The 69575-nt window shown below is 45.5% G+C and overlaps 1 protein-coding gene and 2 non-coding genes across 9 annotated transcripts; all 3 read left to right on the plus strand.

The window, feature by feature from the left end:
• The first annotated feature begins 10283 nt into the window (after positions 1-10283).
• On the plus strand, positions 10284-10475 carry LOC119931079. Its single transcript, XR_005451943.1, has one exon. It is a non-coding gene; the product is annotated as a U2 spliceosomal RNA (small nuclear RNA).
• A 16627-nt stretch (positions 10476-27102) lies between these two features.
• Positions 27103-52095, plus strand: KLHDC8A (kelch domain containing 8A). Of its 7 annotated transcripts, XM_038749238.1 has the most exons (8): positions 27112-27368; positions 36360-36471; positions 36636-36691; positions 37077-37495; positions 41022-41186; positions 45072-45287; positions 50506-50607; positions 51229-51422. In XM_038749238.1, the coding sequence occupies exons 4-8, from the start codon at positions 37120-37122 to the stop codon at positions 51420-51422; spliced, it is 1053 nt and encodes a 350-aa protein (XP_038605166.1). In that variant the 5' UTR covers positions 27112-27368; positions 36360-36471; positions 36636-36691; positions 37077-37119. The 7 variants fall into 7 exon arrangements, with proteins under 7 accessions (XP_038605167.1, XP_038605166.1, XP_038605163.1 ...); XM_038749239.1 differs by lacking the exon at positions 36360-36471 and having other exon boundaries at positions 27103-27191; XM_038749235.1 differs by having other exon boundaries at positions 36360-36691.
• On the plus strand, positions 35039-35176 carry LOC119931171. The gene has a single exon (XR_005452028.1). It is a non-coding gene; the product is annotated as a small nucleolar RNA SNORA7 (small nucleolar RNA).
• Positions 52096-69575: the final 17480 nt, after the last annotated feature.

A 69575-nucleotide genomic window follows, 5' to 3' on the forward strand; every position in this document is an offset into this window, starting at 1 on the left:
GCTTGGGAGAGTATAATGCAACAGAACTAGCAGGCAAAGTCCCTGTCGATAAAGAGTTTAAAAAGGTGAAGGCAAGGGAGAGGAGGTTAAATTACAGGATGTATAGAGTGGACATCACAATCAATTCAGAGAAAATCAGGTCAATTGCCAGGAATACACTGTTTTATGATATTGCAAGTTAACACAAAGAGATGTGAGAAAATTGCAGAATTGAAAGTGTAGAACTGAGGCATGTAAGGCTGTATGGAGTCATTTTTTTCATCTCTTTTCTTTGAAAAAAAAAAAGACTGCTACTGACTTAACCTGGGAATATTTCTCTCTCTTTTGACCCCACTTCCTACCTCCGAAACCATTTAGCCCACATTATATCATTCAAATGAACATCTAAAATTTTGTTGATGTGGCTGGGAAAGTGTGCAGCCAGTGGCAAAGATGGGTGCCAATTATATTCTTCTGTGCTGAAATTCAACTTGTCTGGTTGCAGAGAGGAGAGCTGGCCTTGGTCCAGTAGCTTCCACTTGGTCTTTTTAACGGCACTGATATTTCATTGAACACAATACCCATCTTCAGATTAGCCAAAGAGTTGGCAACTTTCCCTTTCATTTGCTTTTAAAATAACACCCAGCAGCCCAGTGTTCATCCGCTCTACTTTTGCTGTCTCAGCAATGTTGTATAATGGGGGGAGCAGGGAATCCAGTTAGTCGATCGTATTTGTTGAACGCTTACTGTGTGGAGAGCACTGAAGTAAGCACTTAGGAGAATATGACATGACAGTAAGCAGACACATTCCCCGCCCAAATGAGCTTGTTATATCATACTCTCCCAAGCTTGTAGTACAGTGCACAGCACAATAAATGCTCAATAAATACCATTGATTGATTGATTGCACCTAGGCATAGCTTCTTTTCATCTCTTGCTGCTGCCAGAGCTGAACTCCTTTCCACTGTCCCAGCCCATCACCTGTACTGCTCCAGATGCCATCGTGGCCAAAAACAGGTTCTTAATGGTGCCGATGGCCACTATTCGGGTGGTGGGAAGCTAATCACTTTAGATCTGGGGCCCAGAGAAACTTTAGGCCTCCGTGATCTCTCATCCTGAATGGGGCTTTCCTTGGTTTGGTTCTAGAGAAGCACCGTGGCTTAGTGGAAAGAACACAGGACTGGGAGGCAGGAGACCTGCCTCCTCTCCCAGCTGGGTTACTCTCCCAGCTCTGCAACTTAGCTGTTTTGTGACTCTCAGGAAGGCATTTAATTTCTCTGGGCCTCAGTTTCCACAAAGCAAGTGCTCAATAAATATGAATGAATGAATGAATCTGTAAAATGGGAATTAAATCCCTGTTCTCCCTCCCCCTTATTTTTTTTAAATTGTATTTGTTAAGTACTTACTATGTGCAAGGCACTGTACTTCAGTTAATCTTGAACACAGTTCATGTCTCACGTGGGGCTCACACTCTTAATGTCCATTTTACAGATCAGGTAACTAAGGCACAGAGAAGCAAAATGACTTGCCCAAGGTCACACAGTGGCAGAGCCAGGATTAGAACTCAGGTCTTTCTGATTCTCAGGCCCGTGTTCTATCCACTAGGCCATGCTGCTTCTTAGACCATGATCCACATGTGGGACAGGGACTCTGTGTCCAATCTAATTATCCTGTTTCTACCCCAGTGCTTAGCACAATGCTGGGCAATGGTGAATGCTTGCAGTATTCTACATCCCACTAGGGATGTTAACCTTCCTGATACCCCATCCCCTTATCCTCCCCTTTCTCCTACCTGTCTGGTCTCGACACCTAAAGTGGAATCCTGGGTGATTGAAATAGAAAGAATTCATCCTATTACATTTTCACTAAAGCATTTGCTTTCATTGTATTCTGCATATGGAGCAGAGAGCACCATTCCATTGTGTATAAGCTGTTCATTTCATCACAGAACCAATAAAATAAATGGGCAGTCAGGTAAAATAAAAAAAATTAAAAGAAAAACCCTGAAAGGCACTATTTCCATTTTCCCCAAAAACAAACACTACACTGTCACCTCTTAAAATAATTGGTTAACTGTGTACTGTACTAAATTATTTTCACTAACTTTGAAGCTGTGGGGAAGAGACTTGGCTGTATATTCACGAAGTAAGCTTTTGCCTTTAGGCATTGCTGATTTAAGAAGTAGTGCGGCCTAGTGGAAAGAATACAGGCCTGGGTTCTTATGCCGGCTTGGCTACTTGAATGCTGTGTGACCTTGGGTGAGTCGATTCTCTGTGCCTCAGTTTCTTCATCTGTAAAATGGTGAGTCAATCCTTCTCCCTCTGATTTAGACTGTGACACACTTGAGAGACAGAGACTATATCCAAATATACTATATCAGATCTCATATCTGCACCAGTACTTAGTACACTGCATGGCATATAGCAAGTTCTTAACAAGTATCTGAATTATTATTATTACTCACTGTTCAGAAAACATACGAATTTGGGCAGGTGGGGGAAGAGTCACCCTGCTCTTCTTTCTGACTTTTGCCATGGGCTGGAGCCTCTCTCCTCAGGAGAGGTCCTTTCCTCAGTGATGCCTCCAGGAAGGGGTGGTGGTTTGAACCCAAATTGCTGTACTTTGAGGAGAATATCCCCATTATCCCTCAAGCAAAAACTCCTCACTCTCGGCTTCAAGGCTCTCCATCACCTTTCCCCCTCCTACCTCACCTCCCTTCTCTTCTTCTACAGCCCAGCCCGCACCCTCCGCTTCTCTGCCACTAACCTTATCACTGTACTTCATTCCCACCTGTCCCACCATCATCCACCTCCTCCCCCTGGCCTGGAATGTCCTCCCTCCACACATCTGCCAAGCTAGCTCTTTCTCCCTTCAAAGCCCTACTGAGAGCTTATCTTCTCCAAGAGGCCTTCCCAGACTGAGCCCCCTTTTCCTCTCCTCCTCCCCATCCCCCCCACCTTACCTCCTTCCCCTTCCCACAGCACCTGCATATATGTTTGTACAGATTTATTACTCTTTATTTTACTTGTACATATTTACTATTCTATTTATTTTGTTAATGATGTACATTTAGCTTTAATTCTGTTTGTCCTGATGACTTGACACCTGTCAACATGTTTTGTTTTGTTGTCTGTCTCCCCCTTCTAGACTGTGAGCCCGTTGTTGGGTAGGGACCGTCTCTATAAGTTGCCAATTTGTACTTTCCAAGTGCTTAGTACGGTGTTCTGCACACAGTAAGCACTCAATAAATACAATTGAATGAATGAATGAATGAATTATCTGTTAACTTAGTAGGCATCAGAAGGTCTTGAGATCTCATCTTGGCTCTGCCACTTGTCTGCTGTGTGACCTTGGGCAAATCACTCAACTTCTCTGTGCCTTTGTTTCCTCAACTGTAAAATGGGGATTAAATACCTATTCTCCCTTTTAATTTACACTGTGATCCCTATGCGGGACGGGGACTGTGCTCCTTCTAATTAATTTGTACTCACCCTAGCACTTAGAACAGTGTTTGACACATAGTAAGCACTTAACATATACCATACAAAAAAAAAGTTAAATCCAGAATTAATGGTGTGAAGGATAATTCCCTACCTAACTCAAGAGGGAGAGAGAGACTATACAAATGAATTCCTCTCCCCAACTTCCAACCAAGCCATTCTCTGAGCTAACTTTATGCAAGACTGTTCTAGAAGAAATGATCTTATGTCGAGATGAATGAATCCAGGCGGGACTTGACTGATATCCAGCTTCCCCAGTTCTTTTATTCCTTGACCTGTTAGCTGGCAGACCTGAGAGTCAGAGGACCTGGGTTCTAATCCCCGTTCTGCCACTTGTCTTGGCCAAGTCACTTAACTTCTCCATACCTCAGTGACTTCGTCTGTAATATGGGGATTAAATCTCCCTCGCTCCTTCTTGGATTGTGAGCCACATGTGGGACAGGGACTGTATTCAATCTGATTATCATGCATCTATTCCAGTGCTTTATACAGTGCTTGGAACATTGCAAGTTCCTATCAAGTGCCACAACTATAATTGTAACACATGAAGTGATTGCCCCTTTTAAACAAATCAAGTAAGTGGATGGAAGAAATAGATGGAGAAGCAGCAAGGTCTAGTGGAAAGGGAACAAGCCTGGGAATCAGAGGACCTGGGTTCTAATCCCGGCTCTGTTACTTCCCTGCTATGTGACCTTGAGCAAGTCATTTCCTTTCTTTGTGCCTCAATTACCTCATTTGTAAAATGGGGACAAAAGCTATGAGCCCTATGTGAGGCAGGGACTGTGTCCTACCCAATTATCTTCTATCTACCCCACTGCATAGTACAGCTTTTGACAGAGTAAGCACTTAAGAAATATCATTTAATTTTTTAAAAAAGGGTTTGCTCCTGCTGTACTCAGGCTTCATTCATCAGAAAGCGATAGTTCTTGTGAATGTTCTCTTGTGTGAGCAGAAACTGAAGCACAGACTGTGACTAATGAGGGACTCTGGGGAATTAGAAGGGTGTTCTTCTAAGCACAATATGCAAGAGAGGATAACACTATTGTATTTCTAGGTAACAAAAAAATCATTACCACCGTGATTCATTAAGCCCTCATTGGAAAATGCTCTGGGTTCAAAGATCAGACTCAAATAGAGAAGAGGCTTGCATCTTTTAAAACTGAGAAGGTGGGTTGTAGTTTTCCATTGCAAAATAGCTGATTGGAGTTAATTTGTGTTCAAATCAGAAGACAGCACCCCAGATTCCATTGTAATTGTTTGTCTGGTAACAGAAAAAGTGGGAAAGACTTGACAATGTTTAAGCGTAGCTATTTTTCTGCAAGAAAAATATATCTTCATTCTCAAAATAAGAAGAGCTAAGGTCTTTCTACTATGATAACAATTAAACCTGTGTCTTCTCAGTCAAAATGGATGGATACTAGCAAATTGTCTGGGTAATTCAGGACACCCTATATATTTTAGCCCAGTTAGATATATTTCAGTAAAACAACATAACTTTCACCAGAAATTTCTGGTTAATTAATTGTGCTTCTGGTCTTGACTGTTCAGGAAAATTTGATCTTCCAACCACTTGATAGAAACAGAGTGGGAAATTGATCCTTTGTTCGTTCAATTCTAATCTTGTGGGGAGGACAAACTGAATAATTCCGGTTAAAATCTCCAAATCTCTTTTCTTCAGTAAATGGCTTTTGACTAGATTTTCCAGAAAGTTCATTCAGCTGATTATCTTTGTTTATATTAATGCCTGTCTCCCCTCTAGACTGTAAACTCTTTTTTTCAGCAGGGAACATAACTACCAACACAGTTATATTATACTCCCCCAAGCACTTAATACAGTCTTCCTCGAACAGTTAAGTGCTCAGTAAATATGCCTGATTAATGATTGTTAGATTGCCTACATAGATAGAAGAATCTGCTCTTATCCTGGTGGCTGCAAGGTTGCTGGAGGTAAGAGGTGAGCTAGGTAACCAGCAAAATCAAATTCATTCAATCACTCATTTATTAAGCACTTAATGTGTGCAGAACACTGTACTAAGAGCTTGGAAAAGTACAATACAACAATAAACAGTGACAATCCCTGCCCACAACGAGCTCGTAGTCTAGAGGAAGAATGACAACTAGACTACCTAAAAATTCACCTTCCTCTCAGTGATCTCAAGAATTCTCTTGATTCTTGCTTGGTGTCGCTACAGAAGACTTGCTGGGAGGATGTGAGTGTTCTGGCAGATTTTCTTGTGTCTTAAGTCCCTCTAGACTGTAAGCTCCTTATGAGCAAGGAACAGATCTACCAGCTCTGTTATATTGTACTCTCTCAAACACTTAGAACAGTGCTCTGCACACAGTAAATTCTCAATAAATATGATTGATTGGTGGTTTGATAAATTTGATTCTCCCAAGCTGCTGGTTCACAGCCAGTCTTCATGTGGTTTGTGGTATTCAATCAATTGTATTTATTGAGCACTTACCTTGTGCAGAAGACTGTACTTAGCACTTGGGAGAGTATAATACAGCAGATTAGTAGACCTGTTCCTGAATTCCACTCAAAATGCTTAGCGAATAATTCACCTAATGGATAATTCATCTCTTGCGGACTTCACAACTATTTTATATGGTGTACTAATAAATAATTGTTGGTAAATATGTCTACCATAAAAAGTGGTTTCACTTTCTCCCCAGTCAGCAGCAAACAGATGCTCGTATGCCACTGGTATTTCACTATACTTCACTTTATTTCCCTTGCAAGATTCTTTTTCACCAGTGAACCCAATACAACAACTTGGCAAGAGAAAAAGAAGCGCATTCTGCATTTGTTAGCAGTTTTATTTTAAGGTGAGACGTTGCTTGCAAATCTAGGCCATTTGGAGAGGTGTAAGGAATGCTTCACTAATCAACTGCCAGCTCGCCGCCTGTTGACATAAACTGAAGGCAAAAAAATGGAAGCTCCGTTGAAGCTTTCTGCAATTAACCACTCTCGGTGACAGCACAGATGTCTCCTGCTTATAAGAAACCGTTTGAAAGATTCTTTTCAATATAATGCATTCCCCCGAAATGGGAAAAAGGGGTATTTCTTTAGATGGAAAGATATGCCTTCTCAGCAGAATGTAGTTGGTTATTCCAGGCTTTTGTGCAGAACACTGGTTGCCTTAAGTATTCAAAGCGGCACAATTAAATGAACTGTTTGCCCATTGTTTGAGTGCTTGTGTGTAGGGAGGAAAGGATTGGGGTATGTGTTAAGCAGTGGTGAAGCTAATTTAAGGTCTCTGTGCAAGTTTTAGAGGTAGACAACTCTTTGCTACTGCTGCTGCTATTGTGGCTATTTATTGAGCACTTTCTGTGTGCGGAGCACTGTACTTTAATAATAATGGCATTTGTTAAGCGCTTAGTATGTGCCCAGCACTGTTCTAAGCGCTGGGGTAAATAGAAGATAATCAGGTTGTTCCAAGGAGGGCTTACAGACTGAATCCCCATTTTACAGATGAGGGAACTGAGGCACAGAGAAATGAAATGACTTGCCCAAAGTCACACAGCTGATTAGAGGTGGAGTCTGCATTTGAGCCCATGTCCTCTAACTACCAAGCCCGGGCTATTGCCAATAAGCCACGCAGGGCTTAGTATAGTGCTCTGCACACAGTAAGTGCTCAATAAATACTATTGAATGAACTGAATGAATGAATCCCTAATGATATACATGCTGGACCAAGGTCTACCTTTTATTTTCCCCTTTAGGCCATCAACTCGATATAATTCCCCCTCACACCATCAATTCTGTGTATTCAAAACTCTTGGACTTTTAGAGCCATTGAAGAATATTTAGCTTTAGTATAGCAGTTCTTCTCTTTATTCTTTATTGTAAAAAAATGTAATAATGGTATTTGTTAAATGCTTATTGGTGCCTCACACTGTGCCAAGCATTGGGAAAATATAAACTAATCACATTGCCGTCTCTATCCCACATGAACACACAATCTTCCATCTTCCCTATCACCGGTAAGTTTTTTCCTTAATGCAAAGCAATTCCATTGACGTTTTCAAAAAACAGATTCTACAAAGCTATGTGGAAATGCACGTGATATATCTGTCGCTCTCCTGCAACATACAGGTTGACAACTTCAAGTTACACTCTGGGTCCAAAGCCTATGGACAACTGTTTCTTCTGGCACTGCAGCATTCTGTATCCATCCATCAGTGGTATTTATTGAGTGCTTGCTACATGCAGGGCGTTGTACTAAGTGCCAGACACGGGAACCTCCTCAGATTCTACCATCAAGGTCTTACCAAAACGTGGAGTGAAAACTAAATGTTCTCAGAGAGCTGACTGCTCTCCAATGCACTTAAACATAGCAGAGAGAGAGGAGGAGAGCTTGTTATCCTTCTTATTCAGAGAAGACGTCACTGATGATGAGCCAAAATGGCCACAGCAGGACTAAACAGACCCGACTACACTACATAGTCATGGCTGAGTCCTCGGGTTGCTGACCAGTTGGCAGCATCTGGTTCAGTTCTCATTCTTGAGCCACTGCTCCAGAGGGAACACCCTTCCAGACAATGAAGTGTCTACCCCATAGCCCTGGAATCTGTCCTTTGTCAGGAGGGCTATGCTCATTTAGTACTACGATATTGACCTCATCCATATCTGACCCCCTCACAAGCAACAAAAGTTACTGTTTTAAGCAATGACATCTCACTGTCGTATAGTATCTTTAAAGCGGTGGTTATTTTTTTAGCCTTTGAACTGCTCTAAAGCTTTGCAGCACAAGAGAAAAGAGTCTTCTGGTGAGATTGAGAGTCAATTCTGGTATTTGTTATGGGTTTACTATGTGCCAAGCACTATATTAAGTGCTGAGGTATATACAAGATAATCAGTTCCCACATGGGGCTCACAGTCTAAGTAGGAGGGAGAACAGGCTCCCGGCTCCACCACGTGTCTGCTGTGTGATCTTGGGCATGTCTCTTCTCTTCAATATGCCTCAGTTACTTCATCTTCTGTGTGTGGAGCGCTTGGGAAAGTACAATGCAACAAAGTGGGTAGACATGATCCCTGCCCACAAGGAGCGTATGGTCTATAGTGGGGAATACCAAACAGGTGTGGGTAAGATGCACCCTCCTTTCTTTAACAAGGAAAACATGGCTCCCGTGTTGTTTTTTGAGGTGTCAATGCACTGCACTGCACTAAAATGCACTGAGATATCTCTTGGCTTTAGGATACTAAAGGTACTCGATGCCACTGAAGAGGCAGGAATTCTGCCACTGAAGCATAGCTTAATTTTCCAATTAGGTGAAAAATCTAAATCTAAATCTGGGCCCAATGACAAGGGTCTTCATAATATAGATTTGATAAACAATATGGTACTACTGGTGAAACCATGTGAGGTGGCTTTCTCTTTGAATTCCTTTTAGTGGCCTTAGTCTGTAAGCTGTCTACCGACTCCATAGCATTGTACTCCACCAAGCACTTAGTACAGTGCTCTGTTTGTATTGAGCACTCACTAAATACCATTGATGATGATGATGATGATGATGATGATGATGATGATGATGTCAGATTTCTAAACATGAAACTAGCTATCTGGTGGCTTTTTGAGTAGTAAGCATTTATTTTTCTGCTGCTTTGATTTTTGAATGAGAACAATGGGAAACAGCATTGCATAGCGGATAGAGCCCAGACCTGGGAATCAGACAGTCGTGGGTTCTAATCTCGACTCTGACACTTGTCTGCTATGTTACCTTGGGCAAGTCACTTCACTTCTCTGGGACTCAGTTTCCACATCTGTAAAATGGGGATTGAGACTGTGAACCCCACGTGGGACAGGGACTGTGTCCAACCCTATTTGCTTGAATCCACTCCAGTGCTTAGTACAGTGCTTGGCACACAGTAAGCACTTAACAAATACCAGAATTATTATTATTATTTTGCACTTAGTACAGTGCTCTGCACACAGTAAGCACTCAATAAATATGATTGAATGAATGAATGAACAATGGACCTGTGACCAGGCATTGAAATAGGCGATTGATTGGTCTTTTCTTTCGCTGACTTTCATTCAATCATATTTATAGTATTTATTGAGCACTTACTGTGCACAAATCACTGTACTAAGTGCTTGATAGAATATTATTGCCTGTTGTCTGAAGCCGAACCATTCTTCCTAGTAAGGTTCTCGGGTGATAAAAATAGTTCGCTATTAGTACAGGATGTGAATCAGTGAGAATTTCCCAGCTCTTCATTTTCCCTGCTCCTCCAGGCAGAGGTAGGGGAAACACAGAGTTCCTTAAAGGATCAAATTCCAGAAACTCACTCCAATAGTACATTGTGTTCGCATACCAACTGAACCGGTATAGCAACTGGATGACCCTAGGATAGTTGGAAAAGAGCCAGGATTTTGTCCTAACACATTGAAACAAGGGATTAAAGGGCAAATTTAACTGCCTGACATTCAGGGATTTGCAGGTTTGCTTTTCCCCATTTAAGAAAAAACAAAAGGGTGGATTGTGGACGATATCTAGGTCATTGGAATTAAAGTGGATCTTTTGCCTGAATGCTCAGGAAAACTGTCTCAATTTTTCACTTCCCTTTAGCAATCTGAGTTTGATATGTGGAGGAACTGGAAGGAAAGAATCAATCGATCAATAAATCAATCATTGGTATTCTCCCTAGACTGTATGCTCCTTGTGGGCAAGGAATGTGTCTACCAACCCTGTTATATTGTATTCTCCCGAGCATTTATTACAGAGCTCTGCATATAGTAAATGCTCAATAAATATGATTGATTGATTATTGAACACCTACTGAGTGCAAAACTCTATAATGCTTCTCTGCCTTTTGGCTAAGATCAAATGTAGTATCTGTTCTTATCAGTTTAATATCTGATAAGTCCTCTATCTGAGGATAATATATTAAATGGATATTTATTGTTGTATTGCAGTTTCCCAAGTGCTTAATACAGTGCTCTGCACACAGTAAGTGCTCAATAAAGACCATCAACTACTGTTTTTATTGTTGTTGGGAGTGTATAACAGCAGCAAAGACAAGACGCAGTATGGCCTAGTGGCGAGAGCAAAGGCTTGAGAGTCAGAGGACCTGAGTTCTAATCTCGGCTCTGCCTCTTGTCTTATATGTGACCTTGGGCCTCCAATTCCTCACCTGTAAAATGGCGATTATGACCTAGACCCTCCTGCTTAGATTGTGAGCCCCATATGAGACAGAAACTGTGTCCAACCTGATTATCTTGAATCTACTCCAGTGTTTACTATAGGGCATCAATCAATCAATCAATTGTATTTATTGAGCGCTTACTGTGTGCAGAGCAGTGTATTAAGCACTTGGGAGAGTACAAAATAATAATATAACAGACTCATTCCCTGCCCCAAATGATCTTACAGTCTAGACGGAGAGGCAGACACTAATATAAATAAATAAATTACAGAGTACATATTTACTATTCTATTTATTTTGTTAATGATGTGCATTTAGTTTTAATTCTATTTGTTCTGATGTCTTGTCACCTGTTCAAATATTTTGTTTTGTTGTCTGTCTCCCCCTTCTAGACTGTGATCCCGTTGTTGGGTAGGGATCGTCTCTATATGCTGTCAATTTGTACTTCCCAAGTGCTTAGTACAGTGCTCTGCACACAGTAAGCGCTCAATAAATACGATTGAATGAATGAATGAATATATTGTGTGTGTATGTGTACAAAAGTGCTGAGCATGTGTTAATACAATTTGAGTGCTATCAATTAATTGGGGTAGGCTTCTTGGAGGATTTTAAACATGGAAAGAGTGTGGTGTGGTGGATTAAGGAGGCAGGGCATTCCAGGATGGGGGGATTGAATGAATAAAGGGTCAGAAGTGGGAGACAAGAGCGAGATTCAGTTAGAAGGTGAGCTTGGGAGTTGCAAAGAGAGCGGGTTGTCCAGAAGCTGGTAAAGAAAACTTATATGTAAAATGTAGAGTTTAGTGCAAACCCCTAAAGTTAATGCAATCTATCGATAATATTTATTGAGCACTTACTATTGAGCACTATACTAAGCACTTGGAAGAGTACAATATAACAGAGTTGGTGGACATAATAATAATAACTGTGGTATTTATAAACTACTTACTATTTGCCAGCCATTCTACTAAGCGCTGGAGGCAGGGGGGATTACAAGCAAATCAGGTTGGACATATATTCCTGGCCAACAAGGATCTTACAGTCTAGACAGGCAGACAGACATTAATATAAATAATTTACGGCTGCGTACATAAGTGCTGTGGGGCTAAGGTTGAGTTGAAAATCAAGTGCTTAAAGAGTACAAAATCTAAGTGATGCAGAAGGGAGAAGGAGAAGGGGAAATGAGGGCTTAGTCGGGGAAGGCCTCTTGGAGGAGATGGGATTCAAGTACCTTCTCCAAGTCAATGCTGAATTATTCAGGAGCTAATGATCTCATTTGAATTGTCCTGAATCCTGTGTTTTTCTCCCTACAGGATCTCCATCTTTGGGCCATTTTGTTGCTCATTAGCTCTTTCATTGGTGAGCACGGCATAGAGAAGGAATTAAACTTCAAAGCAAACTATTTTGCTACTTGTTAGTAGCTCTGGAAGAAGGCTAGATAGGAGAGGAAACCGAAAGAAATGGTTAAAATGAGAGTTCAATTTAGAGGTGGATTTAAGTTATCCATGATCTCCCTGAAATTGGGTCCTTGGTCCATTGAAAATCATTTATTCTTCTTACTCACCTCATGGATATGTTTTGGGGACTAATTGTTTTTAAAACCTTTTCTAAGGTTAATAATGTTTTCAGTTGATCAAAGCTTCTTTCTTTCCAAGTCCACCAAGGATGTTTTCTGTCTTTAGAAACTCCCAAATTCCAAGGATTGGAATCTCAAGGGAATCTCCCTCGGCTTGTCAACCCAAGAGGAGCTTCAGCCTGAAATCTACCATCTGGTTTGCCAGAAGAGCAAAGAGGAAAGGATAATCCTTCTTTGCATCCAACCAGGGGGAGGGAGAAGTAGAGAGACACTGTGAGGGACCAAACACTTGTAGAAAATAACGAGGGATTTAATGAAAATGTCTACATTAGAGGACATAGGTTTTCTGAGGTGTGCCAACAGAGAGATGACTTTCATCTTCTAAGTAGATTTGTACTGGAAAGGAGTAAACTGAAAGCTCAGATCCTCTGTTTGCCCAGGGATTTGATCCCCATTTTGTGACTGTTACAGTTAATCCTAGGCTGGCTAAAAGCCTCCTGCATCCCACCTCCAGCTCTGCAGGCTAGGGGAGATGGCAGAAATCTTTTCAAATGCAACAGAGTGATAATTATGTCCCCGGAGACCGGCTTCTGGGGAACACGACTGAACCGCACAGGAATATGACATCAAGAGCATTTTCAATTTGGGTCCCATTGTACTATTTTCAGGGACTCTGTTTTCACCATTTACACATCTGAGCAATTCTTCATCGATCGCCCCACTTTCTGCTCCTCCCTGCCCGCTTGGCTTATCCCACACAGATGTCAGTCCTCGCTTTCCAGAGCTCTAATGTGATGACTTCTAATTGGTTGCTCTGTGGTTTCTCCTCCACTGTAGGGTTGACAGTTGATTTCCATCTCTTCTGCTTCCGGGCTTTTGCGCCTGGGTGGGATCCGAGATCTGGATTGTGTATATGTGGATGTATGAATTTAGCTTCCAGTCCCTTTTCAGATGAACTGGAGAGTGGAGAGGAAAAGAGCAATAAAAGAGTGTTGGAAATGCGGACCGCGTTGATCTTCAGCTAAGCAGAGCTCATCTGGTCGTTGGGATCTCAGGTTCCCAGCCAGATCTGCATTGTTGGCCTTTGTTTTGTTTTGAACCTGGACATGAGCCGGCTGGTGTTCCATGCAAATCTTTCTTATGGCACATTAGCCTTTTCCTTTCTCTTCCTCCTCAAAGTTGGCTAGAGCACGGGCCTGAGAGTCAGAAGGTTGTGTGACCTTGGGCAAGTCACTTCACTTCTCTCCACCTCAGTTTCCTCATCTGTAAAATGGGGATTAAAGACTGATAGCCCCATGTGGGACAGGGACTGTGACCCACCCAATTTACTTGTATCCACCCCAGTGCTTAGTACAGTGCCTGGCACACAGTAAGTGCTTAACGGATATCAGAATTATTATTCTGGCTCAGTGGAAAGAGCCCGGGCTTGGGAGTCAGAGGTCATGGGTTCTAATTCTGGCTCCACCACTTGTCAGCTGGGTGACTTTGAGCAAGTCACTTAACTTCTCTGGGCCTCAGTTCCCTCATCTGGAAAATGGGGATGAAGACTGTGAGCCCCTCGTGGGACAACCTTGATTACCTTGTATCTCCCCCAGCACTTAGAACAGTGCTTGGCACATAGTAAGCACTTAACAAATACCAACATTATTATTATTATTAGTAGTAGTAGTAGTAGTAGTAGTAGTATTAATAATAATAATAATAATCCTTACTCCACCACTTGTCTGCTGTGTGACCTTGGGCAACTCACTTCACTTCTCTGGGCCTCAGTTTCCTTACCTGTAAAATTGGGATTAAGACTGTGAGCCCCATATGTGCCTAATCTGATTAGTTTATAGGTACCCCAGTGCTTAGTACAGTGCCTGGCACATAGTAAGTGCTTAACAAATATCATTTTTTTAAGAAGGGTACAGTTCTAACCTGAGAGAGCCAACAGCGCAAAACCAATTTGAATTTCTTACCTCAGTGTTGTGGTGGAATCGCGGTCACATTTCCACCTCGAAGAAGGGTTATTCTAGGAAGGATGTTGCCAGCTGTTCTCCTAGCAACCATGTAGAAAACAGTCCTGTTTTACAGAACGGTAACACTTCTATATCCTGGATCTACTATTATACCTACTCTTTCAATTAATGAACTCCCCCCTACGTTGGGGTTACTTTCTGGGTCTACACCATCATCACAATACAATAGAGTTGATGGACATATTCCTGGCCCACAATGAGCTTACAGTCTAGTTTACCCCTAAATTATTTGGAGAATTCAGGCCAGAATTTCCAACTATTTAGGTTTAAAAGAGGCATTTGTGAAGTCTAAGTTATCCAGATAATTTTGCTTGTACAGAATCAACCAGGCATTTCAAGGTAAGAACCAAGCACCCCAATTCCTGCTTATTAATGCAGCCTTGGCCATGGTATTTTGCCCATTGACCCAGTGCTAGTTAAAATTTAGGTCAGGCCATTTGAAAGCGATGTCAGTATTATTGATTTAGTTTTAACGCCCTGCCTCCTTGGAGGAGCATGGGCTGGCAAACAGTATTTGTGAGCTGGCTTTTTTTTTTCTTACTTAAAGGTTATTCTAATGATTCCATTCCAGCCTGCGCCCTCCCTTCTCTTCCTTAAATGGTTCCTTTTCTCTTTATAGAGATTTGCCACTGCTTGTTGAGACTCCTGCCTTGCCCATTTAATTGTCACTTACACAAGCTGTCATGTGTGCAGCCTTTAATCTCTCAGCCTAAATCAATTCCCCTCACTTCCTCATTATTTGGGTTGCTCTTCTCCATTCCTTAATATACAGTCCTCCCCACCCCTCCCGCTGCCACAACTCTGCTCTAATTGAGCCTGTAGCATCCTCTGCCTGCATTTTTAATGTGGTATCCTGCTCTTCCTTCTGCTGCTCTGCTGGCTGGAGAGCCCTCGGTTCTAACAAACTGTACCCCACCTCCCCAGAATACCGGGGGCACGAGGCAGACCAAAGCCAGAGCTAGCCTTTTCAACTCTTGGGGATACAGCTCCCAATTTTCAGGAAGGATCTGGGAAATAAGGAGATCATTTAGGAGAGGAATGATCAATCAATCAATCAATCATATTTATTGAGCCCTTACTGTGTGCAGAGCACTGTACTAAGCGCTTGGGAAGTACAAGTTGGCAACATATAGAGACAGTCCCTACTCAACAGTGGGCTCACAGTCTAGAAGAAAAAGATGATCAGGTTGTCCCACAGGGGGCTCACAGTCTTAATCCTCATTTTACAGATGAGGTCACTGAGGCCCAGAAAAGTGAAGTGACTTGCCCAAAGTCACACAGCTGACAATTGGCGGAGCCGGGATTTGAACCCATGACCTCTGACTCCAAAGCCTGGGCTCTTACCACTGAGCCATGCTGCTTCTCATGGGAATATGACTCCTGGATCAGGCTTCCAGACTGTTTAAAAAAACTATCCACTCTCTTGGAATGCTTAGATTTTGAAGTAGAACCATCAAAATACAGAGAACTCATCATAATTGTTGAGTCAATTAATCAGGGGGTGGATTATCCTTTAGCAGCAATTTACCTTATTATCTTTCTCTCCCTCCAGACTGCAAGCTCCTAGTGGGCAGAGCTCATGACTAACAACTCTGTTGTACTTTCCCAAGTGCTTAGTACAGTGTCTTGTGCTCAGTAAGTGCTCAATATATTCATTCATTCATTGTCATATTTATTGAGCGCTTACTGTGTGCAGACCACTGTACTAAGCGCTTGGGAAGTACAAGTCGGCAATATATACCACTGATTGTTTGATTGATAGGTTCATCTTGTTTTCTTCCTATCCCAGCTCCCATTTTGAGATTATTAGCATGTTTGTCAGGGGTGGAGAAGGACAAACGAAAGATAAAACAAAGCAGTCTGTATAGCTCCTTGCTGGCCAAGGTTTTGCTGGCTTATCTGTGGATTTCAGTTCCATGTCCACAGATAATTGAGAACCATTTCTAATTGTGTTTCTACAAGGAGAGGCAGGAGGAGATATTTATTTCCTTATTCAGAGAGAACATGAGGCACAGAGAGAGAGAGAGAGAGCTGGCTATATGCCCCAAATCTTACTGAGCAGCCCTGGGAAGACAGGGCAGCAGGACTGATGCTCCTTCCTTCTCTTGAGACTCTTATGTGACAACATGATAAGAGCTCTGATTCTAATTGGCATCAGGGTAGGAAAAATCAGGTCACTTATTCCTCAACAATCTAGTGAATTTCTCTGTGCTCTTGGCTGATGCATGAAGAACATACCTCTATCCTGTTGAGGTACAAAATTACAGCCAGTGTGGTTTAGTGGATAGAGCACAGGCCTGAGTGTAAGAAGGTCATGGGTTCTAATCTTGGCTCTGCCACATGTCTGCTGTGAGATCTTGGGCAAGTCACTTCACTTCTCTGGGCCTCGGTTTTCTTATCTGTAAAATGAGGATTAAGACTGAGAGCCCCATGTGGGACAGGGACTGTGCCCAACACGATTTGCTTGTATCCACCCCAGTGCTTAGTACAATGCCTGGCACATAGAAAGTACTTAACAAGTACCATAATTATTACAGCCCCACTCTCCTCCCTGTACCCCAAACTCTCCACTCCTTACTCTGCTTCCCCGGCCCTTCCAGTGCTCCCCTCCTTCCTTTATGTTTTTTCTATTCTTTTAACCCATTTTAAGGGATATGTTTTTAACAGCTATTGCTGTGTACTCTGTCACTAGCTCCTTCCCCAGATTGTAGTTTCGACCTTCAGGGACAAAACTGGAGGAAGAGCTGGGCCAGGGTGGAATGAGGAGGGCAGGCAGTGGCAGCAGTCAGAGGGGAAGTCTGTAAGGGAGAAGACTGGACAGTGGTAGTCCCCTCCACATTAATAATTCCCCTGGAGCCCACCTTGGCCACGTGCCCTTCTGCTATCCCACCACAGTTCAGCCCTGTCGTACCAGAAACCTCACACCAGGCTGTACTCTCCCAAACGCTTAGTATAGTGCTCTGCGTAGAATAATAATAATAGTATTTGTTAAGCGCTTACTATCATCATCAATCGTATTTATTGAGCGCTTACTATGTGTGAAGCCCTGTTCTAAGCGCTGGGGTAGGTACGAACTAATCAGGTTGGACACAATTCCATGTTCCACATGGGGCACACAGTCTTAATCCACAGTTAATAGATGAGGCAACTGAGGCACAGAGAATTGAAGTGACTTACCCAAAGGCACATAGCAAACAAGTGGTGGAGCTGAGATTAGAACCCAGGTCCTTCTGATTCCCAGGCCCATGCTCTATCTACTAGACCATGCTGCTTCTTATTCAGCTCATTACCAAGGCAGCTCAAAACTCTTAGACTTCTGGGTTGAGGGTTTCGAGCTTCTGCACTGGCAGCAGGGGTAGACACCCCAGTGCAAATCCTGCAAGTCCCAGAAACGCATGTTCTAACCAAGGAGAATCCGACTTTAATTGTCCTGCCCCTCCTTTCCGCTTCCCAACCACCACGACCGTCCTCGATTTCACACTATCAAGAATTCGTGAGGCAGAGGAAGGAGCCGTCCCAAGTTTAAATTCTGCCCAAGGGTGGCAGACATGACTGACTCCAGAGGCTAGTTATCCAACAGCATTATATGGTGGGGAGGGCATGTGTGAAGAAATCTGAGTGAGCTCTAAATGAAAGGACCTAAAAACAACATCTCTGCTCCAGCCCCAGCACAGAATACCACACACAAGCTGAGGGGCGGTGTGATGTTTTGTTTTGTTGTCTGTCTCCCCCTTCTAGACTGTGAGCCCGTTGTTGGGTAGGGACCGTCTCTATATGTTGCCGACTTGTACTTCCCAAGCTCTTACTACAGTGCTCTGCACACAGTAAGCACTCAATAAATACGATTGAATGAATGAATGAATGAATGATGGTGTCTTGGTCTGAAGAGTACGGGGAGTCAGAAGGTTGTGGGTTCTAATCCGAACTCTGCTACTTGTCTGCTGTGTGATCTTAGGCAAGTCACTACACTTCTCGGTGCCTCAGTTACCTCATCAGTAAAATGGGGAATAAGACTGTGAGCCCTAAGTGGGACAGGGACTGTGTCCAACCTGATTTGCTTGTATCCACCCCAGTTCTTACTACAGTGCCTGGCACACAGTAAGTGCTTAACAAATATCATAATTATTATTACTGAGAGGAGGCACTATAGCAGTAAACTTTGGAAGGGGATATAACAAATTCACTCCTGACACCAGACAGAAATACCTATGAGGAATTTTGTCATGAACTTTTGGCCTCGGGTTCTTTTTTTTAAAATGGTACGTGTTGAGTGCTTACTCTGTAACAGGCAATGTACTGAGCACTGGGGTAGATACAAGCTAATCAGATTGGACCAGTCCATGTCCCTCACAGGACTCAAAATCTTAATCCCCATTTTACAGAGGAGTTAACTGAGGCCCAGTGAAGTGAAGTGGCATGCCCAAGGTCATATAGCAGATAAGAGACAGAGCCCAGATATAGAGGGTCCAGGGTCCTAAGAGAAAATTAGTGCTGTTAGCTGAAATAGGCTTACCCCTCTGTATCTTGATCTCGTCTATCTTGCCGCCAACCTCTCTCCCACATCCTGGCTCTGGCCTGAAACTCTTTCCTTTTTCATATCTGACAGACAATTCTTCTCCCCGTCTCCAAAACTTTACTGAAGACACATCTCCTCCAAGAGGACTTCCCTGACTAAGCCCTCATTTCCTCTTACTAGGCCCTCATTCCCTCTTCTCCCATTCCCTTCTGCACTTGGATTTTTTCTCTTTATTCACCCCACCTCAGCCCCACAGCACTTATGTACAAATCCTTATTATCATGTCTTTGAGTAATTTCCGATTCATAGCAATCCTATGGATATATTTTCTCCAGAACATCCTGTCTTCTGTCATAACACACCAGAACAACATACCATACTTTATTTATATTAATGTCAGTCTCCCACTCTAGACTGTAAACTTGTTATGGGCAAGGAACGTATCTACCAACTCTGTTATATTGTACTCTACCAAGCACTTAGTGCAATGCTCTGAGCACAGAAAGGACTCAATAAATACGATTGATTGAGAGATGGATTGATCCGCTTGGGCTGCAACACTTCCAAGCAGAGCTGTCATTTGGTGTAACAAGAGGCGATTTGGCCTAGTGGAGGCACAGGCCTGGGAGCCAGAAGGAGCTGAGTTCTAATCCCAGATCTACCACTTTTCTGCTGTGTGACCTTGGGCAAGTCACTTCACTTCATCTGTACTTCAATTACCTCATCTGTAAAATGGGGATTAAGACCGTGAGCCCCATGCAGGACAGGGACTGTGTACAACCTGATAGCCTTATATCTACCCCAGCACTCAGTATAGTGCCTGTCACATAGTAAACAGTCAACAAATACTGCTAAAAAAAAAATCAGAAACGCATTTCCAGTTCCCATGGGGCTGAGCTCGGAACAGGGAGGTATTGCAAAGCCCCTTTCTCAATAGGGGAAAGGGCAGGCAGAAGGCAAGGCTTGAGGTGGAGAGAAAACACCTCCTCTTAAAAATATCTTGAAGATTTGTTTGTGTCCTTTGGCCCTGTCCGTAATTCCCAATACCTGTTTCCCCCTCCAGAGTCTGTTTCTGCATTGCTAGACTGTCAGCTCCTGCACTTCGAGGACTTCCAGTCAGTCATTCAGTCAATCATATTTATTGAGCACTTACTGTGTGCAGAGCACTGTACTAAGTGCATGGGAGAATACAACAATATTACAGAAACATTCCCTACCTACAATGAGCTCACAGTCTAGCATCTCCAAACAGACGGCGCCACGGAGACTCAACACCAAGGAGCAGAAAAACGAGGGGTAGAAAGGATCGCATTCTATGAATGGAAAGACATCTCTGCCTCCTTTCTTTTAGGCACTGTGTACTGCAATCAATCAATCAATCATATTTATTGAGTGCTTACTGTGTGCAGAGCACTGTACTAAGTCTTGGGAGATTACAGTGTAACAGAGTTGGTAGATATGTCTTCTGCCCACAAGGAGCTTACCATCTAGAGGAATGTACATGGATGTTTAAGAATTGGTATGAAGGGTTAAGAACCTATCAACTAATCAATAGTATTTATTGAGTGTTTACTGTGCGCAGAACACTGTACTAAGCACTGGCAAAGAGGGAAAGCCTCTTGGAGGAGGTGTGATTTTTAGATTTCTCCCATTAGGACTGCCCCCTGTGTGGCCTCATGCCCCACGATGACCAGGGCTGGACAATCTGCAGGATGCTTCTCTCCTGGGAGTCAGGAGAGTGGATGAGCTTCTCACCGGTATGAACCCAGGAGTCTGAGGATGCCCATAAGGTTGCTCCCTCCTCACAGAACCAAGAACACTTTTATAAATCTGTTACAACACCTTCTGAAAGAGAATCGATGGGCCCCATATGGGAAAAAGGGAAAAATCTTAGCCTCTTCTGGTGACTTGTTCTTGGGTCTCTTTGCTGATGAAGTCCTTCCTCTTGTCAAACCGGCATCCCTACTGCTGCAACTTGTGTCTACCCCAGCAGTTTATACAGTGCCTGGCAAATAGTAAGTACTTAACAAAACCATAAAAAATAAATATATTCACTGACTGATTGATTACTCTCCCAAGCACTTAGTACAGTGCTCTGCAAAGAGTAAGGCTTCAATAAACACAACTGGTTAATAGGTTGACTCTGAGTAATAAGCCCTCAGTAATGAGTATGAGCAAGATAGTAATTAACATCTCTAATTTAGTTTTCCTTTCTCTGACCTGAAGTGTCCGCAAATGAATCTTTTAATGAAGGTAATTTTTCAGGTTCTCTTCCGGTCAAGAGCTGAACCTAGAACTTGAAGAATGGTCTGACCAGAGGCAGGTATGTGGGAGGGGCCTCTTCTCTCCATCAATGAGGTCTTGTCTGCTCAGAGAGCCTCATCATCATCATCATCATCAATCGTATTTATTGAGCGCTTACTATGTGCAGAGCACTGTACTAAGCGCTTGGGAAGTACAAATTGGCAACATATAGAGACAGTCCCTACCCAGCAGTGGGCTCACAGTCTAAAAGGGGGAGACAGAGAACAAAACCAAACATACTAACAAAATAAAATAAATAGAATAGATATGTACAAGTAAAATAAATAAATAAATAGAGTAATAAATATGTACAAACATATATACATATATACAGGTGCTGTGGGGAAGGGAAGGAGGTAAGATGGGGGGGATAGAGAGGGGGGCGAGGGGGAGAGGAAGGAAGGGGCTCAGTCTGGGAAGGCCTCCTGGAGGAGGTGAGCTCTCAGCAAGGCCTTGAAGGGAATATTGTTCCCTATTGTTCCCTATTGTTTATATTGTGGCTGCAGTCTCTGCCATTAGTTCTCAACTACCTCAACTAAGAAGCTGCTTTTTAAATGATATTTGTTAAGCACTTACTATGTGCCAGGCACTGTACTAAGCACTGGGGTAGATACAAGCTAATCAGGTCGGACACCGTCCATATTCATTCATTCATTCAATCGTATTCATTGAGCGCCTACAGGCCATGCTGCCTGGAGAGGCAAAGTCTGGAACAGGGAGAATTAAAAATCAAAGAGTCTTGAGGCGGAAGGGGTTCTTGGAAGACTAAGGATGAGTGTTTTGGTGAGAGACGCTGGAAGGCTGACCATTTATCCAGTTTTATCCCAGACAGACTGGTTTAGCTGGTCTGCCTTTGAATGGGTCCATATTTGGAGCGGGAACTCCAGAGGAATACCGAAAGCTGTCAGAGGCCCCCTTTGAAGAGTGAGGATGATCCTTAGGACAGCTCTATAGCCACGTTTCTGTGTGTCCTTGGGCAGGTCACTTAACATCCCTGGGCCATGGCTTTTCCCATCAACAAAATGGGAAAAATAATCCATAGTCCTTTCATTCCTCACAGCGATGTAGGGATGGACTCCTTTATATCTCAAACACAAGTAAGTCTCCTCCTTCCCCGGGAAAGATGAAGAGAGACAAAAAACAAGAAAAGCAAGAGTATCAGCTCCCCAAGAACCGGGGGTGAGTTCTACAGTCAATCAATCAATAATATTTTTTGAGTGTTCACTTTGTGCAGAGCACTGTACTAAGTGCTTGGAAGAAAACCATGTAATAGAGTTGGTAGACCCAATCCCTGCCTTCATGGAGCTTACAATCAAGTGGGGGAGACAGAAATTAAAATAAATTACAGATAGAGGAAGTTGCAGAATATATGAATATGTAGATAAGGGCTGTGGAGGTGGGGGTGAGCAGCAAAATGCTTAGGGGATACTGACCTTTGTACATTGGCAGCACAGGAGGGAGGGAGAACAGGGCAGGAAGTTGAGTGATTAGTCAGGGAAGGCTTCCTGGAGGAGATATGATTTTAGTAGGGCTTTTAATGTGGGGAGAGCAGTGGTCTGTTGGTTACAAAGGGGAAGGGAGTTCCAGGGAAAAGGAAGGACATGAGCAGGAGGTTGACTGGGAGAGAGATGAAATTGAGGCACAGCTAATAGGTTAGATTAAAGAAACAGCTTGGCCTAGATGAAAGAGCTAATAATAATAATTTTGGTATTTGTTCAGTGCTTACTATATGCCAAGCACTGTTCTAAGCACCAGGATAGATACAAGGTCATCAGGTTGTCCCACGTGGGGCTCACAGTCTTCATTCATGAGGCACAGAGAAGTTAAGTAACTTGCCCAAGATAACACGGCTGGGTTTGGGAGTCAGAGGACCTGGTTCTGATCACTACTAACCTGCTGTACAATCTTGGGAAAGTCGATTAACTTTTCTGTGCATCAGTTACTGCATCTGTGAAATCAGGGTTAAGGCTATGAGCCCCAAGTGGGACAGGGAGTGTGTCCAACCTGATCATCTTGTAACTACCCCAGTGCTTAGTACAGTGCCTGGCACATAGTAAACACTTAACAAATATAAAAAAAAATAAAGTGAAATGGGCAATCTGGATTATAATGGGAGAGGAGTGATTTTAAGTGGAAAGGGGAGAACTGATTAATTGCCTTAAAGCCCAGACTTTGAGCAGGCTATGAGTTTATAGGTAACGTTACTGATATAAGAAACAACCTGAGCCTAAAATTTGGAAGTTCCATTTTTGCTCCGTTCTTCCTTTCCCTAGATGTTTATCTGATCCTCAGCCTTGCAGTCTCCTCAGAAAACCCCTCCTTTGTCAGGAAGTTGTAATAATAATAATGGTACTTATTCAGCATTTGCTATGTGCTAAATACTACTAAACACTCGGATAGATTTAAGATAATCAAGTTGGACACAGTTCCTGTCCGCCATAGGGCTCACAATCTTAATCCCCATTTTACAGATGAGTTAACCGAGGCACAGAGAAGTGAAGCGACTTGTCCAAGGTCACACAGAAGACACATGGCAGAGTGGGATTAGAACCCATATCCTCTGACTCCCAGCCAGGCCCGGGCTCTTTCCACTAGACCACACTGCTTCTGTAAAGGCTTTTGGGTAAACAGTCTGTTAAATAACCACAACATATAAATACCACGGGTCTCTGCTGCCTTTCCTTAACCTCCAAGAAAAACTGAAGTGTCTTTCAATTTTTAAAGAGGGATGAATTTGTAATTAGTGCTTTAACACTATATTGGAGTCATTCTGAAGGGCTTCTATTTAAATGCAAATTGAGTCTTCCCATCGGAAAACTAACGAGGGATGAAAGTAGATGACAGAGGATGGTCGGGGAGGAGGAAGAAGTCTGGTTCACTGTGAATGGTCTTTCACTATGCTGCCAGTTGCTACACTCGACAAAATCCTAACCTTAAGAGATTAACTGGTTTAGCCCCACCTTTTTTCAACTGACACCTAAATTCTTCAAGCTACGGTGGTTTGGGACTGGGGGACGTGGTGGGGAGTCCTATTCTCTTCTAAAGGGTTTTAGGGATGAGAGATTCCACACCATCTTATTCAAAGTTTTAGTACCATTGACAGTCAAGAAGTTCTCCTTCATCTTTCACTGAACTCTGTCTTGCTGCCCTCGACTATCTCACGTGGACTCTCAGCTCTGAAATATAAAGAAAACTTGCCTGGACTTGAGACACAGGAATGGACATTAGCTAGTCATTCATTTATTCATTCAATCGTATTTACTGAGTGCTTACTGTGTGCAGAGCACTGTACTAAGTGCTTGGGAAGTACAAGTTGGCAACATATAGAGACGGTCCCTACCTGACAACGGGCTCACAGTCTAGAAGGGGGAGACAGACAACAAAACAAAACATGTAGACAGGTGTCAAAATTGCCAGAACAAATAGAAATAAAGCTATATGTACATCATTAACAAAATAAATAGTAAATATGTACGAGTAAAATAGAGTAATAAATCTGTACAAACATATACAGGTGCTGTGGGGAGGGGAAGGAGGTAGGGCGGGGGGGATGGGGAGGAGGAGAGGAAAAAGGGGGCTAAGATTAGGAAGGCCTCCTGGAGGAGGTGAGCTCTCAGTAGGGCTTTGAAGGGAGGAAGAGAGCTAGCTTGGCGGATGTGTGGATACAATGCAAACTCAGTTTTTCTCATCTGTACAATGAGAACAAAGCCCATTTTTATGTGTGGCATTTGTTAGGAACTTGCTATATGCCAAAGCACTGTACTCAGCAGGGGAGTAGTTATAGGATAATCAAGTTGGATAGAGACCCTGTCCCACAAAGTCTAACTACAGTGGATTACAGGTATTGCATCTCCATTTTATAATCAGTCGATTCAGAGTATCTATTGAGCATTTCCTGTGGGCAGAGCACTGTAATAAGCTCTTGGGAGAGTACAGTACAACAATACAACAGGCACATTCTCTTCCCACAGTGAATTTACAGTCTAGATGGGGAAGCAAACATCAATGTAAATAAATTAATGATATGTGCTATAGATGAGGAAACTGAGGCCCAGAGAAGTGAAGTGACTTGCCCAAGGTCACAAGTGGGCTAGTGGCAGAACCAGAATTAGAATCCAGTTCCTCTGATTCACAGGCCTGCACTCTTTCCACTAGGCCACACTTCTTTCTGTTATCAACCACTAGCTATCTTACTAGGTATCTTAGCATTCAGATATGACCTCAGTGCCATGTGAATGGAAGAATTCTGAGAAATGTTGATAGCCTAGGCCAGCAGATCTCTTAATATTATTATTACCACTAATAATTAGTAATAATAACAAAATATTATTGTTGCAAATATTAGCATTAGTAATATTAACTGTGGTATTTTCCAAGTGCTTACTAGGTGCCAAGCACTGTGTTAAACTTTCGAGTATTTACAGTACAAATGATCAGACATAATTCCTGTCCCAGATAGAGCTCACAGTCTAAGGGAAAAGAGAGAAAAGATCATTAATCCCCATTCTACAAGATGAGGAATAGAGAATCTGAGACATAGAGAATCTGTGGCAGGGCTGGAACTAAACCCTGGGTCCCCTGACTCCCAGCCCCATACTCCTGTGTCACTACCTCCCAAGAAAATCTAAATTTAGAGCCTTTTGGACCCTAATCTGACCATCATTCAAGCCAACGAACGGCGCCATTTCCTGGGATTGAACATGATTATGAACCTGAAAGTGAATCAGATAAGGCCCAGGAATGCCATCAGGTTATGCCATCTATGCCATGATAGATCGCGGTTGCTGTTCCACCAGCCCCGCTCACTCAGGGCTGGATCCTGGAGTATTGGAGCTTGGAAGTGCAAAGGAGACCAATTCCACTGGAACTGCCTTAGGAAACCAAGGTCATCACAAACTTTTACTGACCCAGTGAGGTGGAAGAGATGACACATTAAAGTTTTCTGAGATCGCTCTGCACCCCAAAGCTGTCCTTTTCCTCTTGCTTCCTGAGCTTTCTGGGGAGACGGTCTGAATCGCATGACCTAGTGGATAGAGCATGGGCCTGAAAGTCTGGAGGACCGGGGGTCTAATCCCTGCTCCACCACTTGTCTGCTGTGTGACCTTGGACAAGTTGACGCAACTTCTCTGTGCCTCAGGTACCTCATCTGTAAAATGGGAACCAAGACTGTGAGCCCCATGTGGCACGTGGACTGCGTCCAACTTGATTAGCTTGTACCTACATCAGTGCTTAAAACAGTGCCTGGCACATAATAATTGCTTAAAAAATATCAAAACAATCATTTTAAAAACACTACAAAAAAACCCCAGAATCCATGCCAGAGAAGGCCTATTTTTTTTATGGCATTCATTAATCCCCATTTTACAGATAAGGTAACTGAGGCACAGAGAAGTGAAGTAGCTTGCTTACAGTCACACAGCAGACAAGTGGCAGAGCTGGAATTAGAACCTAGGTCCTTTTGTCTTCCAGTCCCGTGCTCTATTCACTAGACCACACTGCTCCTCTGTGCACTATGTTCGCCAAGGACCAAACTAGAGGAAATGGCTTATGAGATAGTGAGAATTGGGTTAGACTAAAGAAAGAACTTCCAGCTCCTTGTGGCGATTAAAAGCTTGAAGCTGCAATTGAGGATGGAGTTTCCAGCTCTGGAACTCCCTTAGAAGGAACAGAGCAGTTGTGAAGCAGGGGCTGAATCAAATGACCTTTTCCCAACTCTTGGATTCTAGGAAATAGGGATGGGGCAAGCGAGAGAGGGATGTTGAAAAGCCTATAGCAATGTCAGGAGGTTACTTCCCTGGTCCTGTTGAATTTCTGTAGTGACCAGAGAGAGGCTCTGAGGTGAATGTCTACTTGCCAGCCACATGAGTGTCCAGAGCTTTCCCAGATTCTCTTTAATCTAATCCTTATATACACACAAGCTCAGCTGTCCCCCCATCCTCTCCGGCCCCTCCCTGCCCTCCTTCCCTCTGTTCCTTTCCAGGCACAGAGAGAATACAGAGCAGCAGATGGAGACCCCTGTGAGTCTGACTGCCTCCTATCTCGGGGAAAGAAGCAGCGATTAAGGCTGTGGGAGAGGAGGCGTTCAGCGTGCTCATCTCCCTACCCCAGTTTGCTTTGGTGCCGTTCGTGAAACCTCCAGGGAGAGGTGTGTATGTGTGAGTGTGAGTGTGAGCGTGTGTGTGTGTTTGTGTGTGTGATGAAACACCAGAAAAAAGGAAGCGAGCCAGAGGAGGACAGCCAGAGCAGAAGCCAGGCTGAAAGATTTCAGGCCGGGAGGATCGAGGCCAGCTTGGGCCTTTGATGCTGCCTGCTTGCTGGAACAGTAAGTAGTACCCCCGCCCCTCCTGGCTCAGAGAGGATTCTGGGCTCTTGGGGGGGAATGGGAGGGAGGGCGAGGCCAGCTCTCTAAGATGGCTGCCTCTAAAATGACAGTTCAGGGACAACTGGAGTCGCTGAGAAGGGGGCATTCTTGGGGATAGAGGGGAAAGAGGGCTCTTTTCCTGGTCATTTGTCTTCCCCCTTGCTTGCTCTGGGGTAGGAGAGTGTAAATTCCCAGCCCCCGCCTGGGTGGAGGTAGCAAGGAGTCAGCTCCCCACAGCCAGGGCAGGGTCCCTCCTTTCTCTTCACATGTACCGATGAGGTGACCAAGACCCTCTGGGCTCTGGGGAGCGGCAGGTTCTGTGAGGGTTTTGAGAGGGCTGTCTGAGTCGGGGGGGTCAGAGATAGAGCTGACAAAAGCACTTGCATTTACCGATGCGGGTGACTGTGGAGAAGGAATATTTTGGGAGCAACCAAATGGCCTTTTTTCCCCCTCACGCGTGTTGCTGAATTTCTTGCAGAGGAAAATAGCCCACAGTCTGGAGGACCCCCTATCTCTAACCCAATAAGAGGAAAATGGGGGGAGGAGAAAAGGAAAACCTTTAGTTTCTGAGCAAATCCTAGAACCCCGAATCCTTTGTGTGAGCCTCCGCCATCTGACACCTCGGCTCCATCAGGGCAGGCCTCCCAATTCAGCTCTCCTCCTTTTGAGTGACAGACGATTTGCTCATCTGCCAATCAGTTTCCCCTGGGTCTGGTGATGTGCTGGAGCATAAATCATCTTGCTCCCCCACCCCCTTTTTCTCTCTCTCTCTCTCTCTGTTTCTGACCCTCACTGACACATCCTTCTTGTAATTAAGAAGCACCCGGGGAATTGGCCTCTCTGGTGATATGCTGGTTTCCACTAGTGTGTAAAATTAACTTATTAACTGACATTTAAAGGGCCCTTTCGAATGAGGCATATCTCCCTCCACTCCTCTGTTTCTTGTTCTCTGCATGGCATAACCAGCTGCCCACATTTTTCTGAGTCTATTTCTTGCATTATTTTTAGCTATTGCCAAGGAACGGGGTAAAAGGAAGGAAGAGTTAAAGGGAGGGAAGGGCTAGAGAGGTGAAGGCCGAGCAAGGCAGATCACCTGGCTTTCAGCCTTCCAAGTGGAAAAAAGAGACAGTTTACTAATTCTATGGGCTGAGATGCCATTTCGTTTGGAGGGAGTCCCTAGGAGAGCCTGGTGAGCCTGGAGAGAAGGCAGGACAGGGTCAGGCAGACACACTATTGCAGCTAAGTTCCATGGGATCACTTGAGGACTTTTGTTTTTTGTTTTTTGTGGTATTTTTGAAGTGCTTACCATGTGCCAGGTATTGTTCTAGTCCCTGAGGTAGATACAAGGTAATCAGGTTGGACACAGTCCCTTTCCCACATGGGGCTCACAGTCTTAACCCCCATTTTACAGCTGAGGTAACTGAGGCACAGAGAAGTTAAGTGACTGGCCCAACATCACACAGCAGATAAGTGACCGAGCCAGGATTAGAACTCAGGTCCTTTTGACTCTAAGCCCATGCTTTAACCACTAGGTCATGCTGCTTCTCGGTTGGGTAGGTGTGATTCATAGCCTGTTGCAGAAAGCCATAGTTTTCATTTTCATTCTGCCCCTCAGTTGTTGGGTGATTAGGCCCTCTGGGCCTTGGTTTCTACCCCTGTACACAGGGGAGCACCATCTCTGCCCCCTGTCCGCTTCTCTGTGATCTGAGAATCCTCAAGCAGTTTTGAGAACATGTTGTCAAGCCGCTTCCTCCGGGCAGAACCGCACCTAAATCATCCCAGGCAATTGCCAAAGGATTCTGTGAAAATATTCCAGAGAGGGAGATTAAACAGCTTCCTCTGGTCACCTATTCTGGTGTCTATAACTGCCCCTGCGAGGAATCAATTAAAGGTATTTGTTGAGCCCTTACTGTGTGCACAGCACTGCACTAAGCATTTGGGAGGGTACAGTATGACAGAATTAGTAAACATCATCATCAATCGTATTTATTGAGCGCTTACCGTGTGCAGAGTACTGTACTAAGTGCTTGGGAAGTACAAATTGGCAACATATAGAGACAGTCCCTACCCAACAGTGGGCTCACAGTCTAAAAGGGGGAGACAGAGAACAAAACCAAACATACTAACAAAAAAAATAAATAGAATAGATATGTACAAGTAAAATAAATAAATAAATAAATAAATAGAGTAATAAATATGTACAAACATATATACATATATACAGGTGCTGTGGGGAAGGGAAGGAGGTAGGATGGGCTCTCTGGCCCTTCTCTGGGCCACTTCTCTGGGCCTCTGCCCACAAGGAGCTTGCAGTCTAGAGGGCAAGACACACATTCATATAAATAAAAAAATTGAGGCCATGAACAAAAGTGTGGTCAACATGTGGGTTGAGTGAATAAAGAATGCAAATCCAAGTACAAGGGCAATGCAGAACGGAGTGGGAGAAAATGAGGGCTTAGTCAGGGAAGGTCTCTTGAAGGAAATGTGCTTTTATTAAGGCTTTGAAGGTGGGGAGAGCAACTGTCCATCAGATATGAAGAGGGAGAATGTTCCAGGGCAGGCAGGAGCTCTTAGGAAGTTCCTAATGATGATGTCTCACCTAGTCAATCTCTTATGCTGCAGCTTAAAGTCCATTTCCTCTGTTTCTGTCCTCAGAGGAGATAGAATGAATTAATTAGTTATGGTATTTGCAAAGTACTTACTATGTATCAATCATTGTTCTTAGCTTTGGAATAGATTCAAGTTAATCAGCCCAGACACAGTCCCTGTCCCACATGGGGTTCACAGAATAAGTGGGAGAGAGAACAGGTACTGAACCCCCATTTCGCAGTTGAGGAAACTGAGACACAGAGAAATTAAGTGACTTGCCCAAGATCACAAAGCAAGGAAGTGGTGGAGCCGGGATTAGAACCTAGGTCCTCTGGCTCCGAGGTCCATGCTCTTTCCATTGGGCCACACTGTTTAGAACACTACTGGTCCTCACATACACAGACTTCTGATGTCCTCACCCACACTGTACAGGATAAAGCAAGGGCCCGACCCACTCTTTCTCCAGAACATGGGATTCAGAGAGGAAGTTGGGCCCGGGGCCTGACATGGGTCTCCAGGAAACAGCCACGCTCTCCTCCTTTGTCCCACTCCTTCTGTCCATGAGGGCTGAGGCTGCAGGGAAGAGGCTTGGTTTTCTGCCTGAAGGAACCTGGCAGTCTCCGTATTTTAAATCAAACATCTCGGTTGTAAATTCAGACTCTGCACTTTGGGGGAGTGGGGAGACGAACCCGGGGATGTTTGAACACATTGCCAGCTCGCAATCTGCTGTTGTGATCTGCCCTGCCCTATTATTTTGCCTCTCCCACGGGGAGGAAGAGATAATCATGGATTCAGCTAGCATTAGCAGCACCATGCCATTCTCTATCAAACCCACCCAAGCACCTCGGCCCCCTTAACAGCTCTGCTATTACCTGATAGCGTGGAGCATGATTCATCCACAGTGACATTTCAGTGACAGCAACAAGCGGATTTTCTTGGAGGGGATGGCGTAGTTTCTGGTAGGCGGGGGTCTGTTTTCTGTTCGATGCTCTGTTGTGTCTGTTTCACTGCCACTGCAGAATTAGGGGACATCTGAGGTCCCACTAAGCAGGTGGGTGCCTGTCCTCTGCCCTCCTTTAGACTGTGAGCCACATGTGGGACAGGGACTGTGTCCGAATTAGATATCTTGTATCTATCTCAGCACTTAGTTCAGTGCTTGGCACATAGTAAGTGTTTAGCAGTGTGACCTAGTGGAAAAAACTCAGGTCCAGGAATCAGAGGACCTGGGTTCTAATTCTAACTCTGTCACTTGTCTGCTGTGTGCCCTTGGGCAAGTCACTTAGCTTCTCTGGGCCTCAGTTCCTTCATCTGCAAAATGGGGATTCAATATCTGTTCTCCACCTTACTTAGACACTGGGACTTTATTATCTTGTATCTCCTCCAGCACTTAGAACAGTGTTTGATACATAGTAAGCACTTTAGAAATACCACAAGCATTAACAAATATAATAATAATAATGCAAGGCACGGTTCATATTTGATACCATTATCTCCTTAGGGGCTTCGTATGATTTAGTTATCCAGAGGAAGGTAATCTATCCATCCAGCTCTAAAGGATGTTGAATGTGAGCAAACAGGCTAACAGCAGCAAGAAGGATCATGGTCAGACAGGAGGATGAACTTCCCAATTTTTGTATGGTACCTTTTAAGCACTTACTATACGCCAAGTACTGTGTTTACTGCTGGAATAAGTACAAAAAAAGTACTGCTGGGGTGAGTACAAAATAATAATAATAACTATTATTTTTATTATCAAAAAATAAAAATGATAATAATCAGTTTGGACACAGTTCTTGTCCCACATGGAGCTTTTGATCTAAGTAGGACTAATTGTCAGGAGTTGAAGGACACTGGATTAGGTGATTGACACTTATTACATATGTTTCGGATTCACGAGATCCCCATCTGTCTGGGGTAGAGATGGAGTAAATAACAACAACAATAATAATAATAATAATAATTGTCAAGTGCTTACTATATGCCAAGCATTGTACTAGGCGCTGGAGTAGATACAAGACAATCAAGTCCCTCACGGGGCTCACAGACTAAGTAGCGGGGAGAATGGGTATTGAATTCCCATGGGTATTGAATTCCCATTTTGCAAAAGACGGAGCTGTTTTGGATCTCCTCCAGCTATGGGGGTAGCAAGACCCTGCAAAAGAGATGGCTGGGAAAGAATCAGGCATCCGGAGAAGTCAATCAATCAATCAATCAATCGTATTTATTGAGTGCTTACTGTGTGCAGAGCACTGTACTAAGCGCTTGGGAAGTACAAGTTGGCAACATATAGAGACAGTCCCTACCCAACAGTCATTTGCTCTCTGGAATTACCAGACCGAGCAGCCAACAGAACACCAGCTAAAATGAAGCCGGACCCTATTGCATCTAGCTGGGGCTCGGTGGGGGCCTGGCAAGAGGATAGAGCTTGTGAGTCAGAAGGTCATGGGTTCTAATCCTGGCTCCGCCACATGTCTGCTGGATGACCTTGGGCAAGTCACTTTACTTCTCTGGGCCTCAGTTACCTCATCTTTAAAATAGATAATAAGAGTGTGAGCCCTATGTGGGACAGAGACTGTACCCAACCTGACCACTTTGTCTCTACCCCAGAGCTTAGAACAGTTCTTAGCACATAGTAAGTGCTTAAAAAGTACCATACTTATTATCATTATTATTATTATTATTATTACCCTTTTGTTGTTCTGTTTGGGCCAGGCTGCGCCAGGACTTATCTCAGCCCTGACGCAGTCAGTTGGGCCCAAGAACTTGACCTGTGAGAGGCTGTAGGAGGTCCCTAAGGTAAGGGATGGAGCAGCATTGGGTCGCCCCAAGGATGGAATCTGCAAAAGGCAGAGGGGAGACAGGCCAGGGAATATGGAAGCGCAGGCCTACTTGCCTGTCTGCCAGCCTCCAAACCCTCCTGCTCGCCCTGTGGTTGGTGAGGCATGGTAAGAGTAGTTAGACCATAAGCTTGTTGTGGGCAGGTTTGTTAGGTTTCTACATTGTACTCTCCCAAGTGCTTAGTACAGTGCTCCGCACACAGTAAGTGCTCAATAAATAAGATTGCCTGATTGACTGGTCCTCCAGGAGCAGCCAGACATGCTCTGTTAGCTTCCCCTGGCCACCCTGCAAACCACATACTAGGTAAAGAGAGAGTGAGAAAGACAGGTAGGGTGAATAATCTGTTTTATAAGAATACTTATTCGATTGGACTGAAGTCCTAAATTCAAGCTGTTTTCTGAATGGCGAGAGGAAGGAAGGAAACGAGCCCTGGAGAACCAGGGAACCTGGGGCTTAAGGTTCTGCAGGCCTTATAGCAGGAGGGATTTAGGTTGGACTCAAGGAAGAACTTCGAGGGATTTAGGTTGGACTCAAGGAAGAACTTCCTGATGGGAAGAGTGGTAGGACACTAAAACGGATGATTCCCTTGAACTCCATGGTTAGTGACAGGAATGATTCTTCCCTGAAAACCAGACTTGCTCTGGCCCGCTTCTCCTGCAGCTGTATTACACACAGCCAGGCATGGGGACAACAGGTGAGGAGGGGAGGTGGAGTTGGCTGTTGCTAAGCTGTGTGTTCTCTCAGTGAGCAATCAATGTAAGGGTTCAAAGAGTTGTTAGGACGATGAGCATCATCCTGCAAGGAGAATAACCATCAATCAGTCAATCATATTTATCAAGCACTTACTGTGTGCAGAGCACTGTACTGAGCGATTGGGAGACTATGATATAAAAGAGTCAGTAGACACATTATCTGCCCACAGCACGCTTTCGATCTAGAGCAGAGGACCTGGGGGAGGAGTCGGCGGGAGTCTTTGAAGAGCAGCCAAAGCAGGTTGGAAAGTTGGAACTGATGTGCCATTCAGGCTAAGGAACTTCCACTCCAATTCAGCCCTTGGTGCCCTGAGGATGGCTCTCTCTTGAAGGAAAAGAATGGGAGGACATTGGTCCTACCCCATATAAAATCATCCCTACTTGATCTCCTCTAGTCAGACCCGCCCCCTCACTTGGGAATATTTGCCATAAATGCTAGGCAACTCTCAAGTAACCAGGACACTGTCATGGTCATCCCCATCATCAATGGTAAACCAATTGGTGGATCATCCAGCCCCTCCTGCTCTGTCTTTCGGCTTTTTTCCTGCCCACAATAAAATGTGTGGAAGGGGCAGAGAGAGCAGAAATAAAACTTTACAATCTCCAGACCCTTCTGAGTTTTCTTCCAATCTCCAGCAAGCCTGGGGTCATGGCATCTTCTGGCCCTGTTCCTGGCTCCAGGCCTCTGACTTAGGTTTGATACCATTTGAAAACATCCCCATCCTGGATTCACTAGGTCTGGAGAGAAAGACTCAGGAGGGTCTGTCTTCCCTCTCTCAGATGTTGCCATCTTCATCCGAGGATTGTTATCCCAACTGGGTGCAGACTGATAAGGAAGCAAATTTGGAGGTGAATCTTATCAATATTATTATTATTACTACTACTAATATTTTTTACTTTCCCCCTAGGCTGTAAGCTAGTTGTGGGCAGGGAAAGTGTCTACCAACTCTTTCCCAAGTGCTTAGAGTACGGTGCTCTGCATACAGTAAGCACTCAATAAATACTACCACTTAATTAAGCATTTGCTCTGTGCCAGACACTGAACTAAGTGCTGAGGTAAACACAAGAAAATCAGTTCAGACACAGTCCCTGTCCCCCATGAGGGCTCACAGACTTGGGGGATGGAGGACAAGTATTTCATCCCCATTTTACAGATGAGGAAACTGAGGCTTAGAGAAGTTAAGTAACTTGCTCAAGGTCAGCAGTCTCAAACACCCATCCTGGATGACTCAGGGAAGGGAGGGTGGCCTGGGGGAAGAAAAAGAGCTGGGAATGGAGAATGGCTCCCTGGACAGCAAGTGTGGTGTGGGAACTACCTAGGTGGACATAGGTTTTATTGTGTCCTTGTGTGAGTGGGTGTCTGTGTGCATATCTGACTATATAGTGTGTATATATCACACTATATATATATGTATGTCTATGTATCAATTAATGGCATTTATTGAGCAGTTTCCCCTCTCAGGGTCACACCTGGAGAGTTTCTTGTATTCTACCAGTCTCAACTACTAGAGCGAGAGTCAAGCAGAAGCATATCCATTCCATTCCTAGCTTGGGCAGTGGCTAGCGAGTGGAAGGCAATCTACTACAAATCAAAAGTCACCTGTGCTGGGCAGCTGTACCATGGGAGAGAGTCGAGGGTGGAGACTCAAGTTGACTGCGTGGAAGGAGGCAGTAGTAAACCACTTCCATATTTTTACCAAGAAAACTCTATGGATCCACTACTAGAACGATTGCAGATGGAGGTGGGTCATTCTGGGAGAGATGTGTCCATGGCGTCACTGTGGGTCGGAGACAACTCAATGGCATAAGACAAGAATTGGGCAGCTACTGTGTGCTGAGCATTGCAGAGTCCTTACGAGAGTACAATACAACCTAGTTGGTAGACACAATCCCTGCCCACAAGGGGCTTACAGTCTACAGGGCTACATTAGTGTGTGGGTATGTATTATTTCTGTGCTTGTGTTTTAGTTTATGTCATTTTGTGCATCAGAATATGTCTTTGAGGGTGTACTTGTCAACATGTATGTGTCAATGTGTGTCGTTTTGGGTATCAGTGAAAGTTAGAATGAACTTGAGGAGCAGAAAGTGTCTGTCGTGGGAGTGTCAAAGGGTGTGAAGGAGAATGAGAACGAGACCCATGTAGAGCCTTGACATGTGGAAAATTACTTATTTATTCAGTGAATACAGGCAGTGAAGACCACTCATTTGGGAAATTCAGGCTCGAAACCCCTCTTTCTGTCAGATTGCCGCTGCTCACCATGATGGGATGTCACATCGTGTGTTGAATGGCCTGGGCCCCCGTCCTCTCTCCATTACATGTAGGGTGATGGATATGTAATGTGGTTGACTCTCCCTGTAGTGGATATTCTTGCAGTTATGCACAGGTGTGGGTGTGTGTGCATGAGTGAGTGTGTGCGTTCCCTCTGTGCATCTATCTCCTTTCCACTGCTCATTTATTCAGCTCATCTACATGTCTGAAAGAGGTTTTCAGAGAGGGAGAGAATTGCAGACTCCCCCTTCAGTCTCCAAGCAGGGCTGGTGATTTCCATTCTGTAAATAGGCTGCTCTTTCCCCACCCTTCCCCATTCAGTGGAGTCGAGAGAGAGAGAGAGAGAGAGAGAGAGAGAGAGAGAGAGAGAGAGAGAGAGAGAGAGAGAGAGAGAGAGAGAGAGAGTCTGTGTGTCTGTGCTGGTGTGTGCAGGAGTGGGAAATGTCCTGGATTGCAGGGGAGAGGAAGGGAGACTCCTGGAATTTTTAACCTCTCTCTTCCCAGGGTGAAGCCCAGGTGCTCGGAGAGGCAGTGAAGCTGAAAATAGCACCGATCAATTCTCTCCTTCTGCATCCCTCCACCCCATCCCCCGCTCAGAAGGCAGCTGCCTGTGAATGTGACCCAACCTTGGGAACAAAATCCGGTGGGGGGGTTGGGGGAGGGGGATCCGTGCCAGGTGGTATTTCCAGCTTCTCTGTGGGTTAAATTAAACTTGGAGGCCGGGGAAGGAGTCTGCTCAGTGGACTGGTACCCTCGATCTTGGTTCATTCTTTGTTTCAGGGCCAAGTGGTGCACCGGATGTGGATGCTGCAGGATTGATGGAGCTCTGAGGGAAGGTAAAGAGCGGGCTCCCCCGGGAGCTTTCTCTGCATGGGGGTCGACAGGGTTGGGAGGAAAGTGCCAAGAAACATCCCCCGGGCAGGACGGTAATTTATAGGCCTCACCACATCCCTCCTCCTGAACTCGCCTGTCTGTATTTGTTTTGAAAGCTACTACTCCCATCTTCTTCCTCCCTCTCCACATCTACTGCCGCCTAGCCTGTGTGACCCTCCTCCTCTACCTCGGTCTCCGTGAGGCCCGCTGGGGATGACGGAGGCCGAAAGAGGGTTGGTGGGGGTGGATCACAAGCGAGTCGGTGGGTCACTGGGCTCTGATTTCTCCTTCCTCCTTGCCGTTGCTGCTGCTCCTCCACTCTGTGCATGGCTGATGACCACTTCCCAGAAGAAGGCAGCCCGGACCAGTGGGAGACCCCGGTGATCCCACCATGGAAGTGCCCAGCATTAAAGACTTCCACTGGAAGACCCTCGCTCCCCTCCCCAGCCGGAGGGTCTACTCCTCCCTCGTCGAGGCTGGGGGAAAAGTGTATGCCATTGGGGGTTGCGATGACAATGGGTACCCCATAGACTGCTTTGAGGTCTACTCTCCCGAGGCGGATCAGTGGACTGCCCTGCCCCCCATGCCCACAGCCCGGGCTGGGGTGGCTGTCACAGCTCTGGGAAAACGGATCATGGTGATAGGGGGGGTGGGGGCCAACCAGCTGCCCCTGAGGATCGTGGAGATGTACAACATCGATGAAGGCAAGTGGAAGAAGAGGAGCCTGCTGCGGGAAGCTGCCATGGGCATCTCAGTCACTGCCAAAGGCAAGAATTGGCCGAATGGCTCTGCGGGGGGACTGTGGTGGGGGGGTGGAGGAGAAGAGGGAGGACTCGCGGAGGGAAGGAGACAGGAATAATCATGGCGGTAAACACTGTACTTAGCGCTGGATTTGATCCAAGACAATGTCGGATACAGTTCCTGTACTTCGTCAGGCTCGTAACCTAAGAGGGAGGGAGGAAAAGCATTGAATCCACACTTTACAGATGAGGAAACTGAGGCACAGTGAAGTAACTGGCCCAAGGTCACACAGCAGACAAATATTGAAGCTGGAATTAGACCCCAGATCCTCTGATTCCCAGGCCCGTGCTCTTTCCTCTAGACCACTCTGGAAGGAGATAATGATGGAACCAATTAATCAGTGCTATTTATTGAGTGCTTATTTTGTGCAGAGCATTCAGGTTTTTCCTATACTGAGAGCAGGGAAGACCTGAATGAAGACAGGAAGAACTCTGTTAGCACCCCCAGGCAGCTTCCACCCAAGCATGCAGCCAATTCCACCACCAGGATTTTTGGAGTTCGGAAAATCAATCAATAGTATTCATTGAGCGCTTACTATGTGCAGAGTGCTGTTCTAATTGCTTGGTAATAATAATAATAATAATGATGGCATTTATTAAGTGCTTACTATGTGCAAAGCACTGTTCTAAGCACTGGGGAGGTTACAAGGTGATTGGGTTGTCCCACAGGGGGCTCACAGTCTTCATCCCCATTTTACGGATGAGTTAACTGAGGCACAGAGAAGTTAAGTGACTTGCCCAAAGTCACACAGCTGACAGTTGGCGGAGAAGTACAGTACAGCAGTATTAGCCGACAGATTGCCTGCCCATTGTGAGTTTACAGTCTAGAGGACAAGGTGGCTTTCCATTCTCCTGTGTCTTTCTCTGGCTCTCCCCTTTGCCTGCTAGGCCAGGGAGAGAATCTCAGGGTAGGGGCTCCTCAGAACCTCCTTCTCTACCACAGTAGCCCAACTTCAGGGCTGGCCCAAACCGTTTTTATATTCTAGACTAAAGGAAGGCACAGGGAAGGCAGCTGAACTGCCCCTTCTAGATTGTGAGCCTGTTGTTGAGTAGGGACCGTCTCTAAATGTTGCCGATTTGTATTTCCCAAGTGCTTAGTACACTGCTCTGCTCACAATAAGTGCTCAATAAATACGATCGAATGAATGAATGAATGAAGGGGAGGAGAGCAAGTCGGGAAGAGGAAAAAGGAGCCCTCCCGTGGAAGAGCCCCTTAGGCAACCCCCTGTTTTTCTGATGGGGTAATAACAGCCCTGCCCACCTTGAAAGGCACTGGGAAATTCCAACTAGGATAACAACTCAGAACCAAATCCAAATCTATGGAGTTGGGGCTTGGGGCTCCAGGGCTGGAGTTCGTCTTCAAGATTTGAGGAGGCTTGAACTTCTCTAAGCCTGCTTCTTCAAGGGTCACCCAGATGACAGCCTGCCCTTCTCCAAATCGGGCTGTTTTGTGCCCTCCAGGAGGAAGGGCATCCTGCTCCTGGAGTTCCCCCAAGCCTTACAAGTAAACTGCTCTCCTGGGTGGTAGAGGTGAAAGAGGAACACCTGGACAAGAGCTGATGAGGGCAGAGAAGCAGAAGGAGGAAAAAGAGGAGGCAGAGGAGGAGAAGCGGCATTGCCTAGTGGATAGGGCATGGATCTGAGAGTCAGAAGGACCTGGGTTCTAATCCTGGCCTCGCCACTTGTCTGTTTTGTGATCTTGAGCAAGTCACTTCACTTCTCTCGGCCTCAGTTAGCTCATCTGTAAAATGTGGATTAAGATTGTGAGCCCTACGTGGGACAGGGACTGTATCCAACCTAAATAGCTTGTGTCTACCCCAGCACTTAATACAGTGCCTGGCACATAGTGGGAGCTTAATAAGTACCATAAAAAAAGGAGGAGGAGGAGGTGAAGGTGGAGTCAATCCAAGAGTTGGTCCTACAACTAATTAGATTGTCACAAGTTTTACATAACCCTGAGTCGAATGAGCAGAGCACTGTAAAAAATGTCTCCCTCATTACCCAGCCTGCCCCTGGGATTCATTACCCAAAGTAAACCAGCCAGGGTAAAGGGAGAAGGAATTCCGGGTATCAATCAATGGTATTTATTGAGGGCTTACTGTGTGCAAAGCACTGTATTAAGCACTTGAGAGAGTACAATGTAATAGAGTTGCTAGACACGTTTCCTGCCCATCAAGCACAGAAGAGCTCAGGGGTTTTCTGGCAGGAATCATCCAGCTCTGGGCCTAGCCAGGGAGCCACCAAAGTTGGATCCTGATTTAAATCAATCAATCAATCAATCGTATTTATTGAGTGCTTACTGTGTGCAGAGAACTGTACTAAGCACTGGGGAAGTACAAGTTGGCAACATATAGACAGTCCCTACCCAACAGTGGGCTCACAGTCTAAATGGGATTGGAGTGGGAGGGATGGAAGGTAGACTTGAAGAGGTACCTCTCTTCCCAGTTCTCCCGCAGGGAGCCTCAGGAATGGAGTCAGTTCCACTTAGGGAAGCCACATAGCCATAAACTGCTGGAAAACTTGAGAGTCTGAGGTACTGAGGATTAGAGAAATTCCCTGAGTGCAGAGACAGTCTCATTATAATAATAATGATGGCATTTATTAAGCACTTACTATGTGCAAAGCACTGTTCTAAGCACTGGGGAGGTTACAAGGTGATCAGGTTGTCCCACGGGGGGCTCACAGTCTTAATCCCCATTTGACAGATGAGGTAAATGAGGCCCAGAAAAGTGAAGTTACTTGCCCAAAGTCAGACAGCTGACAAGTGGCAGAGCCGAGATTTGAACCCATGACCTCTGACTCCAAAGCCCCTGCTCTTTCCACTGAGCCACGCTGCTTCTATTACCCCAGAAGGCCCTGGGGTAGTGGGTGTGCCCTTACTGCAGAACCAGCAGCATGGTCTAGTGGAAAAAGCGCGGGCCTAGGAATCAGAGGAACTGGGTTCTAATCCCAGCTCCACTACTTATTTGCTGTGTGACCTTGGGCAAGTCATGTAACTTCTCCAGGCCTCACTTTCTTTATCTGGAGAGATTAAGACTGTGAGCCCCATGTGGGACATGGACTTTGTCCAACCTGATTAGCTTGTATCTATCCCAGCGCTTAGTTCATTTGATAAATAGTAAGAATTTAACAAACATCATTGGAAAAAAAAACAGTCTGTGGGGCAGCAGGCTTATTTATTTCAAAGCACTGAGGTCTGGCCTGTTCACACTCCAGGCTTCCCTTAGGGGCAGAGAAATGACCCTGTGTCTTGTAGCAAAAAGAGATGTCATTTCTGTTTTGCCAGACTGCTCTTCAAGGGGCACCCACTTGCCACAGCCCTAGCTTGTGCCCCTGAGGACTTGTCTGTACCGCTGAGCCTCTACTTAACCCTCCCATCAATGGCCACCCCAGCCGTGTCACCAGGAGGTAGATAAGACTGGGAAGCAAGGCAGCTATAATGCTCTCTCTGTCTCTCTCTCTCTCTCTCTCTGTCTTTCTCTTTCCCTGCCAGATTACCGTGTGTACGCAGCAGGTGGGATGGGACTGGATCTCCGTCCACACAACTACCTGCAGCACTATGACATGCTCAAAGACATGTGGGTGTCTCTGGCGCCCATGCCCACGCCGAGATATGCTGCCACCTCCTTCCTCCGTGGCACCAAGATCTATGTGCTGGGTAAGGAAGGGCTGCCCTACCTGTTCTCCCTGCCTGCCGGGAGGAGGGGGTGCCTTCAGGAAAGGGGTGGGGGGAACTGCAGGAGGATATGAGGGGCATCTTGAAAGCTTGGAGGGCCAGGGTGTGGGGCACCCAAATTTCTGACAAGGAAGGGGTCCCCTGGTATGGAGATATCAGTGTGGCTGTATGAGGGGGAGGGAGAGTACAGTCATTATTGTTATAATACATTATTGTACGGTCATTTCTATTATAATGTGCTGTTGTAATTGTGTTTTTGAAGCACCTCTGAGGGAAAATGGGTTATAGTAAACATTGATTCAAATAAGAATTAATGGGCTGGGCGGTACATAATAACAATAATGTTGGTATTTGTTAAGCGCTTACTATGTGCCAAGCACTGTTCTAAGCGCTGGGGTAGATACAAGGTCATCAGGTTGTCCCACATGGGGATCACTGTCTTAATCCCCATTTTACAGATGAGGGAACTGAGGCCCAGAGAAGTTAAGTGACTTGCCCAAAGTCACACAGCTGACAAGTGGTGGAGCCGGGATTAGAACCCATGATCTCTGACTCCCAAGCCCGGACTTTTTCCACTGAGCCACACTGCTTCCCTAACTTAATGATACCCCCAAGACTGACATTTTCAATACAAATCTGTATATGATTTCTATGTCCATCACTAGCAGATGACTTTATACCTTTGCCGCTCATTGTTCTTCACAGACTATCATTCAATATTGTTTACCGAGCATCTACTTTGTGCAGAGCACTATACTGAGTGCTTAGGAGAGTACATTAAAATTAGAAAACCAGCACCCTGCCCTTAAGGGGCTTCCAGTCAAGGGAGACAGACACAAAATAATTACAGGAAGAAGAAATAATAAAATTGGGTACATATACATCAACCCCAGTGCTTAGCATAGAGCCTGGAACATAGTAAATCATCATCATCAATCGTATTTATTGAGCGCTTACTGTGTGCAGAGCACTGTACTAAGCGCTTGGGAAGTACAAATTTGGCAACATATAGAGACAGTCCCTACCCAACAGTGGGCTCACAGTCTAAAAATGTTTAACAACAGTGTTTATGTTGCTGACTTGTACTTCCCAAGTGCTTAGTACAGTGCACTGCTCACAGTAAGTGCTCAATAAATACGATTGAATGAAGGAACAAATACCATTTCCTCTATCCTGTTAACTCGTTGCAGGCAGGGAACATGTCTACTGACTCTGTTATACTCTCCCAAGTATAATGCTCTGCACACAGTAAGCCCTCAATAAATACAATTTATTGATTAATGGATGAGTAACTGCTTAAATAATAGAAGTGTTACAAGTGGATGTAAGTGTATAATTGGTATAGAATTGTTGAGGCGGTAGTTGTAGGGTTATAACCTAGGGAGAAGAAAAGTCAATCAGGGAAAGCCTCTTGTAGGAGGTGTGATTCTGGGAGAGACTTTAAGATGAGAACTGTGGTCAGATGGATTTGAAAGGGGAGGGAATTACATACAGGAAGGAGGAAGGGTGTGTACAAGGGGCCAGAGATGGGCAAGATGAGAATGAGGCACAGAAAGATTAGCTTGAAAGGAAATAAAAGAGCGATCCAGGGTGTAGTTGGAGAAGAAAATGGAGAAGTAAGCGGGAGAGAGGTGATGGAATGCTTTAAAGCCAGTGGTCAGGAGTTTCTGCCTGAGGCCGAGAGGAGGAAAGTTTTTGAACCAAGGAGTCATGTGAGGAACCACTAATTAATTGATTTTTAGAGGTTGGTGGGAGCTTTTTTGCAGCTTTACAGTATTTAATAAACTGTGTAATTTCTTAAGTGCTTACCATGTGCCAAGCACTGTTCTAAGTGCTGGGGTAGATTCAAGGTAGTCTGGTTGAACATAGTCCCTGTCCCACATGGGACTCACAATCTTAATCCCCATTTTACAGTTGAGATAACTGAGGCACAGAGAAGTGAAGTAACAGGTGGCAGAGCCAGGTTATTAATATAATAATAATAATAATAATGGTATTTGTTAAGTGCTTACCATGTGCCAAGCACTGTTCTAAGTACTGGGGTAGATTCAAGGTAGTCTGGTTGAACATAGTCCCTGTCCCACATTGGACTCACAATCTTAATCCCCATTTTACAATTGAGGTAACTGAGGCACGGAGAAATGAAGTAACAGGTGGCAGAGCCAGGTTATTATTATTAATAATAATAATAATAATAATAATGGTATTTGTTAAGCACTTACTGTGTGCCAAGCACTGTTCTAAACACTGGGGGAAACAAGGTGATCAGGTTTTCCCACGTGGGGCTCACAGTCTTCATTCCCATTTTACAGATGAGGTAACTGAGGCCCAGAGAAGTTAAGTGACTTGCCCAAAGTCACACAGCTGACAAGTGGCGGAGCCGGGATTGGAACCCATGACCTCTAAGTCCCAAGCGGAGGCTCTTTCCACTGAGCCATGCTGCTTTAGAACCCACATCCTCCGACTCCCAGGAATGGGCTCTTTCCACCAGACCACGCTGCTTCCTTTTTAATGTTGTAACACAAAGAAAAAAGCAAAATATCATTCAAAGTGGTACAACAAGACTGAGAAATCGCAGTGGCATTACACCTTCACCGACACGACACACGCACACCCAACCAGTTGAGAAGCAGTGTTGCCTAATGGATAGCGCATGGGCCTCGGAGTCAAAAGGACCTGGGTTCTAATCACAGCTCTGCCTCTTGTCCATTGTGTGAGCTTAGGCAAATCACTTAACTTCTCTGTGCCTCAGTTACTCATCTGTAAAATGGGGATTAAGACTGTGAGCCCCATGTGGGATGTGGATTGTGACTAATCAATGTCTATCTTGTATCTACCCCAGCACTTAGTACAGTGCCTGGCACACAGTAAGCACTTAACAAATACCATTTTTAAAAATTCTTTGGATTAGAGAAGCAGCGTGGCTCAGTGGAAAGATCACGGGCTTTGGAGTCGGAGGTCATGGGTTCGAATCCCGACTCCGCCACCTGTCTGCTGTGTGACCTTGGGCAAGTCACTTGACTTCTCTGAGCCTCAGTTACCTCATCTGTAAAATGGGGATTAATACTGTGAGCCCCACGTGGAACAACTTGATCACCCTGCATCCCCCCAGCGCTTAGAACAGTGCTCTGCACATAGTATCTATTCTATTTATTTTATTTTGTTGGTATGTTTGGTTTTGTTCTCTGTCTCCCCCTTTTAGACTGTGAGCCCACTGTTGGGTAGGGACTGTCTCTATATGTTGCCAATTTGTACTTCCCAAGCGCTTAGTACAGTGCTCTGCACATAGTAAGTGCTCAATAAATACGATTGATGATGATGATGATGATAGTAAGCACTTAACAAATGCTATTATTATTATTATTATTATTATTATTATTTTGTACTTCCCAACCACTCACTACAGTGCCTCACACACAGTGGGTATTCAGTAGTACCATTATCACCAATGGTATTTATTCAACACTTACTTTGTGCAGAGAACTTGGGAAGGTACTATACAACAGATTTGGTAGACTCCTTCCCTTCCTACAATGAGTTTACAATCTGGACTCTATTACCACGTTTGAGTTACCACATTTGAGTTAAGTCATCATCATCATCATTCGTATTTATTGAGCGCTTACTATGTGCAGAGCACTGTACTAAGCCCTTGGGAAGTACAAATTGGCAACATTAAGTAAGGACGAGATTCCTGACAGGGAGAGTTGGGCACGGCAGTAATGGTGAAATGTCTTCCTCTGTGGTCCTGGGAGGACAGGAGAGATTCTCGTTCGGTCCAGGCTGGGCTGCGGTGGGGTCGACCTCGAAGAGAAGTTGGGCCCAGCCTGCGGAAGGCCTAAAGGGGTCTGGGTTTCTGGCCTCCAGGGGGAAGACAGTCAAAATATGCCGTGAATGCTTTCGAAGTCTTTGACATCGAGACCCGCTCCTGGACCAAGTTTCCCAATATTCCCTGCAAGAGAGCCTTCTCCAGTTTCGTCACCCTCGACAACCACCTGTATAGCCTGGGAGGCCTGAGGCAGGGAAGGCTTTACCGACAGCCCAAGTTCATGAAGACGGTGGATGTGTTTGACATGGAACAGGGTGAGTCTCCTGGCCCCAGGCCTCCCGTTTTCCCACAGACCCTCTCCCAGTACCTCCCTGGGAGATTCTAACACCATTTAATAATAATAATAATAATAATGATAGCACTTATTAAGCGCTTACTATGTGCAAAGCACTGTTCTAAGCGCTGGGGAGGTTACAAGGTGATCAAGTTGTCCCACGGGGGGGCTCACAGTCTTAATCCCCATTTCACAGATGAGGGAACTGAGGCGCAGAGAAGTGAAGCGACTTGCCCAAAGTCACACAGCTGACAAGTGGCGGAGCCGGGATTTGAACCCATGACCTCTGACTCCAAAGCCCGGGCTCTTTCCACTGAGCCACACTGCTTCTCATTTACCATTCACTCATTCAATCGTATTTATTGAGCGCTCACTATGTGCAGAGCACTGTACTAAGCGCTTGGGAAGTACAAATCGGCAACATATAGAGAGGTCCCTACCCAACGACAGGCTCCTCGGTAACCCTGTGGTCTGCACTGCCAATGTGAGTTTCCTGAACACAACCCATGTGGGCCCTGGTCGGTTCCACCACCAACTGGAGTGACAAGTTAATGGTCAGAGAATCAACCAATCAATCGGTAGGAATCAGAGGTCATGGGTTCAAATCCCACCTCCACCAAGTGTCAGCTGTGTGACTTTGGGCAAGTCACTTCACTTCTCTGTGCCTCAGTTCCCTCATCTGTAAAATGGGGATGAAGACTGTGCGTGGGACAACCTGATCACCTTGTCTCCCCCCAGAGCTTAGAACAGTGCTTTGCACATAGTAAGCGCTTAACAAATACCATCATTGTTATTATTATTTATTAAGCATTCACTTTGGGCAGAGCACTGTACTAAGCACTTGGGAGAGTATGATATAGTAGAGATGGTAGATTCCTTCCTTGCCCACAAGAAACAGCAGCACAGTCTAGTGGAAAGACCATGGGCTTGGAAGTCACAGGACTTGGATTCTAATCCTGGCTCTGCCACTTGACTACTGTGTGACCTTGGGCAAGTCACTTCACTTCTTTGTGCCTTAGTTACTTCATCTGTAAATTGGGGGTTAAGACCTGGAGCCCCACGTGGGATGGGGACTGTGTCCAATCCAGGTATCTCTATCAGAGAAGCAGCATGGCTCAGTGGGAAGAGCCTGGGCTTTGGAGTCGGAGGTCATGGGTTCAGATCCTGGCTCTGCCAATTGTCAGCCGTGTGACTTTGGACAAGTCACTTAACTTCTCTGTGCCTCAGTTACCTCATCTGTAAAATGGGGATTAAGACTGTGAGCCCCCTGTGGGACAACCTGATCACCTTGTAACCTCCCCAGCACTTAGAACAGTGCTTTACACATAGTAAGTGCTTAATAAATGCCATCATAATAATAATACTCCAGTCCTTAGTACAGAGCCTGCACATATTAAGTGCTTAACAAAAACCATTAAAAAAGGAGCTTACAGTTTAGAGGAAGGAGCTTGTTTAGGCTCTTAATAGGATTTCAAGTGGATTTTTCTGGCCTGAACTGTACAATTGCATTGGCCACATGGTTAATCAATTAAATGCCATTTCCCCCCCTTAACTTGGTACAGTGTAGCCTGACCTCCTGAGTTAAACAGAAAGTGGTTTAGACAAACACACTTAGCTCAGCAGTCAGACCATCAGACTTTCTCAGTGTCTTTTTTTATTTTTGATTTGTTCTTTTAAAAGAAAATGTGTAGGGTGCAATTTGTTTTTGGCCTAGGTATACATGGCAAACTTAAAACTAAGTGCCAAAGTAATAGTAACGGGGAGGGCACAGAACTGCAGCGATCCACGTTTTTGCTGCCAATAATTTGCAAATAATCAGTGGTACTTACTGAGTGCTTACTGTTTGCAGAGCACTGGGGGTAGGGAATGTATGTGTTTATTTTTATATTGTACTCTCCCAAGCACTTAGTACAGTGCTCTGCACACAGTAAGGGCTCAATAAATATGATTAAATGACTGTCCTAAGCACTTGGGAGAGTCCAATGCTATAGAGTTGGTAGACCTGATCCCTGCCCACAAGGATCTCACAGTCTAGAAGGGGAAGCAGACATTAAAATAAATTTACTAACTCTGTCTCCGAGCCTGCCCAAAGATTGTCCCACATCCTTCCTCTGACCTGGAACTCTCTTCCCCTCCAAATACGCCAGACCACCAATCTTCCCACCTTCAAAGCCTTACTAAGCTCACATCTCCTCTCAGAGACCTTCCCCAATTAAGCCCTCTTTTCCCTGTCTCCTGCTCCCTTCTAATAATAATAATGATGATGATGGCATTTATTAAGCACTTACTATGTGCAAAGCACTGTTCTAAGCACTGGGGAGGTTACAAGGTAATCAGGTTATCCCACGGGGGGCTCACAGTCTTCATCCCCATTTTACAGATGAGGTAACTGAGGCACAGAGAAGTAAAGTGACCTGCCCAAAGTCACACAGCTGACAATTGGCAGAGCCAGGATTTGAACCCGTGAACTCTGACTCCAAAGCCCGGGCTCTTTCCACTGAGCCACTCTGCTTCTCTACAACATCTATGCACTTGGATCTGTGACCTCTGAACTGTTGGTATTCACCCTACCTTCAGCCCCACAGGATTTATGTACATATCTCTAAATTATATATTATAAATTATTTACGTATGACAATATCTGTCTCTCCCTCTAGACCGTAAGCTCACAGTGTTAGGGAAAGGGCCTAAAAACTCTGTTGCACTGTGGGCAGGGAATTTATCTAGTAACTCTGTTATATTGTGCTCTCCCAAGTGCTTCATACTGTGAGCACCCCTAGACCGAGAGCTCGCTGTGTGCAGGGAATAATTGCTGTATTATACTCTCCCAAGTGCCTAGAACAGTGCTCTGCACACAGTTAGCGCTCAATAAATACCACTGATAATGATGATACTCTCCCAAGCTCTGAGTACAGTTCTCTGCAGATAGTAAGTGCTCAATTGCTCAATAAATACCATTGACTGATTGATCAGGATTTCTTCTTGATTGACTGATGAGGATTTCTTCCTGATTGTCAATCTACATTTAGGGCTTTTTTTTCTCCTCCTCCTGACTCTTGCAGTCTTATCCCCTCATTCCTTTGCTGGCCGGGGGGGGTCCTTGGGCAGACTGGTGGTGAGATGAGGGAGGAAACAGGTCACCGGAACACTTGCTGCTGCAGTCAATTCAGAATTCTTCTGGGCCTTTCAGAAACCGTGCATCCATGGGTAGGGACTGTCTCTATATGTTGCCAATTTGTACTTCCCAAGCGCTTAGTACAGTGCTCTGCACATAGTAAGCGCTCAATAAATACGATTGATGATGATGGTCCATCCAAATTGCTACCGTGCTGATCCAAGCACGTCTCCTATCCTGCCTTAACTACTGTATCAGCCTTCTGGCTGACCGCCCGGCCTCCTGTCTCTCCCCACTCATCCATACTCCACTCTGCTGCACGGATCATTTTTCAACAAAAAGGTTCAGTCCACATCTCCCCACTCCTCAAGAACCTCCAAAGGCTGGTCATCCAACTCCACATCCATGTGTCCACTACAGAGAAGCAGCGTGGCTCAGTGGAAAGAGCACGGGCTTTGGAGTCAGAGGTAATAGGTTCAAATCCCTGCTCCACCAACGGTCAGCTGTGTGACGCTGGGCAAGTCACTTAACTTCTCTGTTCCTCAGTTCCCTCATCTGTAAAATGGGGATTAAGACTGTGAGCCCCCCGAGGGACAACCTGATGACCTTGTAACCTCCCCAGTGTTTAGAACAGTGCTTTGCACATAGTAAGCGCTTAAGTGAGCCCACTGTTGGGTAGGGACCGTCTCTATATGTTGCCAACTTGTACTTCCCAAGCGCTTAGTACAGTGCTCTGCACACAGTAAGCGCTCAATAAATATGATTGAATGAATGAATGAATGCCATCATTATTATTATTATTACTTCTGTTGTACTATACTTTCCCAAGCACTTAATACAGTGCTCTATACTAAGTACTCAGTGAATAATATTGTTTTATTGAGTGACTGATGAAGGCACAGTCTGGTGACCAAAATTCTTTCTGCCCCAGTTCAACTGAATGTTTCAACATCTTCCCTGCTCGAATTTAAGAAAAATCATTTGTTTCAAGCCCTCCTACCTCTAGCTGGTAAAGGCCTGGAATATCCCTGGGTTGGAAAGAAAAACACAGATTATGTAAAAATGTTTTCAACCTGCTGTTGAGTTCATCCCATTCAAACATTGTTGGTGTTACGTCAATGGCTGAAACTGTGTGGACTGCCCTAATGGAATGAGAAGCCATACGGACTAGTGGAAAAGAGGACAGGCCTGAGAGTCGGAGGGGCCGGGATTTTAGCCACTTGTCTGCCGTATGACCTCGGGCAAGTCATTTCACATCTCTGTGCCTCAGTTACCTCAGCTGTAAAATGGGGATTAAGAGTGAGAGTCCCACTGGGAACATGGACTGTAACCAACTTGCTTATTGTATATCCACCCTAGCACTTAGTACAGTGCCTGGCACATACTAAGAGCTTAACAAATACCATTTTTTCAAAAAGGTCCTTATCAAACACTGTGTAGACAGCTGAGTTCAATCTTATTTCCGAATCAATCTTAGTCCTGAGCCTCCCATTCCTGTGTCTCCTGTTCCCGCTCCCTCTGCCCCCTCACCCCTCTCTTGGGCCCAAGGCAGTTCCCTTCTCTGAGGAGGAGTAAGTGTTTGAGTGGGGGTAGCATTTTGTGCCCCTCTCAGGGTCATGCCAGGAGAGTTTCCATTACTCTAGTAGTCGTGAGTATAGGATGGAGAGTCAAGCAGAGGTCTACCCATTCCATTCCTAGCTTGGGCAGTGGCTAGTGAATGACAAGCAATCTGCTACTAGTCAAAACTCACCTTTGCTCAGCAGCAGCGGCCTGGGAGAGAGTTGAGGGTAGAGACTCGTTTACTGCGTGGAAGGAGGCAGTGGCAAACCACTTCCATATTTTTACCAAGAAAACTCTATGGGTACGCTACCAGAACGATTGCAGATGGAAGAGGGGCGTTCTGGGAGAGATGTGTCTGTGGCATCGCTATGGGTCAGACACGACTCGACAGCATAAGACAACAGCAAGCATTTTCTGATGGTGGGGAGAGTTATCCCAACCAGAGACAAACCAGGGAGTATGAAGGTATTCACATCTCAGAGTTGTTGCTTTATGGCTCTTTTTCTCTTTCCTGGGCCCACAGGAGGCTGGATGAAGATGGAACGCTCCTTCTTCCTAAAGAAGCGTAGAGCGGACTTTGTGGCTGGCTCCCTGAAAGGAAGAGTTATCGTGGCCGGGGGTCTAGGTGAGCAGACACTTCACGGACATTTCTGTGTGCTTAGGAGTGTTCAGAGGACCCTGGAAGGGTGAGCGGAGAAAGGTGGTGGGGCACGACTGGAGCACACTGCCTTTTCTTCCAAAGATCCCTGACCCCTCTTCATTCTTCCAACAATTCAGGGAGATTGGGGTGGGAGTGGGGGCATCCCATATTGGGGAAGGGACATCCCAAAGGTCTCACTCATCCCCAGGGGCAAAGCCAGAATTGGGAATCTCTGGATCCCAGGGCCGCCCTTTTGCTCACTGTGTGACAAATGCTGGGCAGGCCAGGAATCCCAAACACATAGTAAAGATAAAATGCAAATGACAGAAAATTAAACTATAAGAAAAACACATATACCCACGGGCTAAAGAGATGACTGAACTATGGGAAGGCGGGAGGGATTACCTGAGAAGGCTGCTTGGAGAAGTTGGGTTTTTAATAATGTGTCAAATGGAGGATGGGGTATGGTTTGGTGGAAAAGGATGACTTTCCAAGAAAGGGGAATGACAAAGTTTGGGAAGTTTGTGGGCAGAACTAGGTGAATTGGAGTGGGGTGGGGGGTAGCATTGTCCTATGGGTGAGCGTTCTGTCTCATCAACCTTCTAGGCAACCAACCTACGGTCCTGGAGACGGCAGAAGCATTCCACCCTGGTAAGAACAAGTGGGAGAGCCTGCCATCCATGCCCACCCCACGCTGCGCCTGCTCCAGCATTGTCATCAAGGACTGCCTCCTGGCCGTGGGAGGGGTCAACCAGGGCCTGAGCGATGCCGTGGAAGCCCTGTGCCTCTCGGACTCCTAACCAGTCCTCGCCTCCGGCCGCTGGTTCTCCCCCTTCTTCTGCATCTGCCCCCTTGACTCCCTTGAGACAGTTCTCCTGCTGTTCGGTCTGCCTCTGAGGGAGGCTCAGCCCTGAAGAGCTGGGCGTTGCTGCCCTCCTTCCCTACTTCCCAGAGCATGGGCAGGGTCATGGCCCCATTGACCCAAGGGAATCTCTTCTGCTGGCCTCTTCCTGGCCCTGAGGTCGCCTCCTCCTCTTCTCTCCATCCTATTGCCAGCTAAGAGCCCCCTTTTCCGACACCTCTGGGAACAGAGCTTGGAAATGACCGCAGCCAAATCTGGGGAGAGGGCGGTCCCTTCGGACAGGGGAGGGAGCATCTCTGCCAGCTCTGGCTCACTCCCACCAGAGAGTGGCCCAGCCTCTTTTAGGTCCTGGTCACCCCAATCAGAACCCCCAAAACAGTTTCTGGGGTTCATTATCCATGCTTCCTGCCCCCTCTTCCACCTCTCCCCAACCAGAGGGGCTCTGTGAGGGGGCGGATTTGGGGTGGAAAGTTTCCATTTACACTGTGGCTTCAGAATCCTCTCTGGATGGATTTATTGCACTCTGGTTACTAGCAGCAGCACAATTAATAAAATCTATATTCCTATCTCCTCTTGATCCTCAGCGAGGGAGCAAGGCAGTGTCTAAGGGAAAGAGCACAGGCCTGGGAGGTCAGAGGATCTGCCATCCGCCTTCTGTGTGATCTTGGGAAGTCACTTCACTTCTCCGTGCCTCAGTTTACTCACCTATAAAATGGGGTTCAATAACTGTTCTCCCCCCTACCCCTTAGACTGTGAGCCCTATGCGGGGCAGGGATTCTATCCAAACTGACTAACCTGCATCCACCCCAGCACTTAGTTCAGGGTTGGTGCAGAGTAAGTGCTTAATAAATACTATAATTATTGTTATTATAAGGCATTCATATTGGCCAGCAACACGGCCTGAAATAAATCTCTCCTGCAAGATCACCGATGGTCCTTAAGTTAGAAGGGGGTTGGAGCTCCACAAGAGCAGGGTTCATGTCTACCAACTACTCTCCTAAGCCCATACTACAGTCCTCTGCAAAAAGTCAGTGCTCAATAAATACCATTGATTAATAGATAGATCCCTCTGCCTCCAGATAGAGTCCACCCAGATTGGAGCAGTGTGCCTAGTGGAAAGAGCACGGGCCTGCTGCATGACCTTGAACAAGTCACTTATCTTTTCTGAGCCTCAGTTATCTCATCTGTAAAATGGGGATTCAATACCTGTTCTCCTTTCTACTTAGACTGTGAGCCCTATGCGGGGTCAGAACTGTGTCTGACCTGATTATCTTATATTTTCCCCAGCGCTTAGAATAATACTTGACACACTCCCCGCTACTAGACTGTGAGCCCGTTGTGGGCAGGGATTATCTCTGTTGCTGAATTGTGCTTCCCAAGCGCTTAGTACAGTGCTCTGCACACAGTAAGCACTCAATAAATACGATTGAATGAATGAATGAACATATCAATGCTTAACCAATACCACAATTGAATGTAATTGCTATCATCTTCCCTTATCTTATTTTGAAATCTCCGGGGAAAATGACTCCAAGGGGTAATTTGATAATGTGTCTGTCCCTCTTGTCGAACAGCCTTGTCAATCAGGAAGTTCTTCTTAATCAATCAATCAATCAATCGTATTTATTGAGCGCTTACTATGTGCAGAGCACTGTACTAAGCGCTTGGGAAGTACAAATTGGCAATACATAGAGACAGTCCCTATCCAACAGTGGGCTCACAGTCTAAAAGGGGGAGACAGAGAACAAAACCAAACATACCAACAAAATAAAATAAATAGGATAGAAATGTACAAGCAAAATGAATAAATAAATAAATAAATAGAGTAATAAATATGTACAACCATATATACATATATACAGGTGCTGTGGTCTTAATGTCTAACCTGAATCATTGTTGCTGCAGTTTAGGCCTATTCCAGTCATTCAGTCAGTCAGTTGTATTTATTAAGTGCTTTCTGTGCGCAAAGCACTGTACTAAGTGCTTGGGAAAGAACAACGCACCAATAAAAAGTGACAATCCCTGCCCACAATGAGCTCACAGTCTAGAAGGGGGGAGACGGACATCAATACAAATAAGCAAAATAACAGATATATACATAAGTGCTGTGGGGTGGGGGAAAGGGAGCAAGGCAGAGTGATGTAGGCAGAGGGGAAAGGGAGCAAGGCAGAGGGAATGGGAGATGAGGAAAAGGGGGGCTCAGTCTGGGAAGGCCTCAATCAATACAAATAAGCAAAATAACAGATATATACATAAGTGCTGTGGGGTGGGGGAAAGGGAGCAAGGCAGAGTGATGTAGGCAGAGGGGAAAGGGAGCAAGGCAGAGGGAATGGGAGATGAGGAAAAGGGGGGCTCAGTCTGGGAAGGCCTCTTGGAGGAGATGGGCCTTCAATAAGGCTTTGGGGGTGGTGGTGAGTAATTGTCTGTGGGATTTGAGGATGGAGGGCATTTCAGGCCAGAGGCAGGACATAGGCTAAGGATCAGGGGTGAGACGGGAGAGATGGAGGGACAGGAAGAAGGTTAGCACTAGAGGAGTGAAGTGTTCAGGCTGGGTTGTAGAAAGCGAGAAGTAAGGTGAGGTATAGGAGGGGGCAAGGTGATGATGTGCTTTAAAGCCAATGGTGAGCAGTTTTTGTCTGATACAGAGGTGGATAGACAATCACTGGAGATGTTTGAGGAGGGGAGTGACATGTCCTGAATGTTTTTGTAGAAAGATGATCCAGGCAGCGGAGTGAAGTATGGGCTGGAATAGTGAGAGACAGGAGGTTGGGAGGTCAGCAAGGAGGCAGTAATCTAGGGAGGAAAGGATGAGTGATTGTATTAACATGGTAGCAGTTTGGATGGAGAGGAAAGGGCGGATTTGAGCGATGTTGTGAAGATGGGACTGATGGGATTTGGTGACGGATTGAATATAATAATAATAATAATGACATTTGTTAAGCACTGACTACGTGCCTAGCACTGTTCTAAGCACGGGGGAGGATACAAGGTGATCAGGTTGTCCCACGTGGGGCTCACAGTCTTAATCCCATTGTACAGATGAGGCAACTGAGGCACAGAGAAGTTAAGTGACTTGCCCCAAGTCACACAGCTGACAAGTGGCAGAGCCAAGATTTGAACCCATGATCTCTGACTCCCAAGCTCGGGCTCTTTCCACTGAGCCACGCTGCTTCTCTGTGAATATGTGGATTGAATGAGAGAGAGGAGTCAAGGATAATGCCAAGGCTCGTGAGACAGGAAGGATGGTGGTGCCGTCTACAGTGATGGGAAAGTCAGAGGGAGGACAGGGCTCGGATGGGAAGATAAGGTGTCTGTTATTCCCTCTTGTTCTGGGTAGAAACACCCATTTTCCCATCACTTACATTATCCTTTTGTCACCTGTCATTCCAGCGCAGGTTTTTTCTGATCCTAAGCCACGTGAGAAGCAGCATGGCTTAGTGGAAAGAGGCCTGGCTTGGGGATCAGAGGTTGTGGGTTTTAATCCCAGCTCCGCCACTTATCAGCCATGTGACTTTGGGCAAGTCACTTCTCTCCTTGGCTCAGTGGAAAGAATACAGGCTTGGGAGTTAGAAGTCATGGGTTCTAATCCCAACTCCACCACTTGTCTGCTGTGTGACTTTGGGCAAGTCACTTCACTTCTCTGGGCCTCAGTTACCTCATCTGTAAAATGGGGACAAAGACTGTGACTGTGAGCCCACTGTTGGGTAGGGACTGTCTCTATATGTTGCCAATTTGTACTTCCCAAGCGCGTAGTACAGTGCTCTGCACATAGTAAGCGCTCAATAAATACGATTGATGATGATGATGATGATGATGATGACTATGAGCCTCACGTGGGACAACCTAATCACCTTGTATCCCCCCCAGAGCTTAAAACAGTGCTTTGCACATAGTAAATCCTTAACAAATACCATCATCATCATCATTATTATTATTATTATTCTCTGTGCCTCAGTCCCTCATCTGCAAAATGGGGATTGTCTGTGAGTCCCACGTGGGACAACATGATAATAATAACGATGGCATTTATTAAGTGCTTACCATGTGCAAAGCACTATTCTAAGCACTGGGGAGGTTACAAGGTGATCAGGTTGTCCCGTGGTGGGGCTCACAGTCTTAATCCCCATTTTACAGATGAGGTAACTGAGGCCCAGAGAAGTGAAGTGACTTGCCCACATTCACACAGCTGACAAGTGGCAGAACCGGGATTTGAACCCATGACCTCTGACTCCAAAGCCCGGGCTCTTCCCACTGAGCCACGCTGCTTCTCTGATGACCTTGTAACTACCCCAGAGCTTAGAACAGTGCTTGGCACATAGTAAGTGCTTAATAATAATAATGATGGCATTTGTTAAGCGCTCTGCACACAGTAAGCAGTGCACTCTGTGTGCGCTCTGCACACAGTGCTCTGCACACAGTAAGCGCTCAATAAATATGATTGAATGAATGAATGAATGCAAAGCACTGCTCTAAGCGCTGGGGAGGATACAATCAATCAATCAATCATATTTATTGAGCGCTTACTGTGTGCAGAGGACTGTACTAAGCACTTGGGAAGTACAAGTTGGCAACATATAGAGACAGTCCCTACCCAACAGTGGGCTTACAGTCTAAAAGATACAAGGTAATCAGCTTGTCCCACATGGGGCTCACAGTCTTAATCCCCATTTTACAGATGAGGGAACTGAGGCTCGGAGAAGTTAAGTGACTTGCCCAAGGTCACACAGCAGACATGTGGCGGAGCCGGGATGCGAGCCCATGACCTCTGACTCCAAAGCCCGGGCTCTTTCCACTGAGCCAAGCTGCTTCTCTAACAAATACCATTATTATTATTACTGTTATTGTTATTGTTATTATTATTATTATTAGTGTTTTGCACATAGAGGCGCTTAATCATTATTACTAGCTAGCTCTCTTCCTCTCTTCAAGGCCCTACTAAGAGCTCACCTACTCCAGGAGGCCTTCCCAGACTGAGCCCCTTCCTTCCTCTCCCCGTCGTCCCCCTCTCCATCCCCCCATCTTACCTCCTTGCCTTCCCCACAGCACCTGTTTATATGTATATATGTTTGTACGTATTTATTACTCTAGTTATTTATTTGTTTATTTTACTTGTACATATCTATTCTATTTATTTTATTTTGTTAGTATGTTTGGTTTTGTTCTCTGTCTCCCCCTTTTAGACTGCGAGCCCACTGTCGGGTAGGGTCTGTCTCTAGGTGTTGCCAACTTGTACTTCCCAAGCGCTTAGTACAGTGCTCTGCACACAGTAAGCGCTCAATAAATACGATTGATTGATTGATTATTATTACTATTATTCTCCCTTTAACGTTATGAGGTGGCGACCGGTTTCTGCAATGGGAAGTGTGTCAGGCTGCTCAGCACTGCCACCTGCTGGCCACGACTTTCCTCTCCCAATGTCACTTGGGAAGCTTGAGCTCATCTCCGGGCTGCGCGCCAGCGCCCCCTGGCGTCCACATAGCACACTGCAAGGGCTCATTCATTCATTCCATCGTATTTATTGAGCGCTTACTGTGTGCAGAGCACTGTGCTAAGCGCTTGGGAAGTCCAAGTTGGCAACATCTAGAGACGGTCTCTGGGCCTCAGTTCCAACTATAAAATGGGGATGAAGACTGTGAGCCCCGCCGGGGGGCAACCTGATCACCTTGTAACCCCCCAGCGCTTAGAACAGTGCTTCATTCATTCATCCATTCCGTCGTATTTATGGAGCGCTTACTGTGGGCAGAGCACTGTACTAAGCGCTTGGGAAGTTGGGAAGCAGCGTGGCTCAGCGGAAAGAGCCCGGGCTTTGAAGTCGGAGGTCATTGGTTCAAGTCCTGGCTCTGCCACTTGTCAGCTGTGTGACTTTGGGTAAGTCACTTCACTTCTCTGGGCCTCAGTTACCTCCTCTGTAAAATGGGGATTAAGACGGTGAGCCCCACGTGGGACAACCTGGTCACCTTGTAAATTCCCCAGCGCTTAGAACAGTGCTTTGCATGTAGTAAGCGCTTAATAAATGTCATTATTATTATTATTATTATTATTATTATCATTATTATCATTATTGAGCACTTGCTGTGTGCAGAGCACTGTACTAAGCGCTTGGGAAGTACAAGTTGGCAACATATAGAGACGGTCCCTACCCAACAACGAGGTCATGGTCTAGAAGGGGGAGACAGACAACAAAACAAAACATGTGGACATCTGTCAAATAATAATGATGACATTTGTTAAGCGCTTACTATGTGCAAAGCACTGTTTTAAGCGCTGGGCACTGTTCTAAGCACTGGGCATAATGATGGTGTTTGCTAAGCACTTACTATGTGCCAAGCATTGTTCTAAGCGCTGGGGTAGATACAAGGTGATCAGGTTGTCCCACGTGAGGCTCACAGTCTTAATCCCCATTTTACAGATGAGGTAACTGAGGCACAGAGAAGTGAAGTGACTTGCCCACATCCTCCCCTCCTCCCTATCCCCCTCCCCCCCCACCGCCCTACCTCCTTTCCCTCCCCACGGCACTTGTATATATTTGTACAGATTTATTACTCTATTTATTTTACTTGTACATATTTACTACTCTTATTAATGGTATGCATATAACTATAATTCTATTCATTCTGACGGTTTTGACACCTGTCTACATGTTTTGTTTTATTGTCTGTCTCCTCCTTCTAGACTGTGAGCCTGTTGTTGGGTAGGAACCGTCTCTATATGTTGCCGACTTGTACTTCCCAAGCGCTTAGTACAGTGCTCTGCACACAGTAAGCGCTTAATAAATATGATTGAATGAATGACAAGTGGCGGAGCTGGGATTAGAACCCATGACCTCTGACTTCCTAGCTTCACATTAGAGAAGCAGGGTGGGTCAGTGGAAAGAGCACAGGCTTTAAAGTCAGAGATCAAAGGTTCAAATCCCAGCTCCACCACTTCTCAGCTGTGTGACTCTGGGCAAGTCACTTCACTTCTCTGTGCCTCAGTTACCTCATCTGTAAAATGGGGATTAAGACTGCAAGCCCCCCGTGGGACAACCTAATCACCTTGTAACCTCCCTAGCGCTTAGAACAGTGCTCTGCACATAGTAAGCGCTTAATAAATGCCATCATTGTTATTATTATTAATGTCCCTGGCTTACAGTTAGGACAGTTAGGACTGCCCTGGAGTAAGAAGAGCATGGAGGGGTGAGAGCCCGGGAATCAATCAATCAATCAATCGTATTTATTGAGTGCTTACTGTGTGCAGAGCACTGTACTAAGCGCTTGGGAAGTACAAGTTGGCAACATATAGAGACAGTCCCTACCCAACAGTGGGCTCACAGTCTAGAAGGGGGAGACAGAGAACAAAACCAAACATATTAACAAAATAAAATAAATAGAATAGATATGTACAAGTAAAATAAATAAATAAATAGAGTAATAAATAGCTGGGAAATAGCCACGGCTGTGCCAATCAATCCATCAAGACTGATCACGAGAAGCAGCGTGGCCTAATGGTTAGAACACGAGCCTGGCAGTCAGAAGGACGTGGCGTAGTGGCCTGGGTTCTAATCCCCACTCTGCCACTTGCCTGCTCTGTGACTTCGGACATCATCATCATCATCATCAATCGTATTTATTGAGTGCTTACTATGTGCAGAGCACTGTACTAAGCGCTTGGGAAGTACAAATTGGCAACATATAGAGACAGTCCCTACCCAACAGTGGGCTCACAGTCTAAAAGGGACATGACGCGACTTCTCTATCTTTCCTCATCTGGGAATACCTATACTCCCTTTCATTCATTCATTCAATCGTATTTATTGAGCGCTTACTGTGTGCAAAGCACTGTACTAAGCGCCTTCCCCTTCAACTGGGTCCGTGTGCGACAGGGACCTTGTCCAATATGCTTAGGTTGTAGTCACCTCAGTACCATGGCTTAGTGGACAGAGCATGAGTTTAGGAGTCAGAGGTCATGGGTTCAAATCCTGGCTCTGCCACTTGTCAGCTGTGTGACTTTGGGCAAGTCACTTAACATCTCTGTGCCTCAGTTACCTCATCTGTAAAATGGGGATTAAGACTGTGAGCCCCACGTGGGACAACCTGTTTACCTTGTATCTACCCCAGCACTTAGAACAGTGCTTGGCACATAGTAAGCACTTAACAAAAACCATGATTATTATTACTTAGTACAGTGCTTGGCACATTGTAAGAATTAGACAAATATTATCATCACCACCACTGATTGAAGCAATGGTCGCTCATGTCTCAGCCTCCCAATCCACCAATCAATCAATCAATTGAATTTGTTGACCATTTACTGTGCGCAGAACACTGTACTAAGCACTCGGAAGAGTGCAATAAAACAGAGTTGATAGACGTGTTCTCTGCTCACAACAAGCTCGTAGTCTAGAAATGAGTTTACAGTCTAGCTGAGCTGATTCTCTGGCAACCTGTGCCCACTTCCCAATCAATCGGTTGTGTTTATTGAGCACTTACCACTTGCGGAGCACTGTCCTGAACACCTGAGAGACATGGCGTAGTAGATAAAGCACAGGCCACTGAGTCTGAAGGTCATGGGTTCTATTCCCGGTCCACCCCTTGTCTGCTGTGTGACCTTGGGCAAATAATAATAATAATAATGGCATTTATTAAGCGTTTACTATGTGCAAAGCACTGTTCTAAGCACTGGGGGGATACAAGGTGATCAGGTTGTCCCACGGGGGGCTCACAGTCTTCATCCCCATTTTACAGATGAGGGAACTGAGGCTCAGAGATGTGAAGTGACTTGCCCAAGGTCACACAGCAGACATGTGGTGGAGCCGGGATTCAAACCCATGACCTCTGACTCCAAAGCCCGGGCTCTTTCCACTGAGCCACGCTGCAAATCACTTCACCCCTCTGCATCTCAATTACCTCTTGTGTAAAATGGGGATTGAGACTGTGAGCCCCATATGGGACAAGGACTATATACAATTCAATGTGCTTGTATCAACCCCAGCGCTTAATACAGTGACTGGTACATAGTGAGTACTTAACAAATACCATTATTATTACTAGAGCATTATACTCAATCCCTGCCCTCAAGGAGCTTACAATTTACTGGAAAAGGAGTGGATTTTAGAGATGCTGTTAAAGTAGAACTATCAGATTTTGGTGATTTAACTATGTGGATTGAATGAGAGAGATGAGTCTAGGTTTTTGCCAAGGTTGTGGATTTGTGCGACAGAAAGGGTGGGGGTGTCTTCTACAGTGGTGGGAAAGCTAGGAGGAGGCAGGGTTTGTGGGGGAAGATGAGTTCTCTTTTGGACATGTGAAGTTTGTGGTGTCAGGGGGACATTCAAGTAGAGATGTCTGGAAAACAGGAGGAAACACGAAACTACAGGGAAGGACAGGGCTGGAGAGGTATATTAGGGAGTCATCCACATCGAGTTGGTGGTAGAAGCCTTGGGAGCAAATGGGTTCTCCAAGAGAATGGGTGTAGAAGGGGGCCCAGAACTGAGCCTTAAGGGGCTCCCAAGCCTAGAGGATGGGAGGCAGAGGAAGAACTTATAAAAGAGACCAAGAAGGAGCGGCCAGATAGATAGAAGGAGAACTAGGAGAGAGCAAAATATAGAACACTGTGACATTACTGTGGCTGGGGCTGAGGCTCACTAGACTCTAAGCCTGGGAATAATAATAATAATGGCATTTGTTAAGTGCTTACTATGAGCAAAGCACTATACTAAACGCTGGGGAGGATATAAGGTGATCAGGTTGTCCCACGTGGGGCTCACAGTCTAAATCCCCATTTTACAGATGAGGGAACTGAGGCCCAGAGAAGTAAAGTGACTTGCCCAAAGTCACACAGCTAACAATTGACAGAGCCGGGATTCAAATCCATGACCTCTGACTCCAAAGCCCCTGCTCTTTCCAGTGAGCCACGCTGCTTCTCTGCTCTCCTAGTACCTAGGGCTTTTTTTTTGTATCAGTCAATCCATTATATTTACTGAGTGCTTACTATGTGCAGAACGTTCACTTATTCAATCGTATTTATTGAGTGCTTACTGTGTGCGGAGCACTGTACTAAGCATTTGGGAGAGTACAGTACTATACTAGCATGGCTCAATGGAAAGAGCATGGGCTTGGGAGTCAGAGGTCAGGGGCTCAAATCCTGACTCTGCCAATTGTCAGCTGTGTGACTTTGGGCAAGTCACTTAACTTCTCTGTGCCTCAGTTACCTCATCTGTAAAATGGGGATTAAAACTGTGAGCCCCACGCGGGACAATCTGATCACCTTGTATCCTTCCCAGCACCTAGAACAGTGCTTTGCACATAGAAAGTGCTTAACAAATACCATCATTATTATTATTATTATTACTAAACACTTGGGAGAGTACAATACAACAGAATTAGACGCATTCCCTGCTCATAATGAATTTACAGGCTATAGGACTGAAAACAGATGACTATTTATCCCTGTTCATACATTTTATGTTCTTATAATTTTTTTAATTGGCCTGCACCAGTCTCCTCTCCCCTTGAAGTTCAGCGATGGGGTCTAATTCTCACCCAGCCTTTAGTATTCTTTCCCAGCATGAAGTACAGTGCTGTGCACTATGTTCTTGATAAGTATCCTTACTACTACTTAATAATAATGGCATTTATTCAGCGCTTACTACTACTTGACTAAGTAAGGTCCTCAAAGCCAACCCCTTTTGAAGTAGGGAACATATCTAACAACTTTATTATATTGCATTCTCCCAAGTGCTTAATACAGTGCTCTGCCACAGTAAATGCTCAATTGAGAAGAAGCAAGGCCTGGTGGAAAGAGCACTGGCCTAGAAACCAGTGGACTTGGGTTCAAATCCTGACTCTGCCACTTTTCTGCTTTGTGACCTTGGGCAAATCAGTTAACTTCTCTGTGCCTCAGTTACCTCATCTGTAAAATGGAGGTTGAATAATAATGATAACATTTATTGAGCACTAACTATGTGCAAAGCACAGTTTTAAGCACTGGGGAGGTTACAAGGTGATCAGGTTGCCCCATGGTGGGGCTCACAGTCTTAATCACCATTTTACAGATGAGGGAACTGAGGCCCAGAGAAGTTAAGTGACTTGGCCGAAGTCACACAGCTGAAAATTGGCGAAGTCAGGATTTGAACCCATGACCTCTGACTCCAAAGCCCATGCTCTTTCCACTGAGCCATGCTGCTTCTCATAAAGAGAAACACCTCGAAGGTTAAATCTGTCTCCCTCTGACTTAGACTGTGAGCCCTCTGTGGAACAGATTCTGTGTCCAACCTGATTATCTCGTGTTTATCCCAGCGCTTAAAACAGTGTTAGAAACATAGTAAGCGCTTAACAAATAACATAAAAATAAATGCCCGTTGTTGGGTAGGGACCGTCTCTATATGTTGCCGACTTGTACTTTCCAAGCGCTTAGTACAGTGCTCTGCACACAGTAAGCGCTCAATAAATACGATTGAATGAAATAAATACCACTGATTGGTGGAGAAAGCAAGGATAGAAAGAGGGTGTAGGGACTGTCTCTATATGTTGCCAACTTGTACTTCCCAAGCGCTTAGTACAGTGCTCTGCACACAGTAAGCGCTCAATAAATACGATTGATTGTTTGATTGATTGATTGAGCACAGGAGAGGAAAGATACCCACAAGAATTTGCCTGAAAGGTAAGAGAGTTGGTACACGAGTTTTTGTTTTTATTCTTTTTCTCCGATCAAGCGTTCTTCCCCAGGGTTGGTGGAGGAATTTATCACCTACGTCTCAAAGGGGAAAGCTAATGGACAATCGGTGGCGATAGGTTTGCTAATTGCGATGAGAAAGGTGTTAACTCCACCTCTCCCACCCCTCCCTCCCTCTCTCAGCTTTCCCCAAGCTGGTCCAGAGTCCCCTGAGGGAGCAGGGGGTTTCCAGGAATGAAGCTGTTGCCACTTCATCTAATTAGAATCGTGATAGTCAATAATTATGTCTCTTTAAAGGCTGCCTCAAAAGGGCTCGCAGGAGAAGCGAGGGATGGGAGAGAAAGTAGCCGTTTTTGGGGGGTGGAGGAGTGATAGGATTTGGTAAGTGTCTATTATGTGGGAAGCTCTTAACGCTGGGAAAAACATGCAGGTGAGAGTTAGGCAAGAGTCTGTAGTTCCCCAAGGGATTCCATATCTCAGGAGAAAAGAGGGGTGGGGGCTTTCTGTTCTGTCCAAGATTGAGGCCGCGGGCTCTCCTTTGCAGCAATCCTGATTGTGTCCCCCGAAATCTGCTTGAGCTGGTAAGCTTTTTCTTTCAGCTGTCCATGGTGATGAGGAGCTGGGAAAGGGTCGTCAACTTTATTGGCCTGCCTGAGAACCCCTGGAGGTGTGTTGTGACTTACATAGCCACTCTGAAGTGACTAAGCAGTGGATAAAAAAGTTTCAATTAATGGACAGTCAATGGTATTTGAGTGCTTACTGTGTGCAGAGCACTGGCCTAAGCTCTAGGGAAAGTACAACACTGCCCACAGCGAACCTGTGGGGGGACATAGACATTAGACAGACATTAACATAAGCGCTTAGTACAGTGCTCTGCACACAGTAAGCGCTCCATCAATACGATTGATTGATTAACATAAAGAAAATTAGTTAAGAGTACAGAAGTACTGTGGGGCTGGGAGGGGAGATGAAAAAAAGGGAAATTGAGTGCTTATTGTGTGCCAGAGCACTATACTGAGCTCTTGGGTGAGTATAGTGAAACAGTTGGTAGACATGTTCTCTGCCCCCAAGGAGCTACAGTTTAGATGTGGAAACAGGCATTAAAATCAACAGATATATGTTAAGTGCTGTGGGGTGGATGGCAAGTGGTTAAAAGGCTCAGATACAGCTGGGGAGATAGATGGGAGAGTAGAAGAGGATGAGGATGGGACTGGGGAGGAGCAGGGGAGATTTGAGGGAGATCACACCTGATGGTTTCAATGTTATCAAAGTAGGTGATCAAGTCATTAGGGGCAAGAGACATGGGGATGAGGCAGGCAGATAATAATAATAATAATGATAGCATCTATTAAGTGCTTACTATGTGCAAAGCACTGTTCTAAGCGCTGGGGAAATTACAAGGTGATCAGGTTGTCCCACAGGGGGCTCACAGTCTTCATCCCCATTTTACAGATGAGGTAACTGAGGCACAGAGAAGTTAAGTGACTTGCCCCAAGTCACACAGCTGACAATTGGCAGAGCTGGGGTTTGAACCCATGACCTCTGACTCCAAAGCCCGTGCTCTTTCCACTCATCTAGTTTCTGTGAAAATGGGCTTTCTGTAAGGGATACTTATGTGATGATGATGGTGGTATTAAGCACTCGGTTATCAGGTTGGATGCCGTCTGGCCCTAATCCCCCTTTTACAGATGAAGTAACTGAGGCACAGAGAAGTGAAGTGACTTGCCCAAGGTCACACAGCAGGCAAACAGTGGAGCTGCAATTAGAACCCAGGTCTTTCAGGTTCCTAGGCCTGTGCTCTGCCCACTAGGCACACTGCTTCTCTATTATGTGCAGAGCTAATGTTTTTATATGTGTTTATGTCTGCCTCTAGATGACTAACACCTTGTGGGCAGAGAACAAGTCTACCAACTCTGTTATAGTGTACTCTCCCAAGTGCTTAGAACAGTGATTTGCACTCAGTAAGTGCTGAAATGACATTGATTGGGACATCCTATGGAAGGAAGCAGGCCTCTCTCTTTCCACAGAGAAGTAGTGTGGCCTAGTGGAAACAATGTAGGCTTTGGAGTCAGCGGACCTGGCTTCTAATCTGGGCTCTGCCATTTAACTGCTGTGACCTTGGGCAAATCACTTAAGTTCTCTGTGCTTCCAGTTTCCTCAACTGTAGAGTGAGGATTCAATACCTGTTCTTCCTCCTACTGTAGAATGTAAGCCCCATGTGGGACCCAGTCATCTTGTATCTACCCCAAAGCTTAGTACAGTGCTTGTCACATAGAAATTGCTTAACAAATACCACAAATTGTTGTTGTTATTGTTGGTACTAAACCCTCATTTCCTCTTCTCCCACTCTTTTCTCTATTACCCTGATTTATTCCCTTTATTCACCCTCCTCCCCACTCAGCACTTATGTCCAAATCTGTAGTTTATTTATATTGCCTGTCTTCCACCCTAAATAGTAAGCTTGTTGTGGGCGGGGAATGTGCCTACCAACACTATTATATTATTGTATTCTTCCAAGTCTCCTCTCAGGGTAGCACCTGGAGAGTTTCTAGTATTCTACCAGTCCCAACTATGGGAGGGAAAGTCAAGCAGACATATCCACTTCCTTAAGCGCTTAGTACAGTGCTCTGCACACAGTAAGCACTCAACAAATACGATTGAATGAATGACTATCCATTTCATTCCTAGCTTGGGCATTGGCTAGCAAGTAGAAGGCGATCTGCTACAAGTCAAAACTCACCTGCACTAGGCAGCAGCAACATCGGAGAGAGTCAAGGGTGGAGACTCAAGTTTACTGTGTGGAAGGAGTCAATGGTAAACCACTTTCATATTTTTACCAAGAAAACTCTATGGATATACTACCAGAACGATTGCAGATAGAGGTGGAAGGTTCTGGGAGAGATGAGTCTATGACATCGCTATGGGTCAGACATGACTCGACAGCATAAGACAACAATTCTTCCAAGTGCCTAGTATAGTGCTCTGCACTTAATAAGTACTCAATAAATACCCCTGGGGTTGTCATCACATGGGAAATGCCTCTCAGGGAAGAAAGTAACCGGGTCTTACCCTTTGCTAACAACAAAAAGAAAGCATCTCCTTCTTGGATTAGCCTAAGGCCTGACACACCCACACCTAACAATAATGACAATAATTGATGGTGTTTAAGTGCTTACTATGTACCAGGTACTGTACTAAGTGCTGAGGGTGGATACAAGCAAATAGGGTTGGACACAGTCCCTGTCTCATGTGGGGCTTACAGTCTCAGTCTCCATTTTACAGATGAGGTAACTGAGACACAGTGAAGTGACTTGCCCGAGGTCACACAGCAGACAAGTGGCAGAGCCAGGATTAAAACCCAGGTCCTTTGACTTCACTAGGCCGTGACGTGGCTCAATGGAAAGAACACAGGCTTTGGAGTCAGAGGTCATGGGTTCAAATCCAGGCTCCACCACTTGTCAGCTGTGTGACTTTGGGCAAGTCATTTAACTTCTCTGTGCCTGTTACCTCACCTGTAAAATGGGGATTAAGACTGTGCGCCCCATTGGGACAACTTGATCACCTTGTAACCTCCCCAGCACTTAGAACAGTGCTTTGCACATAGTAAGTGCTTAATAAATGCTGTTATTATTATTATTGTTATTATTATTACTTCTCATTTCCTTCTGGTTCCATTTAGGGGACTTATGTTGGAAGATGTTGTGCCCCCTTTCCCCTGGTGGAAAAGACCAGAGTAGCCCCTTGGGATACCAGCAGTGGCTTGGAGAAGCAGCATGGGTCAGTGGAAAGAGCCGAGCTTGGGAGTCAGAGGTCAGGGGTTCTAATTCTGGCTCCGCCGCTTGTCAGCAGTGTGACTTTGGGGAAGTCACTTAACTTCTCTGTGCCTGTTACCTCATCTGTAAAATGAGGATTATTCATTCATTCAATCATATTTATTGAGTGCTTACTGTGTGCAGAGCACTGTACTAAGCGCTTGGGAAGTACAAGTTGGCAACATATAGAGATGGTCCCTACCCAACAGTGGACTCACAGTCTAGAAGGGGGAGACAGACAACAAAACAAAACATGAGGACAGGTGTCAAGTAATCAGAATAAATAGAAGTAAAGCTAGATGCACATCATTAACAAAATAAATAGAATAGTAAATACGTACAAGTAAAATAGAGTAATAAATCTGTACAAACATATATACAAGTGCCTTGGGGAGGGGAAGGAGGTAGGGTGGGGTGATGGAGAGGACAAGAGGAAAAAGGGGGCTCAGTCTGGGAAGGCCTCCTGGAGGAGGTGAGCTCTCAATAGGGCTTTGAAGGGAGGAAGAGAGCTAGCTTGGTGGATGTGTGGAGGGAGGGCATTCCAGGCCAGGGGGAGGATGTGGGCCAGGGGTCGATGGTGGGACAGGTGAGAATGAGGCACGGTGAGGAGGTTAGCAGCAGAGGAGCGGAGGGTGCAGGCTGGGCTGTAGAAGGGGAGAAGGGAGATGAGGTAGGAGTGGGAGAGGTGATGGAGAGCCTTGAAGCCAAGAGTGAGGAGTTTTTGCCTGATGCGTAGGTTGACTGGTAGCCACTGGAGATTTTTGAGGAGGGGAGTAACATGCCCAGAGCATTTCTGCACAGAGATGATCCGGACAGCAGCATGAAGTATAGACTGAACTGGGGAGAGACAGGAGGATGGGAGATCAGAGAGGAGGCTGATGCAGTAATCCAGTCGGGATAGGATGAGAGATTGAACCAGCAAGGTAGTGGTTTGGATGGAGAGGAAACGGTGGACCTTGGCAATGTTGCGGAGGTGAGACCGGCAGGTTTTGGTAACGGATTGGATGTGAGGGGTAAACGAGAGAGTGGAGTCGAGGATGACACCAAGGTTGCGGGCTTGTGAGATGGGAAGGATGGTAGTGCCATCTACAATGTTGGGAAAGTCAGGGAGACGGCAGGGTTTGGGAGGGAAGATAAGGAGTTCAGTCTTGGATATACTGAGTTTTAGATGGCGGGCAGACATCCAGATGGAGTTGTCCTGAAGGCAGGAGGAGACCCGAGCCTGAAGGGAGGAGGAGAGAGAGCAGGGGCAGAGATGTAGATTTGGGTGTCATCAGCGTAGAGTTGATAGTTGAAGGTATGGGAGCGAATGAGTTCACCAAGGGAGTAGGTGTAGATAGAGAACAGAAGGGGACCCAGAACTGACCCTTGAGGAACCCCTACAGTAAGGGGATGGAAGGGGGGAGGAGGAGCCCACAAAGGAGACTGAGAATGAACGGCCGGGGAGATAAGAGGAGAAGCAGGAGAGGATGGAGTTTGTGAAGCCTAGGTTGGGTAGTGTGTTGAGGAGAAAGGGGTGGTCCACAGTGTCAAATGCAGCTGAAAGGTTGAGGAGGATTAAGATAGAGTAGGAGCCATTGGATTTGGCAAGAAGGAGGTCATTGGTGATTAAGGATTAAGACTGTGAGCCCCCCGTGGGACAACCTGATCACCTTGTATCCTCTCTAGCGCTTAGAACAGTGCTTGGCACGCAGTAAGTGCTTAACAAATACCATCATTTATTATTGGGGATACCTAAAGATCCGAGGTCATGGGATCCAGCCCACCCCTCCACCTTCTGTCGAAGGTGAGGCTCTCACCATCCCACCATTTGCCCTTAGGGGCAAACAGCCTTAGCACTCACCTGCTCTGGTTCAGTGACTGGCTCCCTCGGTGTGCCAATTGGTCCAGAGGAATTTGCTTTTCGTCCTACACTTCGCGTCAGAGCAGTATGCCCCGAAGCAACTAGTCAGGGGCAAGAGAGCACTGGGCAAGTTACCTCGCACCACCCAGCTCTGACCAGTCTTACCCCAACCCATCCCTCCTCTACCAGTCTCCGAGGCCCTGTTCAGTCATGCCAGGGCTGCAAGCTAGCTATTTCTCAGGCCTGGGCCTCTAGGCACACCCCTCTGACGTTGTAGGAAGGGACATTTAGCTGTATTGAAAAGGGCAGCTCAGGTGCATTTCAATTGGAGCTACACTGGGGGCCAGGGAGGGAACAATGCATGGAACCTGATGCCCCCACTCCTTAAAGTAGGACTTAAGCTATGTTGATCATGGGACAGACCAGTGGTCTGCCCAGCCTAGCTTTCTGACAGTGATAATGGAGCACTTGAAGAAACAATCAGATGGTTGGCCTCCTTGTCATTCATCCTCCCAGAATGGATGTACCACCTAATGGCCCTAATTTTAATAATAATTATGGTATTTATGTGCTTACTATGTGCCAAGCACTGTGCTCAGGGAAGCAGTGAGGCCTTGTGGAAAGAGCACAGGCCTCAGAGTCACAGGCCTTGGGTTTGAATCATGGCTTTGCCACATATGTGTTGTGGGACAAGGTGAGTCAGATAACTTTGTGCCTCAACTGCCTCATCTGCAAAATGGGGATTTTTCCCTCCTACTTAGACTGTGAGCCCCATGTGGGACCT

Source organism: Tachyglossus aculeatus, chromosome 7 (genome assembly GCF_015852505.1).
Source record: "Tachyglossus aculeatus isolate mTacAcu1 chromosome 7, mTacAcu1.pri, whole genome shotgun sequence".
Taxonomy (NCBI): Eukaryota; Metazoa; Chordata; class Mammalia; order Monotremata; family Tachyglossidae; genus Tachyglossus; species Tachyglossus aculeatus.

Coding starts and splice junctions, on each gene's coding strand:
- KLHDC8A (XM_038749239.1), top strand. CDS start 37,120: ATGGAAGTGCCCAGCATTAAAGACTTCCACTGGAAGACCCTCGCTCCC. Junction 41,187..45,071: donor CACCAAGATCTATGTGCTGG/GTAAGGAAGGGC, acceptor TCTGGCCTCCAG/GGGGAAGACAGTCAAAATAT. Junction 45,288..50,505: donor TGTGTTTGACATGGAACAGG/GTGAGTCTCCTG, acceptor CTGGGCCCACAG/GAGGCTGGATGAAGATGGAA.